The sequence below is a fragment of the Homalodisca vitripennis genome, chromosome 5 (genome assembly GCF_021130785.1).
Source record: "Homalodisca vitripennis isolate AUS2020 chromosome 5, UT_GWSS_2.1, whole genome shotgun sequence".
NCBI lineage: Eukaryota > Metazoa > Arthropoda > Insecta > Hemiptera > Cicadellidae > Homalodisca > Homalodisca vitripennis.
Genome location: NC_060211.1, coordinates 32,555,435 through 32,627,523, shown reverse-complemented (window position 1 = coordinate 32,627,523; position 72,089 = coordinate 32,555,435). Strand labels below are relative to the sequence as shown.

The window sequence follows — 72,089 nt, the reverse complement described above, 5'->3', positions numbered from 1 at the left end:
TTGTGTCAATGGGGTGATTATTATTGTTACCCCGGGCACCTTTGTAAGACACAAAAGGGTTGTTTCAGGGGCACCTGCAATATTACACACTTTGCTGCCTCCCTTTAACATTGTCAGAGATCATTACATTGTCTTGTTCTCAGTTAATTGTGTTTCTATGTATTTGTTTTCATAATAACAAGACAGTAACAAAAGACAGGTAACCTTTACATTCAAACAATATATATTACAAGATCAACAGTTTATTTGCGATATTAATGGTTTTGCTCATTTTTTACGAAACATATTGTAAATATAGCATTATAGAACAAAAGATCTCATCAATATTAAGAATTTTATTTACAATAAAATCCAAACGCCGGGTCAATTCACTCTGCTCCTTCTCCTCTACATGAGTTATTAACAGGAATACTGCATTGTAAATATCAATGCAGGATATGTGGCAATGCAACTTATGAAAACATTACACTAATATCGTACTGTATTTGTAAAACTTCATATCACCAAATAATTAATGTCGACAAATATGTCCCAGGTTGGGGCGTAGAAAGGTGTTTAAAGGAATTGTTTTATTGAAATCCATATTCTATCAACGTATACTACAATTATAAGAGTGTTGTATATGAAAAATTTATAATATACGTAGTAAGGTATTGTATTTTAGGTGCAAAACGATAAAAAATTTCATACAAATTTTGTGTTTCAAATTTAGATAATTTAAACTCAACAACAAATAAAATTGCATAAGTAACTGCGTAACTTTGATTGACTATGTAGCTTAAAAGAATTTACAGAATTAATCGATGGTACTATCAAAGTTGTAACTTCGCTTAATCATTTAACATTGGTAAAATCATTTTTTCCTGATATATTTATGTTTACAACATATTTCTTGCAGGTACCCCAAGGTATTAATTTATGAAAAGTGGATTCTAATTATTTACCTATTTTATGTTAGATAAAGAGTTTATTATTTTATCAAAGTGAGTCTTTTTAGTTCAATTTCTACTGTACTTATTGCGAGATATTGTTATTATTGTTCAAAATGGTTACCTTTACAATAAAATAGAATACAATTTGTTTACAGTTTTTCCCTAAGTTCTCATATATTCATTATCATTGAAAAATTCCACAGCTGGTCAAAGAGGTTTTTACACAAATACAAGCACTTTACTAAATATCAGCAACATACATATACACGGAGCACATTCAGGTATAAGTCCCGGTAGTTTCCCGAGTAAATAATGTTGACCTACATCTGTTACCATCTTGAGTCGCTCTGAAAATACATCATATACAACAGTATTTTTACTTAATTTGTGAAATTTATTGCGTTATTATTTATAACCTGCTATGAAAAACTAAAGTTACAATGTAGTAAGATATATCGTAAAATATCTAAAGTGTAGTCTTTAGGTTGAAAAGGCATTTTATTAAATAATCATCATATATAGATTAAATAATATTCCCTAGTTTTGTAAATTTACCTTTTTATTTTTTTGACATAATGCTTTAAGAAATATTCTTCTCTGCGGAAAAGTTTGAATACGCATATAACCTAAGCAGGCACTGACAAGATTACAATGAAGGAAGTTGACGCAATTGAAAGGAAGAAAGCTGTCAGCAAATTGATACTAAGAGGAAAGACGTTCTGCGGATTTGTTGTATCTTCCAGCAGCTCGTTACATGAGGAAGGAATAAATGTACAACGGAAAGTTGGCTCTCTTTGTAAGATGAATGACGTAGCATGCGGAGACGATCTGGATCCTTTTGTAAGAAATACCTACATTTTTTCAATTATCTTCCTGATATTATGTAATTATAGGTAACTGCATTGAGTTACTTGATAATAATTACAGCAATTTAATTTTAACTCATTTGTATTATTAGTAGATTATATTATTTCTAGTAAACAAAACAGTTACTTGTTAAAAATTAGTTTTTGGTGAAAATAAATTTGAAGGAATAAAATAATATCTGATATTTTTCATCGTTATAAAAATTTAGCAATGAGTTTCGAGAATCGGCATCTATACAGTATATATTATCTGCAAAAGATTAATCATAAAAACTTTAATCATTTTAAAAACAAATACCTGTGGTAATGGACGTGAGAGACTCTAACCTGAAAATCGAATAATTAGAATTTAAACCGAGCATATACCCGTATTTCCTGCCTACAACAAACATTAAACAGGTTAAATTGATGCCAAATACGTCAATGCACAGAACGAACACTACACAACGCCTGTCACATGCATAAGAGGCCGTGAGAGACTGGAGATAAAATTAATATCCTATTATTCTTTTAAACCACACAAATTACCGTAAATACTACCGAATTATCAACCAATTCTCTTCTGTTTTAAGTTAGTATCAGCCTTAAAGTACCAAGGTAAACTCAACTCAATAAAGAAATAACTTACATAGCTTTTTTTAATGTTAATCTGCAAATTTTAATAGTACTTAAATAAAAATTTTAAGCTAAATCAAAAACTAATTATTTCACTTTTCATTAAAGTCATAGAACATAAAATTGATAGAGACAGACAAGGTCTGCAGCATCTTTTTTGTTAGGATTAGGTTAAATTATTCTAAAAAAAGACATTTTAAAATTTTGAGTGATCCAAAATTTTATTTCAATTGACTTTAAGGACAATAGTTCTTTATTCTGTACCTCTTAATGTAAATAGATGTAACCCAATGGCCGTAAATCTATACAAACAAATTTCAAGTACGTCTGATATTATGTATGAGATTCGTCTAAAACTAGCATGCATGTCGTATGAAAAAGACTTCAAAGTTAGTTATAGAATGACTTCCACAGACGATAGGGTTCAGCTAGAGGGCCAAATCCACATTAAATAAAACTACTTAATCATCAAACATAATTCAGTTTTGCTTGTAAAATATATAGTTTTATTTACATATTGGAGTAGAGGAATTGAGCATTTTTTCTTTTGGTCAATAAAAATATTGAAAATATAAAAAGCACCGAGTCTTAACAGGGCTTTAGTTCATAATGACTAGTAATCAAGAATTTTATAGAGTATAATTTTGATGCAGACACCTTACACAGTCCAGCAGCTCACTTGAAACAGCCTGGATTCTTTAAAAATTTCGATGTAGGGGTCATGCAGTTTCCGGGTACTTACTGAACCCTTAGATGCTTTTGTTGTTCACAGAAATGTCAACCGACTAGGAACACTTGTACAAGTTTAAGAACACTTTAAAATTTTTTAAATGTAATATTAATGGTCTATATATATATATATATATATATATGAAATACTTCTGTGACTGCAGTATAAATTCCACCTACACTTCGTTAATGTGCACTCTTTCCATTTCCTTAACTTCAAATTACATGCGGTTACTGTTTTTACTCACAATATCGGCCACAGATATTTAAGACAAAACGTTTAAAAGGGGGTTCGGCTCAAATTTAGCAAAAAAATTAAACTTTTTTTTATTTGTGAATTGTTTTCTACAACTCTTTACTTTTAATTTAACACAAATTTCATTTAAATAGGATGAGTATTAGTGGTTTTATTGATATTTTAGTTTGTGGAAGCACATGCATTTTTTACTGGTACCGTTGGTTAGCAACCTTGATTGTGCTCTTGAACACACTTTATATAATACACACCTACTATTTTAGGTTATATTGTTTGTTGTTGCTGTTGGCAACACTGGTTACCTTCAGTACAGTTAGAAAAAGAATGGGCACTCGTCTTAGGTTAAAAGAAAAACAAGGAAACACCAAACTTTCAGACGGTAAAAAAATTGGCGGTCGTGGTCGTTTGACTAAAGTTATTATTGATGAGATTCAGACTTACTATGGTCTGGACATTCTAAGAAACACAGATAGTTTAATAAATATGAAAAGAGCTATTTGGGCTACCTATTTTCATCTTGCAAGCACTGACCAAGAACCAGCACATGGTTTGTGCCCAAAAGACACTAACACGTGATGTAAATTTAGAAAATATGAATCTTTGGGTACTGACTACAAACATAGTGACCACACTCACCTTCCTCCTACAGTTATGGCAGAGATAAAGCCCATTTTTAGAGATTTATCTCAAGATCATTTGTTGCGGAAGTGCCTCCATGGTGGAACACAAAATCCTTGTGAGAGCCTGAACAGCATAATTTGGAACCGGTTACCGAAATCGACCTTTGTGATGAAGAACACACTTGACTTGGGAATTTATGAAGCCATTGCTACCTTCAATGATGGCAATATCACAAAGTGTAAAATCCTGATTAAATTTGGTTTTTCCCCTGGCCCAATGTGCATAAACACAATGAAGAACTTTGACTTGACCCGGATTAAAAACGCTGAGAAAGATATGTTGGAAATCAAGAAAAAGTGCCGGAAACAGCGAGAGATTGCTAAGAAAAGACTAGAGGACATGTATGAAGAGCAGGAAGATCCAGACAACCCTTCATATGGACCAGGCATGCACTATGGTAGGATTACTTATGTCACTGTGGTTAAATGATGTGTACTAGCGATTTTCCAAACAAACAGATTTTTTACACTTAGGAACAATTTTTTTTCCTGAACTACTTGAGTTATTGCATTGATTTTGGTTTTGTTTTGTTATTTACACTACAATGAACAATATTAATGATGGGATATTCATTATTTATACTAGAATATATTTTTTTATTAAAAATAAATTTTAATTTTGAATGTTTTTTCAACATTTTTTTGTTTTAAATTAAAAAATGTGTTATTTTCATTTAATTCAAAAACCCATCACTTAAATGTTAAGTATAAGGATAAGGATCAAAATTTAAAAAAAATTAGCTTATTACCTCTAATGGTTTTGGAGTTGTGTGTTCCTAAGTTTGTGCTTTTTAACATGGAAAGGATAGGACGAGCCGAAGCCCCATTTTATATCATGATATTTTTTCAGAATAGTTTGTAACATCCTATTTTTTAGTTCACAGTTTACATTAAAAGATTACTGTATACAATTTTAATACTAACTTATCGCCACGTTCGTATAAATATTGTTAACATAGTTTTAGCCAATTCATATCGGTAAATACGGTATAAAATTTTAGTAAATTATTTAATGAATTCATATCAGCAAATTTTAGTACAAAAGCAAGCTATAATATAAAGGAGGAGGTGGATTTCAGACCTCATTTAGCATGAAAGAGCAATTATACGGGCTTGTCTTCCTGTAGCAAGCTCAGAATGCTAATTGAGTTAACGTATAACAACTCTGTTGTAACTATGTTTTTATCAAGAGATGTTTGTAAACTCAGCGGCTATTTTTGGAAAATACTTAGTAATCACTGTTCGAGAGCTTAAAATCAACCAACCAAATTTAGCACACGCTCGTGAGTTATTCAACAAAATTCAATGTAGTTGATTATTCAACAAAATTCAATGTAGTTGATTAGTCTAATGTAAGTTACATTTTTACATGTTTGTGATTTTAACCACATAAAAATTTTACTGATTATTAACTAGGTATATTTAACCAGAGTAAATTTATTTTCAGTAACGTTTAACTTCATAAAAAATTGTATCTATGTATTATTATACGTAAGTAATAGCTTTATGCAAAAAATAACGTATACACAACATTATAAAAAAGTTTTAATTCTATGTACAACTGTTATTCGAATTGAGATTTTAATGAAGAAACGAGATTCATCACTGTGTATATTTTCTATACCGTGAGATAGTTTTCTTTTATTTTTCCAATAAACAGTGAAGAAAATTTTCTTTGTGCAATAATGTGTTATGTTTAATTCACTTATTTACTGAAACAAATACAAGGAATACCAAACAATAAAAATAATTATGTAAAATATAGCATCGATTTAGTGTTCATCTCGCTTTACTTTCCTTAGAAACAATAACGGTTCTTTATCTGGAAGATACACGGAGTAAAATCTCAGATTAGTGTACTAAGCCTTATGGATAAAGTACCTTTTTAGTTTTTTGTGGGCTCTGAAAGCAAAACTGCAAAACAACAAGATGCTCAGAAGCTTCAGTTGTTTAAAGTGTTTTATCTATTTACATACTTTACATTATGAATTACATTCAGTTATAGGCACAAGAAATCACGCAATAACATTAAATTACACAAGATAAATATTTTATAATTTATTCCAAATGGTAAGACATAATTCAAAACATTGTTATAGAAACAAAACAGCATATTTTAAAACCTTGCACTAAATAAGCATGTGAACAATCAGTTTTCTAATCGAATGATCTGAAGCATTTCCAAGAAATATATACTTCCAAGGATTCCCAAGTTCGGAAGCACTCAGGAGTCTGCATGTTTTGCAACGTGTAACAGCTGTTTAGTTACTGGCGGAGTGTTATAAAAGCCTAACGCGTGAGGTGTTGATCAAAATTTATGTCTGTATGTCTGTCGACACATATGCTATCACGAAAAAGAAATTACCTACAGACTTGAAATTTGTATGAAGATTCATTCCTATATAGGCAACATAATGTTCGATGAAGATCCAAGTCACTTCATACAATTTGACTGAGCGTTTGTGAGTATTGTACATTGTTGTTTTGGGATATCATGATTGCAACGAGAAAATTTCTGGATAAATAAATTTGTAAACAAACTAAGTAAAATCATATACATTTTAAAATGTTACTTAGTAACACATACATATATAGACTTCAAATTTCCATGTAGGCTCAGCGAAGCTTCTTACGCGACACGTAATGTGTTTGTGTTCTACCTTGTGTTTTATAACTAGGGAAATATCGTAACCGAATAAGCGTTTATAAAAAAGTAAGTAACTTTGGGCCACATTATTAGAAACGGCCTGAGAGCAAGTAGTGATCAAAGTTGGATTGTGATTAGGTTCTATTTACAATTCAAGCCACCTCCCTCTAATTACATTATTGATTGTATGGCTCCTACTCCCGCTCTATACCAATAACTGCTTTCCACAGAACTTCTAACTTTAGACAATACAATATTTTTCACACATAGTAACGGCAATAATGTGAATAATATTGTGAAAACAAAATATTTTATCCATAAATTAATTGAAATACCGTTTATTGAATCTAATAAGAAAGACTACAACGGCCATTTAATTTGTTATTTTTCATGCCTGTACATTTCTTCTATAATAATGTTAATAGAAACAACGATTACAATACTAATAAATGGTAAAAGTATATAACATGTTTGTCTGATTGTTTTAAGGTTTTCTCCTTTATTAATTTTATCCTGGAAATAAAGCATAGAAAGATAACAACTTTGTGAACTGCATTAAAAAGGAATTTATAACGAAATAATTACTTTATTATCTAAAACAACCATCACTTATTTGTTACATTAATAAATAATAATAATAATAAATTAACTTTTACAATGGCGTTTTCTTTAATTACAAGATAGTATTACACTACAACACTACTAGTGGAGAAGGCTTTGCTAAGGTATACGTAAACATTAAAGTCTATTGCTCACTTGATTCTTCGGATATCTTGCGGGACAAGCTAACAATCATACAGAAAAGAAATATTTACACCCTCCCCCTCCTGCACCGACAGGCATAAAGAAAGTATTTAAGCAGACTTAGTGACTAGCTTTATTGACGCTCATTCAAATGATCTGGCTGGACATCCACTACCATAGAGCTCCATTATAAACTATGTAAAAAATAAGTGTCTTGCACTATTTCACGTCTGCAAGCCAGATGCTTTTCGAGGTATTGTGGGGACCGATAGACAGATGAAATCAAGTGTTCCAGCAGCTCGAGTGGAAGATTCGCTAACGATGAAGCTAATTATTGGTTAGATTTCATGACGTCAAACTCCTTCTCTCGAATTTCCTGATTTGTCTGTATTTATAATTAACTTAATTTTTTTTATATTACTATATAGATTTTATTTTCGACGTGACAGTGCAGCCAGGGTTATAGTGAAATTATTACATTTTTAGACTATTTTATACAAAGCCCTTTTTGTATAGCATTTTGGCAGAAAAAAAATTGTTTTATCAATTGTAGACACTTAAATAAGTAATTAGGTACAGTATATCATTGAAACAAACAAATTCTGAAATACTTGTGTTATTCCCTAAGCCACATGAAAAATACACACATAACTTTCCAAGTTTGGATAAGAAGTGAAGAAGGTTGAACTTTCACAAATACACATGCCTTTACATTACATGCCTTTGGTTTCCCGTTGCCTCGTACTAACAGATGTCATGTGATCTCAGACGCCACAAATGTTTGATTGTTACTCAGAAATAACGTTTATAATAATAAATAATAAACTTGTTAGATATGATCCTAAGAGGTCGCCATTTTATGGTGTTATTTTACGTTGGCCAAATTATAGATAAAATATCCAAACAATGTTTATCGCTATAACAACACAGCTCATTTGTTTTTTTTTTTTATTAAAAAAGCAGTATTTATAAAGATAACTTTTCAAAAAAAGTTTTAGAATATAATATACTCTTAGTTTGATAAAAGTGTGTCGAACTGAAACAATACAATATTAGTATTGTATATTTTTACAATCCATAGGTAGGACGTAAAATTGTACTCAGATACTATAAGATATTAAGTTTTATTAGCTTTATTAGGGTAACTCTCATGTTCAATAGGTCCTGATTTAAAGACCCAGACTTGTTTGTACCCTGTGATTCTAATTAGAGAAATTTTAAATTCGGCATGGTGACGAGATAAATCTGGGATTGTTTTCCATTTATTAATACAGCCCAAAGGGATGCGTTGATAAATTATTTAATTAATTAATGATAAAACACATATTTACACAAAGTCACATTAAACGAATGTTAATTCAAATTAGTTTATACATGGAGATTTCTCATGTATCACTTTAATATTTGTGAAAGTTAAAATGTTTTAATTTAAAATGGCAGCAATATTCCAAATGCAGTATGTGCAATAAATGCAGTACAACACAGTCCAGTAGCACTCGATTGCACTCGATTGTCAAAGAATAACTCGGTCAGGCATATCGTATTGTAGTGAACAAGATGACAACAATAGGATCTATCAGAACCCAATGCCTTTGAACTTTGACAGGCTTGGTAACTTATAACTCCAGGCTACACTAAGTTTCCACTGATGAATCCATAGTAATGGGACCCTCTGATACAATCAAAACATTCACCAAGGCAGGAATGTATTTTCAAATTATACTTGTTGCTAAGGACAGCTCCAGCGACTGTTATAAAAAATTTTAGATCATTCAGGCATATAAATAACCAAAAGCTTTATGTAGTTTTTCACATTCCAAAACCACAATTGGTCAAGCCACCAAGCAAGTATGATGACCATTTATTTATTTCATTTATTTATTTATTTAAAATAAATAAAAGGTTTTAATGTGTCTTAAATTTCATAATGGAGTGCAAGATTTTATTAATTCCATCATAGTTTAAACAATTTAATTTACATGGTGCACGACTCATTAATAAAGTAAGTATGCTGCACGATACGTAAGCAAAATGAAAACTATGATGAAAAAAAACAAAGCTGTTCTTTAAGCAATTACTTGCAGCTATAAACACAGCAACCCGCGTCAATAGGGTGATTATTATTGTTACCCCGGGCACCTTTAAAGTAAGGTACACAATAGGGTATCATTTCAGGGCCACCTGCAATATTTCACACGCGCTCTGCTTTCAAAGAGAATTCAGTTTACTCTAAGTTAGTAACTTAATATATAATTTTTGAGTTATAAATGGTATCGGTCTATAAGAACTTTCATTCTTACAAGAATATGGTAAAAATACTTTTGAAAGTTATCATTATGACGATAAACAAGATTCAGTAAAAACAAATTTGCAAAGGTATTCTTTAAGCAATTACTTGCAGCATAAATATTTTCAAGCCGGCATCAATGATTATTATTGTTACCTCGGGCACCTTTGTAAGACACAATAGGGTTGGTTCAGGGGCACCTGCAATATTTCACACGCGCTCTGCTTTCAACAATGTCTGAAGTCAATATTTTGACGTTTTTAGGTTATTATGTCTATAAAAACTTTTTCTAGTAATTGTAAAAATATTTTGAAAGTAACTTTGAAACAACCTGTATAAAATTTACAAGAATCTATGCTTGCAAACATAAACATTTTCAAGCAATTACTTGCACCTTTGTAAGACAATAGGGTTGTTTCAGGGGCACCTGCAATATTTCACACTTGCGGCCTGCTTGTTACATTGTCGGAGATCATTATATTGTCTTGTTCTCAATTATGTATGTCGGTATGTATATGTTTTAAGAATTATTTGTAATAAAAGTCAACGCCGCTACTTGTTTACTTATTTTAATTTTTAACAATGCCAGAGAAATATTACATTATAGCAAATTAATTATAGATTACACTCCACCGATGCCTTTGTGTTATAAAAGTGTATAGGGTACTTTAGGATCTACCCATTGAAATTAACAATCCTGTCACCAGCCCAAATAATACATACATACCATATTTATTACTTATTATATTCTGACGTAATTTACTGCAAATCCAGTATAAAGTAAGTACGAAACTTTTCGATCTTCCTCACCTTTCCCTACTCCTCAGAATGTTTAAAATTCCTTTAAAATGTTGTTGTGGAATTTATTAGTATTTAAAGCTCGAACTGAAGTTGTTTCTATGATTTACACCACTAAGAACTAAAATAACATAAGTTTTTAGTAAAAAAATTAAAAAAGCTTAATATAAACATTTAAATATATATGAGACAATGGGAAGAGTGTGAGATAAGTCGAAAGTAACAGAGTAAGAAAGCTGTCAAAAGATGGTAGTAACAATTGCAGAGTCAGTTCCATCAGCATTGTCTTTGGACAGCCTTGCTGAGCTCTAACCGAGGCTCAGTAACAAAGCAGTTGAATACTAAACCAGTTACTACCGTTGTCTGCTCCGTGTGCTGTTACTAATATTTTTATTCCAACCACTAAAAAAGGATGTCTAGGTATCTATTTTCATAAATTTTTCTTATAGTAATAACAAATATAGTAGGCTATAATATTATTAATGTTCATGAAAACATTATTGCTAAATAATATTATTTCAAGCACACTAATAATGAGAAATACTTAGAAAAGATTGGAATAAAATTATATGTTCGCATAAAAACGATTTATATGGAGTTCGATGCATTAAATTTCTATATAATTACACTAGTATTGATTTGGAAATGTATAATTTATACATATTAATATGGTAAAATATTACATACTTAAAACCTTAAATTTATTTTATAGTTTCTGAAACTATTTTCATGTATATATTTATATACTATATGCACAATATTTTAGCTAGACGCTGCATAAGTCTACCGTACAGAATGTAACGCATAATAAGTTTGAACAAAAACAGAGATGCTCATTGAACAGTCTTTTAATCTGAAAAATCACGTTTACACTGATATACTTTGAGTAGTATTATACATCTTATTAGTTTGGTAAAAGAAGTATATACGCGTTTTCACGGGAAATGTTTGTTTTTCTACTTAGTAGATGTTAGAAATTTGATTAAATAATGAAAGGAAACACTAATTTCTTAAGCATATGAAAATTTTATAGCTACACGAATTTCTGACTCTATTTTCAGTGTTGTAAAGCCAATTATCACCAGTAAAAATGATTTCCTCCTTGTAAAATTAATGAAATTATTACTCCAACAAGATTAGAGCAAGTTTTTTTTTAATAAACTTGTATACATAATATGGATCAGGTTATATAAATCAACAACAAAAAACACTATAAACATGGAGATTTAAAAGGCTTTCCTTAATTACGTGGGTTCGAATGCTGCTAATCTGGGATTTGCATGACCAAGTAACCACTGGGGGTTAAATGTTACTTCTCTACTGTTCATTTCGGTGATCTTCCAATGTATTATCAAATATGCTTCATGTTTTTCGACCTGAGGAAATCATAAAAATCGGCAATATTCATAACGGCTAGTAACATACCTGTGTTTAATGTGGGACTTGTGCGACAAAGTCACTCCCGCTTAGCATCCTGAGTCAATATAACAATATAATTTGTTCCCTTGCCCTATACACTCTATTTGTGAGCGGTACATTTTGACTATATCCACATTGTATCCTCAATATGGACCATTTAAGTAAAATATACGGTTTTGTGTTACACAGGTTTCATGCACTTCCGTAGGAACAATTCGTTTTTTTCTACTTCGGTTAGTTATCAAATTTTACTTTGTGAAGTGCCTTAAATATAGCATGTCATGACGGGTTTATCCAACACTGTGATATCTTCAGGCACTCATGTTTGGCATTTTGTTTTAGTTTAAAATGAAACACACAAAGTGAATGACACCAAGCACACAAATAAAGGAAAATATTTAAAATTCGAAACATAAATGATCGTTATGACATAGTGGCCACACGTTCGCACGTGCTCTGAGACGGTTTGAAACTACTGGAGGAAGGAGCTTGCCCTAAATGAAATTTTTCAGCAAACATTCATTTCCAGGTGAATCGTCGCGTAAAAAGTTAATTAGCCTTATTGTGTACTTTTTCATTCTGTACTTTGTCGGGGATCGTTTTACCGCTTCTGATCTCGTACTTTTCTTGTATTTGTAAATTTATTTATATTGAAGTAGTTATCTCAATATTGTACAAGACATTTTTATAGAAAAGGCATCAGAATGAACATTTATAATTTATTAAAATTAATGACGGTCCATCATTAGAAATTAACTGCAACTTCATCTATTGTCATTCTTAAACGTGTTTTGTTATTCTTATCTGGCGTATAAATATCTCAGCTGTGAACGCTCACTCACCAAGCAATTAATGAAGGTTTCAGCTACTCGGTTTCAAACACATCTTCATTTCCTTCTCTTCTTACAGTGAAGGAGGGGATTTTGACTTATCTTATAAGAACTACTGCCCTTTTCATGAATGGTGATAACAGCAATAAAGAATTTGTCATATACTCAAGCCAGCAAAGCATATATTGCATGTTTCGTCTCTAGAGAGTTGAAATTCGTTTTCAATGCATTTTATTTAGAAAACTTTATTTTTTCATGTTACATAATAATGAGCACACGTAGCTTTTTAGTATAGGTATTTAATATTCTATATAAAAGCTTTATTGTAGTAAATATATTATAAAACTGTAACATAATTGAAGAGGTGTTGTATTTAAATACACGTAACAACATATACGTATATTTGTAATGTAGATTAAGCTAAAAAAAAAAAAAAACAGTAATAAAATTCAATAAATAAGTTTTACATGTTTTGAATTTATACAAGCTAAACACGACGAAGAATTAAATTATTTCCACAAATTAAAAGCATAACTTAGATTGATTTAGTAGCAAAAGAAAACTATACAAAATCAGAAAATGTGTATTATGAAAGTTGTAATGTTTCTTAAAGTACTTGTAGTACCAGTACATTCCCAACTTATTTTCAAGTTGTCCAGGATAATGATATAATAAAAGTTGAAAAATTAATGTTCTTTTTTTAAATGAAGTCCTATTCTATTTGATCAAGTATGTCTTTTAGTTCAATTTATAGTGTAATTTTGGAATATTGCAAGGTATTGTTTTATATATGGTTCAAAATTGTTATTTTGAAAACATTTTATATTATAAGGTTTTGTAAAATTTATATTAGTTAGTTTTAGATTGTTAAACTTACGTTCAAAAATTGAGAAATATAATTAACTGTGTTCATGGTCACACAAATATAGTTTGTCATAATGCAATACTTCATGACAGTCACATTCGAAAGTAGTATGTATTTCTTTTAATAGTAGTAAGTTTTAATCTTAAGATCTGAAACGTTTATTAGAACTTTTGAAGAACCACCAACATTAGCAACAGAGGACACAGCACACACTGAGGTACGCGTCGCAGTAGCTTGCCGAGTAAATAATACTGACCCACATCGGTTGCCATCCTGACTACCGCTCAGAAACTACGACTACATCACACACCACAATATGTTTTCAAACAGTTAAATTTATAAGTTATTAAAATAAAACAAGTAATATTGTCTTAAAGGAGGTCAGAGCTTCGTTTATACTAGTAAGGACTGCAATTATCCGGTAGGATCTACAAACATCCTGATAATCCACCGACATGTCTACGCAGGATATGCAGTACCTTCCGGCCTGGGCAGTCTAAATTAAGCGCTCAACAGCAGACCCTAAAGTTGAATTTACCCAAATCATTTATTGGTTAATCATTCCAGTTATAAACAAGGTTTTATGGGATCCTGATTAATTTTCTTCAATAATTTCCCTTAGTGCAAATACACACCACCAACAAGACGGGATCAGAATATTTTTTACCATGGGAGTTCAATTATGTGCTTTTAAGCTCCCAATTACGTGTTTTACCCCCTTCTCACGACACCTAGGTTTTTTAATTTAAATTATATATTTTTATAGTTGACACGTCGCGTTGCACTAGTTCGGTTTTAAGGACCAAAATATTACTTATTCTAAAGGTTTCAGTAATTGCTTAGGATTTCAAGATTTACTTTGCAAAATTAATTCCCTGAAGTTATACATTTTAGTCTTGGCCAGTTCATATGCCAATTTTGGAAAACGATTAGTACCAGATTTAACAAATTTTTCTTCATTTGTCCATTTATGACAATTTTCAGCTTAAATTTACTACCCTAAATAACTTATTTAATACTACAAATCTATTTGCTACAAGAATTACGTGTAAAGTACGTTTGAATGTTTTTGGAGATAGTATCATACTTTTTCTACATACATTTTTATTACACTTTTTAAAGTACACTGTAATAAACTAACTACTAAATACTAAATAAAATAAATGAACATTCATACGAGTATTATGGTAAGTGTATTTTATTTCCACTAATTTTACTTACAGCTAGAGTAAAAATCTTGTAGTAGTGCTTGGTGTAGAAACTTTAATAAAATATCGTCATTTTATAACATTACATGGCTAACTCACTGCTTGACTGGCACCAAAGTGACACTTTGACACTTCTCCACTTCTCAATCTTGTGACTGACAAGATGTGTGAGTGTTTGGTAGCATAAACAGTACATACTAAAACATTAGGACTACACTAGTTAGTTTCTATAGAAAGGATTCCATTTAATAATTTATGTCACGATGTCGTCAATCATCACCATAGTTCAATCATGTTTATTATAATTATGACTTGTTAGTGACAGTAATAAGTAATTTCCACACATATTTATTTTATATAAAAGTTGTGAAAAAGTCTCTCTGCAGAAGGATTGTAATGTACATAAAGCACTTTAAGGATGCATTCACAAGAACACAATAAGGAAGTTGACGCAATTGAAGGTAAGAAAGCTGTCAGCAAATTGAGACTGAGAGGAAAGACGTTCTGCGGATTTGTTGTGGCTTCCAGCAGCTCGTTACATGAGGAAGGAATAAGTGCGCAACTGCAAGTTGTATCTCTTTGTATAAAGAATGGCGAAGCAAACCGAGACAAACTCTATCCTTTTGTAAGAAATGCCCACATTTTGCCAATTATCTTCCGGTTGTTACGTACCTGTTGGTTACTGCATTGAAAATATATAGATTATACTTGTTAAAAATAATTACTGCAATTTAATTTAGTTTAGTATATAACGTTAGTAGAAGATATAATGTGTTATAAGCTACACAGTTTCTTGAATATTGTAAATTTGTTATTGGTGACAAGCGTTTCCAATGAATAATATTTGTTTTATTTGCAATCGTTACAGGAAGCTTAACAATACTCTTCGAGGATTTGAATCTTTATACATCCTTTATAGCAAAATGGTTGTGCATAAATCATTAAGACATTTTAAAACTAAATAAATGTAATAAACTTCTGAGAGTTGTATGTCAACCAAGCATATAACCGTAAGTTATGAAAATGACATACTCTAGACCGGTGAATTTTAACCAAACGCACTACACAACACATGTCATACGCATCAGAGACCGTAATACTGAGGAGAAAATCAATATTCCACCTGAAAACGATGATAGATTTTAATCCTTGAAACGTAGTATTATATTTTGTATAAGATATAAGGATCAAAATTTAATGAAATCCTATTATCCTTTCAAACCAAACTAATTACGCTAGGCACTACCAAATTAAGACCGGATTTATTTCATTTTTCATTTCATACCAGCGCTTAAAAAGATAAACTCAATACAAGAAAGAAATCAAGAAAAGGATGAAGGTAATTACTTTTAATGTTAACATATAAGTGAATTCACAACTGAATCAACAAAAACCTTAATTTTAAACAGCAAAATTAACTCAAAAATGGAGTGGTTATATGTATTTAATAGATCAAGGACCATAAAATATTGTTTAACAAAACATTCTATAATATATTAAAAATTAGTATTAAGTTTTAAATTAATCTAGGATAAACGTTTCTGATGTTTAACTTTACTTACATTCAGTTTAAAAAAAGTAATTTTTCATTCAATGCTCCTTGATACAAAAGCCTACTACTTACATGTCACATCTTATATAGGGACAACCTCCCATGCGTTACTTATGGGTGCCACCCTAACTAAGTAATACATTTTGTTTCTCAATTCCTCTAATGTGACCTCACAAAATCTAATAAATTATTTTAAGCCTTGCAAAACACCCCAAACGAGCCCTTTTAGGAGGATAGGCCTCAAACGTGTCCTTTTTGGAGGATAGGCCCCAAATGGGCCATATTTAGAGGGTAGGAGTGCTTTTGGAGTAATTTTAAAATGCCAATATGGATTTCCCCATAGATCAGTTTAAAGGTCTATTTACACTGAAAATTTTGGCGAAACAAAAGTTATGTTTAACTATATTTAGAGGTTGTACCAAAGTGTTTTAAAATATGCCTTTGAGATTAAAACAAAAAATGGAAAATCACCAAATTTTATTGAAAACTTATACCTTAATACGCTATTCATTGAGGAAAAGCGTATTAGATAAAATAATAAAAATTTTTAAATAGTTAAACTTTAAGAGGAAAAGCCCAAAAATAAATAGTAAAAGAAATAGTACATAAAAATAAAAGCCTTTTAAAAAGAAACCTAGTTGTTTTTGTATTTAAGCGTTTGGTCTACATATCACTGTTTAAATATCCCTTCCAGTTCATTTGGATGAAAAGTACAATTCATAGGAAGCCGTTATTTCTAAATGTAAAACTGAAGTTTCATTATTAGTTAAGACGCCCATGAATTACTTTTATTTATAGACTGGAAATTACATGATAAATTTAAATTACTCAATAGTACTATTCAACGTGATATTCCAAACGGTAAAACACAATATTGTAGAAATTCAAAGGATAGTATAAAAATTTTATGCTATCTAAGCATTTATGAATGGATTCATTCAGGTATTTCAGTTAAACACTTGTGTATAAGTGCAAGGCGAATCTAAAGTCTGAATACACCTCTGTAAACAAAAATGTCTTCTTGTAATAAAACATCAACTAAAGATTCTTTACAAAATATTTCTCCATCTTCTTTACAAATCTTTATCAAAGACAATAATTAATATTTTACTATACTTTACAAAGATTAAATATTTAAATTGATATTGCTTGAGAACTAAATACTTGTGACACCTGCAACGAACATTAAAACATATCAAAACTCTATAATTTACTCAAAAGGTCAACATTCTCATAGGTTACAAATCAAAAAGTTAAATCCAAAACTTTTTAAAATCCAAAGTACAAAATTACTACGAAAGTTTCCGGAAACTAAACGGTTAAGTTACAAATTGACCAACATCGAACAGGAAACTTCATTAATTAATGTCGAAAAATTTCCACACTTTAAAATTACCAGGAAACAATTTTTGTATTAAAATTCAAATATTTAGTAAAATTATGTAATGGAATCACACGATAACGATTTATGATGGAGACTCTGCAGTCTCTCAGGAGCACTTACGTATTACTTGTATCCGGAAGCTTTAGATATATCCATCGTAAACTAAGCCAGTTTATCAACTTGGGCCGGGAGCAAATAGAAGGGGACGTAGGGAGGGGTAGGTGATATGGTCAGGCCTCTCTGATAAAAATAAAAAAAATAATCGTCCCTGTCCGCAAACGCCGTGATTTCGATCCACTCTGCTGAAAAATACAAGACACAATTCCTTCCCTGATTCCAACAAAGGGATCTAGTCATGGACCAATATTGTCACTTAAATAATTTACTCTACAGTATAGCATTGTGTGGCTAAAAGTCAGTTAGTTGTAGAGTTTCAGGACTGAAACAATAAAGGTGTAGTTTAGATAAGGTACATGCCGTGACCTGGTACTGAATTACTCCTTTTTGTTGGTGTTACCTGCACACTGACTGTAACATTATTGTAAACAGCACACAGAATATCTCCCTCGATTGTAGTGACACAGTTGTAAGCGGTTTAAGATGCATATAATGTAAGTGTGAGAATCTCCCTCAACAAAAATATATAATATTATCAATATTTGTAGGATCATGCTAGGAAAATCAGTGTATTATAATTTCAAACGCAAGTAAACAGGTATATATGTGGTAGGTATTTTACGTATATGATATTCTTATGTCTTTTTTGGAGGGGTTTTCCCTACAAAATCTATTACTAAACTAACCAGAGCACCTAAAACATGTTTAATAATAATATGCCTATTAATCCTCTATGTATTAAATAGTGTCTTCCTATTATAAGGTTTAAATTACCAAAAATTTAATCTTTTTAATTTTGGAAGCTTTTACCAAGGAAGTCATTAGATTTTCAAATCACCTAAATTATTCTAAAACAAACTCAGTTTAAAACACATTTATCTGGGTCAGAATTAAAGTAGTAAGACTGGCCAAGAAGTTATACGTGTGACATCGAACTAATTTATTTGCACGATGATAAAAAAAAGATACACCATGTTTTAGAAAAAAATACAATGGAAGACAAATAACCTTTTCAATGTATCATCGATTCCACTACAAATGAACACAATCTACTAAAGAAAACCTGATGTTGTAAATCAAAGGACTTTATTGGCAAAACAATGTATCCTTTGAATAATAATGACTACTTATTGGTTTATCGTTATCCATAAAACAACTAAAAGACTATCTTCACGTGAAATTCTAACATATTTGAAATAAATCTAAGGATTCCATCATATTGTAGTAGTGTATAATTTAAGAGTTGAATCCCCAACAAAACATGTCTTCTTGATTTAAAAAATGTTGTTTACGTATTTTACTCGTTATGTATTTTACGCATTATAATCGTGTACCTTTAGAATAACTGTAAAACATTTTCAAAGAATAAAATAAGTGTGAATAACATTGAAAGTACAATGATAACCTGTAAAATATATTTAAAATCTTTTTCATCGATTTTATTAGATTTTTTTGGGTTTTCTGGATTTTCCGTGATTCAAAGTTGCAGACAAAAATGACTCTGGGTGACGGAGCGGCCGCCTCTGATTTTCAAAATTCAAATCACTCCTTTCTTTCACTTTTACTTTGCCAAAGTTAAAAATATGTTTCATGTCAGTTGGTACCAAATTTGTCATTAATGGTATTCATTTCTTCAATTTTCATTGTGGGTATTATTGTTTGAGTATTTTGATTTCGTTATATACGCCTTAGCCTGAGGAGGTAAAATGTGTTAGCAATTTTATTTTTGGACTGTCTGAAAATAAATTTTCTAGCTGTTTTTATTTGCGCTCTGGAAATGATTTTTGTAAAGAATATGCAGATTTCTGAATAAATATAAGATCTCTATATTCATTAGTTAGACAACAATTTTCTGTAAGTCTTAGTGCTTATAATTGAATATGTGACCTTTCGTTCTTGTCCTCAAGGTATTTGTAGTTGAGTTAATATAATCTGCGGCTCATTTTGAACATGTAGATAATAATCGAATTTGCCTTGGTTGTTTTGCTACTAGTGCATTTTAATGAATTTGGTAACCCTTTATAAACCAAAACATCTGGGTTCGTTTCATAGATGTGGCCGTTTTTGTTTTTTATTGGTTAATCATTAGTGTTTATCAATGGTAATTTAGGTTTGAGCAATAAGTTTTGAGAATTGGAGAGTTGGAAGTCAAATATTACTCTAGGAGTTGTTTTAAAAATATCATTGGATAAACTAGAATTTTGTTTGGTATTAAATGCTATTCGAAGGATAGTATTAATGCTGCGAAGGCCTGAATGGCATTAAACTATCAATTTTTGATCACTGTTTTCAAATTTTGAATTTACTATTTTTTCTTTATGTTAAGTTTGTCTATCACTTATTTCCTTAAATCTAAGTTTTTGGATTACGGTAGTTATGTATTCGGGGGTCATCATAGGGGAAAATGAAAAAGAAAACTCGGAAATGACGTTAATACATTACGATTACGACGGGCGGATTTATAATATATCCACCTAAAATGGTATCGTTTCCTATAAAGGTAAAGTATTTTCGATGAAATCTTGTTTCATTGTTTTGGAAAGGGAATGTAATCTATTTACATTAGCATTGCTTTGGTGATTACTGTCATGAAAAGGTCGTGTTATCAGCTTGAAAGGATGAAATTAGTCACGCATTTGATTTTGTATGACTTTATTTGATAAGACCAAGTATGTTATCACACATAAAAATATGCAACACTAAGTTAAGCTCAATTTAACTGTACACACTTGTTTCCCTTATAATATAATATCACATTAAGAAAATACTCATACATTTTACTTTCCTTTCTTGACAACACAGACAAGTTAGAAATGGTGACACTAACGAATAATGTATTCAACACAATTTTGGTATCAGGAGATTTTAAATAAGATAATTAAAGATTGCGTATTTACATAGTAAAACACAAAAACTTAAAAATATTATAAAAATTGTTGTGTAAGAATATTAAATTTAATATACCTCAATCATAAATAACATACATAATTCTTTCCAAACAATAAAAATGTAGGTTATCATCTTTCAATCATCTTGAATAATGAACATATTACTAAATTACATTGTAATTTTAATGTTATAAGTAATTACCTAAATATTAATTAAAGATAAAAGTACCTATAGTAGTTTAAATGGTAAATATATTGAGAAGAAAAATTACAATGAATACACGTCTTAGTTAAGAAAACAATTATAATTAAAAATTAATTATAATAACATGGAAGTTAATAAAACCTTAAGAAATAAAGACCATATTTACACCCACAATACAATAATACATTTAAAATTAGTCGAACACACACCACATTGTAACACCATAAATATAATTACAGCAATAAACCGCTTCGTAACATAACGTTGTATTACGTTGATAGCGTAATTTTATGAGATTTAGTGTACTTCCTACAGAGTGCTCTTTAGTTCTTACTACAAAGTTGTAAATATCAGAATACAAAACTACTCACGAAGTCTCTGGTGATTGTTGATATGTTTTGTTTACTGTTGAGCAACCGATTGTGATATGTAACGTTACCCTTAGACCTAAAATGCGCAGGAACAAAACGAGTCGGAACCGCTGCTACTCATAAGACAATGCGATATTAGGAACATGACAATAAAATACAAGAACCATGTTTGCATACTTGGGCCTTTCAGACTTCATTATTACTAATCATAATTGTATTAGTTACACGATAGATAACTCATCCACTACTATAAAATGTGGCACGGAACTAAGCGCTCGGAGTGCCATCTGTGGAGTGACAGGCCAGGTAGCAAATATCAAAAGTAGCCCAGCCTAGCGTTGGATATCAGAACTATCTGAAGCAATCCCCAACACCTCAGCACATCACGTCCGTTAAAATGATTTATCTTCTGTGTAACTTACACAATCAAGGTACTACGTTACCCATGCAGTTTTATGCTTCTAGCTGCAAATTAAATATATGTATAAGAGTTAAATATTATTGGGATAATTGTTTTTTGGTAATATCAACAAGGAGTGATGGAATTAAATGATACATTATTTCAGCAACATGTGTAACCTTCAGATCGCGTACTTTTACACAGTAAGGTTAACCTTAACATATGGTTTATATTACTATAAACAAGATTAAAATAAGATCGTGAACCTTGTAAGATCTTTTAAACCGTGTTACGAGTAGTTAATGATTTACTACTTAATATAAATAGTTATTAGATAAAATGAGACAACATTACCATTATATTTTTGATCTTTTCTCTACGACCATTAAAATTTTCTGTTACTATTGCAATTTATATTAAACTTTTTTATAGCGCGAATATTCGATCCTACTACTACCAATAAACATTATACTTGCAGTATGCTGCTTCAAAAAATGCCACTTAGAGGGGTTTTCTTAATAATTCCGGTCATAACCATCTATGAAAATATGTATGAAACTGATATATTATGTTTTTGTACAATCATTATTCAGATATTTTTCTATGTTAACTTGTAAATCTGGCAGTTCAGTTAAAACAACATTAGTTTTTTTATTTACATGACATTAGATTAGGATGCTGATCTTAGAAATGACCGAGAGAAAGAATCAACGTCAAACTATTATACATGATCCACTAAAAACATTGTTATTATTAAGATTGATATTGAATGTCCAAATTTCTCTAAAAAAGTAATGTTTTCTTTGCAAAATCCCATTAAATTATAAAATTTCATTATTTAATTGATACTAAGTTCATATTAATTTTATTCTAACATGATATATAATTCTTTTTACTCACCATATATGGCATGGTTTTTTATATATATATATGAAGGAAATGCATTTATTCTCTATATGTATGTACGATATCATAAATTGAATGGTTTATTTTAGTTCGTATATACAGTTATTTACTTCAATGTTTAAACTTTTTTCTTTCAACAGTCTGAAACCCATCCCATAGTTTTTAATAAAAGTTCCTTGAAGAAATAAAATAAAATTTGTTAAATAACATTACATCATTAGTAATTGGAATGATCATGTAACAGTACAGCATTCCTTATCCTCAAAACCTTTAAACCATGAGTATCTATTCAAAAACTAAACCCTAAAACAAAGTTCCATAGCCGTAGTAACAATAGCCGGCATTTAGTATATCTCATGATGTTCTATATACATACATAGTCAGGCAAATGTTTAGGCCTATATAATAGAGTAATATGTACAGAAAAATATAAAACACTATAATTACAGTAAGTAGCAATTGACAGAGAGGAAAGTCCTGTGATATGTTTTGTTTAGTTCTGGAGCTTTCAGATTTCAACCATTTCTACGAACTTACACTTAAACTTTAGAGACATTCCAACAGGATGCTTATCTTCTACTCTTTATAGTTCATTAGGAAGACTAACTATGTTTAGAAAATATAAATTAGTTACCGGCAAGAAAGGTAACTTTTAAAATCAAACCAATAGGTATTTTTTTCGTAAATTGACCGAAAGGAGGATTTCCCGTGTTTACCTGTTTTAATGAAGAATGTAATCCTTTTTTTAAATGAAACACTGTGGTAAATAACTTTTAATAATCAAAAAATTATTACCGGTTTCCTTTTCTAGTATTTTCTCCTAAACCTATTATAAAATGTGTTCAATTAAAATCGTTGTTGGAGTTTTTCATTACGACGCGTTAACGTTTAATCTTTTCTATTACAATATCTAAACCTTCAAAATCTGAAAGCACCACCGATGATATATATACAAAAGTAAAAGCTATTCCGACTCTCAATGGTTCGCCCAGAAGACAGGTATCAGCAAGCACGTCCACAGCGCTGAGGGGGTTGTGCTGTCAGCATCGCTCATGTTCTGGGCACTCGTCGACGCTTTTTGCTGTATCAGCACCACGTCCACTGGAACATGAAAGAGATACGTCAATTTGGAATATCCATCGTGTGTTTTAGATATGCTTAAACATTCATTACTACGACATTTTATCCAGTTATAGATACAAAACTAATCCACTTGAATCACGAAATTTAACATTAATACAAGTGTACCGTTAGGCCAACGTGATTTTTTGAGATTAATAGCATAATTTCAGTGTTCTCTCATAACTTTTGGATACCATAGACAAATATACTTAATATTAATACGAGGTCTCACTAACATTTTGTGCTACGCAAAGGTTCGTAGTTTTATTCATCTTCGTTTTATAAGTTTCGTATGATTAATATTTTTTAATTATATAATTTAAAAACCATTTAGTGGATTACAGGAAATTCAAATTATATTAAAAAAAGCTGGAATTGGTGCATCTATTATCATTCAAATCAATAATTAACTTTATCTAACATGTTTTCTTCTGCCAAAATCCTGATAGTCATTATTAAAATGTATAAATATAAATATTTATCCCACAAAAATATACCCCCAAATAACAATTAAATAATGAAAGAATGGTTACACAGAAGCTTTTTTCTAAATTTATGAATGTTTAATAAAAATAATTACTAAAAAAATACAGGTAACATTTCCCTCTTTAACTGCGAATCTCTTAAAGGGTCTCCAAATCTTTGCTCTTTTATCGTCATTTTCACCGCTTTTCCAGCGTGCAATTGCCTTTTAAACAAGAATTCGAGTGCAGCCTGCTTTCTAACACAATATCCCATGCTGTAGTAACAATAATACATTTGTGAGCTTTACAATATGTGGAACAATTCCAAAACATTAAAAAGACCAACCAGTCACGGACTCAGACTTGTGGTCAGCGTACTCTGAGGGGTGGATACTGTTGCCCAGGAACTTGGGGATGGTCGCGAGACAGGTTAGCTCTAGAGAATCCACGTGCTCCTCTGTCAGTTGGAGGGTCAGTTGGGCAGTCACAGAAGACGGCTGCTGTTCAGTAAACGACCGTATCAAACTCTCGTCCACCTGTCCGCCCAGAAATAGAGTTAAATATAAAACCAATAGGACCACAAAATAAATTAATCTATTTCTATTGCAGTAGAACTAGTCGAGTCTCTAATTATGTCAGGAACAAAAGACGGTTTCATTATAAATCAAAATATTTTGTTCCTGCCATTCTTGAAGATATTGAATTTGATTCACAAATTCAAATGTTAGTTATTGTATTTCCTTGGTTTGACAAGTAAAAAATTTAAGAAGGTGATCAATAAAAGAATAACTATTAGGCGACCTTTGTAAAGTTTTTTTATGACTTTTACTATTATAGCTATTAAAAGAAACAAATAGGAACCCCCTGAAAAGATGTATACGGAATTTATTTGACATATTTTCAACAAATTTAAAAAGGTGTGCCAAAACTTAATTAGGGTAAGTTCCTGGAGAACTACATGAATATAATTTTGCGACTTTTTAAACTTAGTTGTTATACTGCTAAAATATACTTGGTGATTTCAAATATTTTCCATGTGCGCTAGGAAAAACTTGACCTGCCTTTTTCCCATTAAGGAGCCATGTAACATAAGGAGTCGGTCTTGCGGAAGCGGAAGTACAATTGACCTGCAGCCAATCTCCCACTGTGTACTCTGGCTTCCGGAAAGTTATTCTTGGATTTTCCAATTGATTTCCTGTAACAATGACCAGGTCAGCGGAATCTATGTCAGTTCCTATACGGTAACATTCATTCACTTTGTGTCAAAAACATGATTGAAATACTTATCTAAACTTTACCTCTATATGTTATTCAGTGTATATCAACAAAGTCAAATGTCTATCTTTAACTGTAAATACAAAATTAAATTTATAATTTTAAATATTATCCAATCATGTATTTATAACCAATTCATATCATAAAATTAAACGGAGCACAATTAAAACCATATGTAATTGAATATGTAAAAATAAAACGATGAAAGGTATCCTAATCAAAGGGGCTGTTCAAAATGTATCTAATTTTAATGCAGTTTATTATATTACGTTTGGTACGTTTAAAATGGTTTAAGAAGTATCAATCATTATATAATTGGTATCTACAGATACATTAAACTAGACTGAATCTTAGTGAAGGTATTAGGTGTGCTTGAGTAGTTTTATGTGTCACTGCTTTGGTATGGATTAATTCGTTTCAGAAATAACATAATTATCTTTCATTTAATAACGAATAATTCAAAATAATTTACCATCGCTTAACATCTGATGGGCACATATACCTATAAATGTAATTTGAGAGACGTAATAATCACGCTTATATGACGTTATGAAAGATTTTGTTTGACGTTACGTAATCCTTAATACCAAAATTACTTGTGAAAGGTATATATTTTTGTTTAGCTTCAAAGAAGTTTTTCTTTAAGTATATAAACAGATGAAATAATATTTAAAAAGTGTTTGAAATGATAAGGTATCTAAAATTGCAACCGTGGGATTTAACAGCTGTTTGTTTAACGTTCATAACTCCGAAATCAATTTTATTTAATAAGTTTAACAGAACAACAAAGGCAATTAAACAACACGGGGTGGTGATGTATGTCTTGATTGTAAAAACATAAAATATCCACCACTAGTTTATTAAAAAAGGTTATTGGTAATAGATGTATGTAATTATAACCACATTAAGGCTTGTGCTTTAAGTTCTAGATTGCTGTGTATAGTTACTTGTACAGAATATATTTCTATTCTTCACTTGTTACAATTGATATTTCAAACATACGTCTAAAGTTTAAAGATAAAATTCAAAGTAATTAAAACTGGACAGATTATACAAAAATAAAAATAAGATTCTAAAGAAAGCTCCAAGAAACCAAAACCAAACAATACTTACAATCGATGAATGCGTGAATAAAGTATAATCAAACTTAATTGTTCATTTTTCAATACGATATGTATGAATAGTATATGCTATTAGTAGGGTTGTATAATTAGTTTATTTTTTTCATATACAACATATGCTATTATTGCAATAGTGCTAGATAAATATATATATAAGCATTCAATTATATATAACTTAGATAAAGGCTTAGTAACGGAGTAAAACCATTATAGTATTTTAAAATTCACTAAATTACAAATATTTACTTGTTTCATTAGCGACTGACCATGTTGTTACAGAAACAGGAATACATTTTTTTTCCTTTTTGATAAAACCTTTCCAAATAATTAATAACAGTTAGTACTTACTAATAACAGTTATTTCTAGCTCCTCGGATGGTTTGGTATATATAATAGGCTTTTCTGTTGACACTTCACAAGTGTAGATTCCTGACGCATCGAAGTGAAGATTGGTCAGCAGTACTTGATGCCTGTCACTTAGCGACAACTGTAACATAATGAATAAGTGATAAATAGCAGTTACATGGTTTTAGTGATAATGATAGCATTGAATATAAGGTCACACAATCATACAGCAAGCCGCACGTTATAGTAAATTAATTCTTTGTTTAAAGTTTGTTATTGGCGATGGAATGTTTGAAAAAATAATAGTATTTAGGACATTTGCCATTGTTAACCTGTTACAAAACACACACAGCACACAGACACACACATTATTTTAAGGTGTTTTTATATATATATATATATATATATATATATATATATATATATATATAAGTAATAAAAATATATATTTGTCCCGGCGGAGCAAGTACTTTTTGTGGTTCAATGGTTATTGAAATTATATATACCACAACATTTTGAAATTAAATCCATCCCTTTCTTCAGGTTAGAAAAAATTGACATTTTCTGCTGTGTGGACTCCCTGCACATTTTTGGGTATTTTAATTTCTGTAATATAATAATTTCCCTAGGTTAAATATTATTTTTTTAATTCTAGTCTATTGCTACTGGTTGTAATATTTATGTACTACCTTGTCACACCAGACCAAGGAGGATAAATTTCAATCGTCGAAATGATGTGTTATTCATTTTTTGTAACACATACAGTATGGCAGATTATTTAAAGGAAACGTATGTACTGGGGTGTCTTAAAACCTTTTCACCCCATGAACTTTCTTATGGATAAAGATGAAAGTGATTTACTTTAGGCATGTTTATCCAACTGTTTAGTTTCTTGTGTATGGAAACTTTTTACACCCATGAGGGTAATTTGGGGGTTAAGTAACATTTTAAAATAGGAATACCTAGCAAGTGACACATCATTTTAAAGGTATTATAAAAAAAAAGAATAATGGCACAACTAAAGGTTCCTAATGTTACTCTTTTAAATTTGGTGACTAATTAAGGTTCGAACTGTTTTATAAAACCACATTACTTTTGGATTCCGACATACCAGTCACCATCGGACTATTTTCTACTCGGCTCCTCTAAAGAGTAACAGCTTATAATTATCATCAAAATGCAAGTAATATTTATAATAAATTAGTAAACAGAAACAAATAAGGCTCTACTGTTTAATAAATTAACTTATAATACATATACATATATATATATATATATATATATATATATATATATATTGGTTAACTTTTCTATAGTTGCTTCTAAATATAAAAAAATGTTAATGTTAAAAGGCAAACTTTACATATAATCTAATAATTATTTATCAAAAACAAGTTTAAAGCTTAGTGACATTCACCGTACGTGTTTGTTGAACCATGAAATAATTATTTGAAGGGTACCTAAGGGATTTAAACAGTTTTGACACTCAGTCGACACCTCATTTAATTAAATCGGAAATGATTCCCACTACTGTGTAGCGGCTCTATTGACAAATCCTGTTAAAGGTATTGAGAGGTGTTGAATATTACACGACCTTTGTCCATTGTTAATGACAGCCAGATATCACCACCATGTAATTATCCCTCTACGTAATACCCATCCCATACTACAATGTCATACGAGAAGATGCTACGCAGGATCTAAGAGCCATGGGTGTCCCGGGGTGAAACACTGGCAAGAATCTCCCATATATTTTAATTTTTTTTACCTTCCAACTCATCATGCTTTACTAACATTTACTAGTATTTACTAAATAGGTACCAAACTTGTTATACCATAATTTTCTCTGTGCGTTTTGATCTTGATTAATTATTGTTGTGACACCTGATGAAAATATATCATTCCTTATACGACTGCGTTCTTAATACGGCTTCTTCTTGCAGTCCAGGGCGCTAGCGGACCGCTCACGATCGTGGCAACACCGCTTTCGGCAGTCCGGCATATGTGCGCGTTCCAACGTGACGTCACTGGCAGCGGGAAATTTAAAAGATCTGTTCAATTAAACCGGTGTTAAAAATTAAAGTTATAGTATTTTTGGTTTTTAAAATTACACGCTCATGATAATAAATTACTTTAGGAGCTCCATAACATTACAAATTCCGAATTTTTTAAACCACACAGTCAAGAATAAAACTAAAATGCTAATTTTATAGAACTATAGTTCTTACATTTCATACACGAAAGCAGTGCACTTTTGTCATGTCTTGTATATTGTAAATTTGGTGGTAATAGGATAACAAGTATCCGAGTTATGGATTTTCAAAGTTCCAGTTTAGGTAAAAAGCGTCAAAAATCCACACCTTATTTCGTTCTTGCCAGCATACAAGGTTATTGTTTGTAACACGTTGCTTTACAAGTCTGAACACAAAATCCTAAATTTTATTTCGCAATTCTCGTAGTTTTATTCCCACTAGTTATCCACAAACTAACTATATTGTTCGAACTAGGGTATCTATAATTTTGATTCGAGAGTACAACACGCTTTTAAATATAAAACCTTAATGTCGTATTAAGGCTTTTAAAAGTGTAAAACACAAAAAAAATTCATTACAAGACTATGATAAAAGTAATGTATAAATAACCTGCAATGTATGGATGTATCTTCTCAGTTTCCGCTGGACATGGCCGAGGTCTTTTGTCACGTTGTGGGCTAAAGAAGGATCTGAAAGCCCACCCTCCTCCTACTCTTAACCGCCCACATAAAGAATATTCCGACTTTCACTGTGTTCCTTCAAATCTGAGATTGCCATTGCTACAAAATTGTATTCTTGAATGTACCATTCTTTACTTTATTATCTGTAATTATCGCTTTTATTCTTCACCATGTAATAACCTTAAAATTGATTGAATATGAATACAATCCAATTATAGCTAAGATTTTGAATTATAAATTCACCATATGAATATAACCTTGGTATTTCTAATATTTTAATTTTTTTTTTAAGTTTAATCCTAGATTGCAGTGGTTTTAGGTTTTAGAGACCATAATAGAGAAAATTTAAAAAAATATCTCGGAAATTCCTTTCTCAACATGAATACAATAGGCAAATTCTATGAAATTTACCTAAAAGAATACAAATTTAAACAATTCTTATGCCTAAACTATACTTTATCTATATTATATTTTAGGGTAAAACGACATAATTTCGGTCTATTGTCTCTTTCTTTTTTCTCCTTTATTTTCATTTATGTTATTTTGTAACCTTTTTTCCATAAAAACTAATAAAATTTTCTCTTAAAGTAGGTTTGTTAATAATATTCTAGCCTATCCAATAAAATAGTAAAAAAGTGAGACTTTACATTTAGTAGTATGTAGTAAAATTTATACGAAGTACCACATTTGTTTAAAAAACTAAATTTATATAAATACCTCTATATATAAATATTTAGGCAATAAAAGATTTTAGATGTCGAAAGTTTTTATTTTTGAAAATAACATACTCAAAAATAAACTGAAGTGTTTTCATACAAAAATCGTGGTAAACTTCTATAAATTCCCTAAACTATTAATGCATGTTTAATGCGACATTTCCAGATGAAAGATACACAAGATACCTGCATTTCTACCACTGTGCTAGTTGGGATATATTTTATGGAAAAAGAAACATAAATAAAAATGTGTTCTAGAGTTAAAATAAGTTGTTGCGTAATGTTTACTTTAAATCTAAATATATTTTATTAATTCAATGACATTCTGACACAGTATATATTATTTTTCTTACACACACTAGTACAAGGATTTTAATATATTTCTTAGTTCATGCCACCGACAAGTTAATAGCAACCAAAATTCTGCATCACAATACTTTATGACGTTAGTAATTCGAGGGGATGAAGAGGTTATGACGTCTATGTTAGAATCAAATTATCCCTGATACAAAAGCTGCACTGCTTTATGACATTTATTACATGTAAATCGTTCAGAGGATATGTCAATGGAACCACTGCAATGTGAAGCAAATACGATCAAATGAAATGACGTGTGGACTGATTTTCCAATTGCATACGATCCTTTGGGCCTCTTTGTGATGATGGCTTTAAACATGTATGCAAATAATTAACAAAGTGTTTTAAAAGCTTGTTTATTTATTTCAGTTCAATGTTTTAGTGCGTAGGAATTAAGTTACAGCTAAAATGAAAAATAATGTTTAGGTCATAACAAAGAGTAATCAGAATTACTTCTATTACTACGCAATTATTCTTTGCGCATATTCTACGTTATTACTACATAGATAAAAATATTTATTTATAAAGACAAAAGTCTTTGGTGTATTAACTTCATATTTACTAATTAGTAGAGATGAATCAATTTCCCACTTTACAAGACATTTTTAATTGTTTTACGCATAGTAGTCCAACAAATATGTTAAAACAAGTACTTTTGAATAAGAAGCACATACTTTACAAATGCTATTTGAACTAATAAAACTAAATTAAAGTTATTATATATATATATATATATATATATATATATATATATATATATATATATATAATAACTTAATTTAGGGGGTTATTAATATATATATAAACACACGTTAACCCTTTTCAAAGTCTATATTAAAATATTACAATAATATACTATTACTAAACTCAGGAAATTATTTGAAATTTCCGAGGTTTTAGTTATTTTCTTTTATGAAGTGGTTTGGATTTGTTTCAGATACTTATATTTATAGTGTATTCAAAGCTATAAACTATCAAAAAATATTAAGGTAAATATTATATAGTTTATGAGAGTGTTCACGATGGGAACGTTTTCAAAAACGGACTGCCCATTTAGTTTTTTATTTGTTTTCAAGGTTATTCAATTTATAGTTTATATTTAAAGTAAGATTAATGGTTGTGTAATTTCTTTTGTAAGAATGCTTTGGAATCCCGAGAATTACGTAATAAATTTGCAACTTTCTAAGAAATCCTTAATTTATTGGTTCCATTGTTAATTCCATTTACACAATTAATACAGTTTTTATTGATATTTTTGTATAAGGTAAATTATGAAATACTAAGTTTAGATGTATGCAGTATCATGATTATGGTGATGTATCTGTATATGATATTAGTGTCAGGTGGTCACTAATAAGCATTGAGGCTTTTGCAATATTCACCATTTTACTACTGTATTTCGTCAAATTGGAATTTTTAAAAGAGGTACTTAAAGTTTATAGACTTTTTTATTGGATTAAAGCCTTTATCTGTTACAATGTTTCAATCTTCTTTCCAGACCTCTTCGATAATAACACTGCATTTGATAACCAATATTTCCAAGCCATTGGGTTTCGTTGTATTCCTGCAGGCTTAATAAAAGTCAGATGAGATGAACGTTTATTTTTATAATATTTAAAAATGTAGAAAACGCAATTTACTTAAAAGTTATAATTCTTTTAGTTTTTAATTGATCTGCAAAAATCTTTAAAAATTATTTTTTTATTTATTAAGATCTTGTTTATTACAAGGTAGAAGTACGCTGTATAAAGTGTCGATGAGGTTGCATGAAAAATTCCGAAATATCATGGGGACAGATAGACAAACTATCGTACAAAAAAGAAATGTTTGAATCTCCCTGGCGGAAAAAAGATAATTTTTGTGTCAGACTAAGCTTTAATGACGCTCAGCTAAATTTCATGGTTGGACTTGTACCATCATACAACTTATTTTTGGTCTATATAGAAATTAATTCTCATTAAAAATTAAATTTAAATATGATTGTTCTCGCGACATGCTGCAACATCATGTATTCCCGCTTTTTTTTACTGAATTAGGTTTCATAGCAGTTTGAACAATAAACGTTCCAGTGAGATAAGTAGGGTAGCACAACGTGTACATAAGCTACATGTATGTCGCATATTAAAAACTCATACGTTTTTACTCAGCTTCTTTACACATTTACTTATTCTGGTAGTTTCTCGTTGACAGCAAGGTTACCTGTAAGAACAGTGTGAACATATTTTCTAACAACTCAGACAAACCTTATACAGCGTCTTGCTCTATTATTGAGCTCAGAGTTTCTTTTAATAAGTTAAGCTCCATGCAAAACTTAATTTTTAGGCCAGTTTATTTTCGAGATATAGTGCAGACAGTTAGGCATGTAGAAAGAAATTACATTGCTTCCAATCCCATGAGTAGTAGAGTTTGCTAACGCCCAGCCAATACAAAATTTCTTTCAGAAAAAAATCGTTTGAAGCTGTGATTTTGAGATACTACATCGGTGGTGTATTAACTCTAGAAACAAAAAAATATAACTAAAATTAACACAACCAATATTACCATTCTTCGCTTGGTAAGAACCAAACATCCTCTGTTGATTTAGAGTTAAGTTCACTCATTATTCATTCATTAGTCGAATATAACGAGCATAAAAAAACATATCAGGGGGAAAGCATATGTCAAACAAACCTTAGAGGGGTTGGCACATTCCCTAACATATTATTCAAAGATTACTCATCGATATCGTATAACCAAACTCTATTAAATATAATTCACTCCTAGATAGTTTATAACTCCATCTGAGCTTACACTAGTAACAGAAACAAAATACGGATCACTTATATATGGATATTTCTATATACATTTCTATATATTTCCAGGAGCGACACGTCCCTAAACATAAATGTCGAGGTTTTAGGTTAGAAGGGTAGATTAGACCTAGGGATGGATAGGTCTGATGCAGGTCGAAGATGCCTGTTAAATTAGGCAGAGCTCTCTTAGTGTTAAATGCTGTTGCTATCCTGGACATAATTAAGTGATGTCCCATGCTCAGTTTTTGCTGGAAAGATTAGAACCCACCTCGCCTTTCATTCTTCCAGCGTGATATGACTGAGTGAGATAGTCCCTTCTCAAGGGATCTCCACGGGAGGTGGTCCCTCTCGCAATCTTACTCATCCTGAATATCCTGTCCCTCCGGAACCAAACACAAAGGTCCTTTTAGGACTAAAAGCAATGACAGATTTATCAACTTTTTATCCTAAGTGAATCAAACATTCTCAGGGAACCTTATGTCTTTTGGTGGACTAAAATTCTATTACAGTTAACGTTTTCAAGTTCAAAACTAATAGTAACTAATAACCGGCTATATACAATCACCGAATTTCATGTATCATATTTGAGAAAAAATAAGAAACAATAGTGATCACAATGATGAGCATCAAAGCACACGGTTGTTATTAATACCTGTTAAAGAAAACGCCACACAAAGCATATTGATTGACTGTAAGGAATATAATTACTAACGAAATCGATAACTCTGACGACTCTCTTGAGATTGAACAACGATACAAAGAACCACAACCGCCAACTGAAACGAAGTCGGGGAACACTTGCTGAATAATGAAAGGGTTGACGTCAAAGCACAGTTTTACCGGTCCTGTCACACATGTCTGCCTGCATATGACATATTGGTATATGTACCTGTCATATATCGATACATAAAATACGTTAGAGCTTTTGAGGGGAAAATTACTATCGGCTTTTAAGTATAGGTATAATTTTTTGTAATTAGGAATTATTTCAAAGCTTATTTCATTATTACACTTACACTTACAGATTACTGGAAACTATGCAAACTAACTTAAAAACTTATTTAATTATAAATATCCCTTCTGGTTTAGTCGTTAGATATCACATCATCTCGAAATTTCAAATTGAAAATTAATTACTTTTTTAAATGTTTGATTCGCACAACACAGATGGGACAACAAACCCTTAATGTTGCCATGTTATTATAATCTTAATATATATAATCTGTCGATCTGCCTGGGTCTGTTTTACTAGATATCACAAGTACTAAATGAAATATAAACCAAATTAAACGAAATAAAACACACACCAAGGGCTAAAAGATATAATTTCTGTCTATCTCTCTATCTACAAGATATCGAGATCAAACTGACCTAAAAGCTTGATTGTTGCATGAAACTTGATTTCCACGTAGGTATGTGATGTTTGATAATGGCTATTTTTCTTTACGGGATTTTCCTGAGGACTTATGTAACAAAATTATATCTCGAGAATCATTAAATATTAGTAAAAGACCTATTTAACTCATTCTCAGGCGCAGGTGCTTTGCACCTATGTGAAATAGTATTTCATAATATTTTAGACCAATATTATACGCAGCCAATTGTAAATTATGTTAAAAATATTTAAACTGCTTCATTATAAAACATTTATGTATATTTATCTATGAAAATAAAGGTGTTTATTATTATGCTGTAAATTTAATTTAAATTTTGCATGAACCTTCATTTCTACATACACAGCAATTAGTTAGATGATTGTGCATGTCTATCTATCAGGTTGTATATCACTCAGTAGGCTGGTAAAATTTATTTTCTATCTGATTGTCTGTCTGTATGCAAGATATTTCGATACAAAATGGAGCATAGACTTATATATTGAACGAAGCTTGTTACGTGGCATCTGGTCCAACCTTTTATTATGTATGCATAAAAATTGCAATTTCCTATCGTAAGGTTTTTAAAAAAAGGTTTTTTCTGCAAAGAAAAACCACGTTATTTCTGCTGTTTTACTCGCTGCGTCGCACACTTTCAAAACGTCTGAATAATTCAAAGAGCCACAAAACTCGAGTTGGGTGCAATACAAATTTTGAAATTTAACATAAAGCTAATAAATGCTTTATATAACCTGAAATAAAGACAAGAATCACGTAACAGGTTTCACTGAGGTTGCATGCACAATTTAAAGTCTATAGGCCTTTCCTTTCTTGAGACGTATCTGTTCAAATCAAAATCTTGTCACCAAGTTTTAAACATTACGCTATGAATAAAGTTTCACAACCAAATCACCAAAAGATGATGCAGTATGTGAGGAGTAGTAGGGTTCAACATAAATCAGGTACATGTTACGGTATATTACATGTTAAGATCTTATATTATTCTGCTGTGTTTGTGTTCAAATTTATTTATTTTGTTATTTTCTCGTTGGTATCATGGTTCCATTAGAACAATGCAAAGATATTAGCTAACGCTCAGCCAAATCCCATGGAGTGACACGCAACATCATCATCAGTATACAGAAATAATGCTTCACGCAAAATGTATAGTATATATACATTTATATATATATATATATATTGAAGTTCGTCTTCAACATATCGTGCAGACAGACATAAAGCTAATTTTACCACCGTCGCGTGATATTCTTCATTATAGCTCAGGTTTAAAAACTATATTATACAACCAATAATCCCATTTCTGTTATCCTCAATCATAGTACTGTTACTAATAACTCAAAGTACTGAGTAAAATGTATTGATTCACATCTTACAATGGCTTATTTGATGTCGAGAGGCCTCGTGTATTAAATTTAAAAATTATTGAACATGCGTGTTCTTCAATTCGTGGAAAATTCTTGTGAGTTAGTATTGTAAGGAATTGTTGTGTACTTCGTCGTAAGGAACGCACAACGAACATTTAATTTGTTAAGATAATCATTGTAAATAATATTTCTTATATTTGCATTGGCAATTAGAATTAAATAATATTGCACCATACAGGAATGAATTTAATGCTTCAGATAGTTTGAAGTGTTACATATTTAATACATATATACACTTTGTATCTGTAGCTGAGGAATATCTATGGTAGTCCTCAATATCAGGTGCATTGGATAACGGAACAATAGTTGGCAACACTGTGCATTATAAATGGAGCGTATTGTGTCTGTCATGTTGGACACACTGAGACCGAGATTACAAAGATTACGGTTTCATGGGACATCGACTGAGCAGTGCAGCGCTGCCAACATGATGGAGCTGGATAACATTGAAAAGTAAAAAATCAAAATGTTGTGAAACATAGAGTAATATTATCAAATACTGTTTTGACCACAGCTTTTGATACAGTACCATTGTTTGTGAAAACTATTAGTATAATCGTTGGCTACAAAAAAATACAAATATATTGTATAGTTATTTATCATTGACGTATAAAAATAACACCAACAAAATTGAAAAATGTACATTAATATTCATGCCTTTGCCAACGATAAAAGTAAAAACCGGAGAATTTCTATTATTATCACCACTAAAGTAAAACGGAAAGTATGCACGGAAGACCAATATTAGGGAAAACTACTACGCCACATTGGAAAACAAAGGCAAAACAAAAAGTCCCCCTCAATTCGGTTTCACTCAATTCGATCTCGCTCATTCGGTCTCACTCAATTTGGTCTCACTCAATTCGAGTATGATTTAGATGACAGTGTTGACGGAATCACGGTTATTCAATTTATTGATAGTAATTTCGTTCTAAAATGTTTAAAAATAAGTATAATTTTCATTATTTTACTCTCAACAACATTTCTTAAGAGAATTACCCTAAAAGTTAAGTTAACCTACATAGATATAGGACTTCACGTAAACCATTATGGGTTGATTCGTTTCCAATACACCTCTACTCAGCGATAGACTGATAATAGACTCACCAAAATTCTAAGAAGAGAAATGCACCATCATGAGTGATAGCCTTGAATAATGTTCTTCCAAAATTTTCCATATAGATATATACATTAAAAATGAACACAATCTTGCCTATATAGAAATTAATGTAGACGAATTTTGAATCTATATTTTAATTAGTTCTTGAGAAATTCTAAAAAAATATCAATCTCTCAACTTTTCTGTAACATTGCACCATAAATTGAACGTTACCCGTGCAAACAAGAGAATTTAAAGAGCACATTTTGCTGTTGAGATATCGTGCGGGAACAAATAGCCAAATAAATATGAATTTCTCCATCCTAATGATTGGTAGCAAAACTTACACAATTTCAAGCCTTCGGCTCAATCCGTTCTGGTTACGTTGTGGAAAGTTAGCCTTCCTTAATTATCAGCTGAATTCCATGGGAGGACATCACAAAACTGGATGTTGGCTTTTTGGAAATGAAATATCATGCAGCATTTCAGGACAATAGCTTTGTTATTTTTTGACATATCCTGGATTTACTGACAGGCAAAAAAAGACTATTTCTAGTTAAATCACGTGATCGGCTTTGCTAACGCTCAGCCAATAGCTACCACTATAACTCTGAGTTTACTATGCTGGTAGATACCAATATATTCACATATGTTTGTATTTATAAAAAGAATTTTAGCTGATTAAAGTGGTAACGTATTCTTAAATCGTACTTATCTGTAAGGCAGTATACATTGTGTATTATGATTGCAATGTGGCACAATCCCATATAACACAGAAATATTACTTTTACTCTAAATTACGTTCTGTGTTCGATGCATAATCCTGATATCTTAGAAAACCACAGGAAAAACGTACATATCCTGGTCGATCTATTCAAAAAGACATGCAAGCAAAAACTCTGTACGGTAATGAAAATCCACTGTTGTTAACGTGGAGTATACATACATATATACAATAAAAAAAACACGCAGCCAGACCGTATGGTAGCAAGATAAAACACGGGTGACCTATACACAAGGAATTTACATATCAATAACAATCGCAATAGGTTATACATTTGGAGTTACATACAGGCACAGGAATGGACTGTCAAACTACATAATTGTAAACAAGGATCAATCTCTTGTTATGGCACAAGTTTAAATACAGAAAAAGTTGGTCCATACAATTTGATTAAGTCTAGAACACCATACTGATCATGCAAGATAAATATGTTAGCTTACTTAAAAAAATCATGAAACGCCAAGAATGAGGGAAAAACGATTCACGCTATATAAATCGTTAGTTTTACTTCACCTGTAATTGTGTTGTCAAACGGACGGACAGACAGACAGACACAATGAAATTATGCATTGATCAGTTTACTCGTATAGGACACTCGTGGCAAACATTGGAAAATCAATGTAATGAGGGTGCAGAGACATACGAAATGGGCAATAAGTACGGACCAATCTTACTTCACTTGGTCGATGATTAATTTTTATTGCTTGCGGCGTTCTGAAGTAGACTAGTTATTATTTTTATTTAAAATATACTCCTAATAATCGGATATCTGGTGTTTCAAGGAAGTTCTATAGAGGTTCAATTTAGTGTTTTATAATGTTAAATGAGATCTTGCTGTTGTGAATTAGAAACATTTTCAAATAATCGTAAATTCTTATTCCAACATATTTTACTGTATTTTTCACCGAAGACCGTAATTGTACTCAAGCGAAAGATTATATTGAGCATAAAGAATAAATATTTACAGACATTTCAGAGAGATATTTTTCACTTAAAAATCTGCATATCCTAAGATCCGATAGCCAGTTTGGACTTTATTTTTATCAAGAAAAAAAGGCTGTCAACCGTGCTAATTTTTGTGAGACACCGATAAAGGAAAGGTTTTAAAAGAGTTAAAAATTTTTACCGATAGTTTTTTCCTCAGATAATCTCTTTTCATAACTTTACACTTAAAACCTACTGTAAGATATACAGGTTGTTAAAAAAGTCCCGTCCGGGCTTGATAGTTCCTGACCGATTACGGATGAAGCAATAAAACTTGGGACATCATTACTGCTCCTATATATCTTCTATTATAAGTAACTACCATTTTGTCATGTCAGGAGGATTGCCCGCAAGGAGTCAGCAGGAAATCTTGAACGAGAGCATAGGTCAAGTAGTGCATCAAACTAATGGTCTTTGTTAGTAGAGTAAATTTCCGCAAATCCGACCTTAAAAGGCCCACTCTTTACAAAATTACGCTGGTTTAAAGTTTGAAACATTTGCAATGTAGGTCCTCCTCTAGATGGTTTAATATTCCTGTCTTGGCTCAACTTGTAAAAGTTAAATTTAGTAAATGAGTACTGGATTTAAGAAATAGTTTTAAAGTAGTAAGTGACTTTTCATATGCAATGAAGGATGGTCTACAAGGATTTCGGCGGAAAAACTTAACGTAAGCATAGATCAAGACATCATTATAAAGGGGTTGTTTGGCAGAGATGAATGAAACAGGGGAAAACTCGTTTCAGTCATTATAATAGAAAGTTCGTATTTTTTGGTTGGGCTTTGGACTTTACCTGGTGTACATCTTACATCACACTAAAAAAAGGTAGGGTTATAGGTACAGTAATTGTGTTACAATTTTATTGCTTTACTTGTAATCGTTCGGGAGTTATCAATCCCGTGCGAGAATTTTTTTTAACACCCTGTATAAAAAGTTCAGAAAACTAGATAAAAAGACTGACAGCGTAGAAAGAATCTTTATATACAAATAGTTAGGTAACTGATTTCAGTTGTACGTTTCAAGTAGGTTGGTTTTAAGTGTGTTAAGCCAAGAAATATACTATGAGAGTAAACTATTGTTTAATATTTTTAAATTGTTTCGAAATCCAGCAAAAATAGCGTGCCCGATAATCGATTTCTTTCTTACGGGAAGTTTCTCTCTATTTAAGCAAAAATCAAGTTGTCTACTTCAAAAGTGTGACTTTGCTTCTGGACTGTTGTGTTCACGAAAGTTACGAATAAACAGCTGAACCTGTATTGCATCGATCACGCTGCTGGGTAACAAAAGTTTGAGCAAACAGAAATGAAGTAGGTTAGCAGAACAGTACTTGGTGTTCCAACTTCGTCAACAACGGAAAACTCCAACAGGCCATTGTTAGTTTCTGCAGAACTAGCTGACCTCTCTCTCTCGCTGTACATTGTAAGGTTTAAGAACCGGTTGTACATGGCGGCCATCTTGATTTAATTTACATACGTAGAACACTTTTATAACCTTATTTGATCGTAAAATTATATGAGATTGGGTAATCGTGTATCGAGGGGTTGGAAAATTTCATTTCTATCTGTGTGACCACAGACAGACAATCTTTTTGCACAATAGCTCGAGAACGAACTAACTAGATTTTAATCCTATGTAAGGAGCATCGAGTTCGATGATGGTACATTTCACTCCGTTGAATTTGGCTGAGCGTTAGCAAACATGTTTTACATTTATCTTTAGGGAAACAATGATGGCAACGAGAAAATTGCAGATAGCTGAATTTTTAAACAAACTTAATAGCATGATTTGACTTTTCAACGTGCGACATGGTAACACAAGTGGCCTATTAAAATTACCTGAAGAAATTCAGACTGCAACCTCAGCGAAGCCTATATTACACAACACGTGGTCTAGCGTGTTTAATATTTGCCTAGTTTTTAAGATGCAATCATACACTTTTTAGTTTTTTCAACATTAACACTAGTTATACAGAAAAATATCATGCTGTTTATGTTGAATCTTTAAATTATTGAAAGTAGCAAAAAGTATTAAAAAAACTTGGCTGCATATGTATCTTATCATTTAAATCAGACACCTTCGATAATATTACAACAGAGATAAGGGTATTAAAGTATTGATGTTTATGGTTGTTACTATAGGGTAAATCTCAAATTCTTTTCTCTGCAGAAATACGATTTATGACTAGAAAGATGTATTTCTCAAGACTACAAAGAAAATGTCATAAGTTGAATTTACTCATGTTTGGTTGATAAAGCTTCGTGATTATTAAAGTATGACGGTAAGGTATTATGTGCACACTTAGTTAATCCATATCTTGTTAAATATTTGATTTTTAAGTCTTGTAATGATACTCTATCTTGATAAGAGGTGATAACCAAAATAATGCAATTATAATAATATAGAAACATTAATTCTATCAATAAAAATAAAGAATTGGGAAAAAAATTGTAATAGAACTGTGCAATTTTTCTAAATTTATCGTATTCTACTGAATTACTCTTGATACCTGTTAAACTTGTGGAATATGGCAGTCCGGTTATATTACGCATTCGATGGTTTAAAATAACCAAAAATATTCTAGGTAGTGTTTTTTTATAGGTAGGAATTATGTTATCCCATTATTCATTAACTCATGAAAAATATATAATTAGGTGGCACTATTATAAAATAATAATATTACTGACTTAATGTTGTAATATATATGAAATACCACAAACATTTTATAAACTTTCTTTAAGATTAAGAGACTAAACCTCCTATGAAAATAATTGACCTTTCTGGTACACAGTTTTAAATATACACAAACTATTTTTTATACTTTAAACATAAACTCGTATTAGCCGATAGAGTTATCACACCACAATAACTTTGGATAAATTCAGTCATTACTGATACAAATGATATGTGCATCTGGCACTCAATCAATAAATAAATCACTGCTGAATTACATCTTTATTAAATAGCTCAGTAAAGACGTTGTCTTTGATCTGGCTTAGTTATTCATTAGGTTGAAATTAGAGGTTGTCTTAGCTTCAGGTCTGATGCAAATTCATAGTATGCTTTATGTTTTTTTAGAACGCAACAAATTACTTGAATTTTTAGGTAGAGGTCGAAAACATAACTGTTTAAATCTTTGGAGACGTAACTCGCAACATTGCATGATTTTAAGATTGATATTCATCGCTTACGAGCATCGAATCACCCATTTAAATCGAACCATACACTAAAAAATGAAATCTTAGAGTAAACGCTAAATGATGAAGGGCTTATGACTCACATCGATGACCGATCCTGTAGTGGAGTAGTTGCGGAAAGGAGGGTTGCGCCCTTTGACATACTGCCAGATCTTCCGGTTTTGGTGCAGCCATTCTACTTTGTGCAGCTCATCCTCCGGGACAGAGTAGTCGCACTTGAGTAGGGCTGAGTTGCCGAAGGACACATATCTTGGCGCCCGCAGCTCCACATGGAATCCTCTACATCGACATCCTGTGAACAGGATAGATCTAAGAGTACACTTTCGTTACATTTATACAGAAAATACTATAGTTTGAACAGTTTCATTGCCATTAATTATAGTACCACATTATTACTTTATAGTAGAATAATCTTGATATAAAATAGCAAATCGAGCTTCTATCTGTAGTATTATTCTCATTAATAGACAGTTCTCGTGCTATGGGCTAATAAGTTATAAATAAATCATCAGAGCATATTTGTTTGATGAATAAGTAAATAGGTACTATAAGTTACACAGTTGCCACCACATCGATAGTTGTCGATGTTGGGATGAAGGATTAACGGAAAGGATTCACCAAAGGCCAAACCCACACATCTTGGCCCGAACGAGCCCCGAGAGCCTCAGTCAGACCCATCCAATCAGTTGCCAAGCGTACCACCAACACGTCCGCCCTCACCACTTATCCCGGTGTGTGTAAAATCTATCTGTATAAATCTACCACTTGTGTAAATTGATGGTAACAAATTCAAAATGTATCCAGTTAGATTAATAGCGGTATACAACTTCTGTGCAGGATAATTGAAGCGTTGTTTCCTATATATTTATGAACCTGAGTGAATTAAAATAATCAAATGTATAAGCCGCCAGCGTGAACTTTTTGGTTGGCAGTTGGAGTGTAATAAATGACATAAATTTTTTGAATAATGAAATAGTTACGCAGTGTGGCATATGATAGCCAGTGGTCCTTATTACGAAACTTGTAAATCTCTCTCTCTCTCTCTCCCTCCCTCCCTCCCTCCCTCTCTCTCCCACTCTCATTTTTTGTTACAGATGATTCAGACAAATATCCAAAATCGTATTGGGTGACTAATATATCAAAGCAACCCTCAGGAATTTTTAGGCTTTAATAAGAAATTCTCGCCCTAGCACCCACCCCCTTTCTTTCAGCATCATAAACATCGAAAATCTGTGCCCATTAAATGATAAAATTATACAAACATGGGTTAAAACATAGCATCTAACACGTAGCGTCTAATGAGTTACAACCAGTGTCTCAATATCAACAGCACTGATTGAGCTCATCAGCATTATACATTGCTCAGTGCTCAGATATTTACATAACCTGATGTGCAAACATGTGAATCGAGTATTCTAAAAACATGATAACAAAATAAAGCGTTGTATGTATTTTTATATCTCCCTTGATGTACCTACTGTTTATAATTTATTTTAACTTAAGGGTTTGCTATCAGCGTTTTGATATCACCTTTTAAACAGGCCATAATTTCAAGACCTACGCCTGTGATTTACTTAGTAAATTTTAAATAAATAGTGAGGTTAAACCTTATAAGCATTGGACTTGAACGCATTGATATATTTAATAATTTTTATTTTAAAATTCTAAAAGTAGAGCTTATTGAATATAGTTGCACACTTATTACGAGATATACAGATACTTCACTGGTCTATTATAAACTTTGTCAGTTCATCAGTTTGGGCAAGGAGCGATGAATGGGCGGTGGTAGAGAGGGTGGGTGAGGTGGTTTCAGGAGATGTTTCAGGCCCCACTGGGAATATGAAACAAAGAAACGAGCAGGTCCGTCCGCTAGGATAGGCAGTGGTTCCGACACAGCCAACGGCACAAAAGAAAACCATAAAACCGAAAAACATAAGACACATAGGCAAATTTTCAGTAAAACTCTAAGGTACAAGAGTTTTGCTATATGGCCAGAAAAGAAAAGAAATGTAATATTGAAATTTATTATCTTATTTGTTTAAGCTCAATTACACTTGATTATTGATTGATAAGATGGTAAGTTTTAAGCAAATAGTAGTAGTTTAGAAAGTCTTTAACACTGTTTTACACCATTCATTTATGTTTGAATTCAATCTGCAGAATCAAAACTATTATGCAATCAGATTATACTGATGTTTTATTTTCAGTAGGTGAATATTTGTGAAACATATTTATAAACTCTAATAAGTTTTGTAACTAATGGACGATAACTTTGCATGCAACAATGTGCTTTAAAAATTAAATACCTAACTTGTTCTAAAATTTGTTGAATCAGTTCCATAAAACTGTTAGGTTAAAAAAATTGTAGAAGCACATACTGATGTAGACTCATCAAATTTAAATACACATACATTTTATTTTTTTAAAGTTAACTCTAAAAACAATTACAATTTCTTACGTTGGTTGAATATACATTTTATATAATCTAAACATAATCTGTTCACAACATCAACATCATCAACATTTATTTTAATTCTGTGTTACGTAGATATAGTTCATAATATCAAAAGATAATAGATTATTCTAAACCAATGGTTTAATAAATAATATATAAAACAGTTCTTAAAACAAATCATAAATATGGAAACAGTGTTGTATAAAGAATAATCCAATTTTGTTTCTGTCGTTAATTCATTAAATTAGGTAGTTTAACTAATTATAATATTATAGGAAAAAATAGCTCTTATTGATCTTTAATTAAAATTTATTTTGATATTCTAATGTAACGTATAGAGTACCGTATTGGAACAATGTACAGAAGGATGATTCTTTTTACGGGCGACTGGAGTTTCTACAATACTTAATAAAATGCTCTGTTATTAATACAGTGTTAAGTTTTAAAATATTATTAGTAACCGTTTCTTTCTTTTTGACAAACTACCATTTTCACTGCCTCTTTCAGAGCATAAATTTAAAAAACGCACACCATTAAAAAAACAATATAAAAATTTTAAAAAATAATCAAACAAAAAACCAGTAAGGCAGTCGCGGTCTGACCAACAACAATGACTGGTTAAAACGGGTTGTGAATATATACCTTCAAAAAGTACGTTTGCTAATTATTAAATGGTTCTTTATATATTTTAAAATAATATGGGACACTAAACACATTTAACATAAAATCTTTTTATATTTTCTATTAATTATATACAGTTTTACATTAGATATATTACAAGGATCATTGAATTTTTGTATAACTAATAAATATGTTTACATTTTCATTGCCATTATATTATAAAAATTAAATTATGGGTTTATGATCACTGAAATTAAAATAAATATTCTTGAATAAAATCTTGTTAAATATAAAAATCTTGTTAAAATATTTTCTGTCCTAACTTGAAAAATTCCATAACCGAGGAAAGTTCTCAGAAGTAGAGATATATCCAGACGATGCGATATTTCCGACAATTTACATCAATATTAATATAAGTAAACTGGTAGAACAGTTGCAAAACAAAACATTGTAAAACACTTATTTTCTTTGTCGTATATAATGTTGTATGTTATTGTTGTTTATAATTCCCTTTTACTATCTTCTAACAGATTTTCCATTAACTTTTGTTAGTTTGGATATTTATATAACGGTTTGCTTACGTTTCAGTAAAGCTGTTATTGTACTTTGAAAGTATGTGGTGAACGTAAACATGCACAGATTGACAGCTCTTTGACAGTGCAAAACATATACATCCATAACCCGCCAAAAGAAGTAGTCACAAACTAGTATGCAAATATTTGAAATAATCATTCTCAGGCCACTGATTATAATACATATCTTTTCTATACCTTAAAAACTAATTAAAATTAAAAATAAAAATGATCCCGCCATGAAAATTATCTTTTATGTGTGTTACGATACTCTATGAAGTAGCTAAGTAAGAAAAATTGAATTTATATTGGATTTATATTAGACCCTACTACATCAGGGTTAGTGCAAGGTTATTTATTTGCAATATTTTGTGCAAACAGTTCAGGTAATACTGTTTTATGTAAAGATTATTCTCGCTAAAATATACCTAATTTGATACTGCAGTTGTCTTCTTAAATGAGTGGTTAAAGATACACTGATATTTGTTAATCTTACCCTAATTAGACAAGTACCTATTTTAAACATATTTTTATCGTAACTTCCACTGAATGTATACATTTATATTCATAAATTGTATGTATAATTTAATATATCAATCTTTGTGTTTTAAAACAGAGCAAACCAATTCATAATATCCTATTTTAATCGGATAATTTCAGGAAACAAAATATTCTGTAGTTTAGGTTAAATGGTACGACATTCAATACAGATGCCTCACAACGTCTCTTTTGTTTCCCTGTGGATGTATTTTTTTTTCGTATGACTGTCTGTCGTTCTGTCTGTCTGTAATGAAATTATCTTTAGACATTGAATATTGCATTGAACCTAAGCGAAGCCTGTTACACGAAACGTGGTATGGCGTACTCCTACCATATATTTACGTAGAATAAGTACAGATTATATTATATTATATAGGGGTACAGTTGATTATACTATGTTAAAATAATTAATTAACCATATGTTAACAGTTTGCTAAGGGTTTTTTTAAAAAGGTCAGAAAATATAATGTAAATAATTAATAATGACGAAAGTGATGCTGACGGACTTTAATATACCACTACTTAAAAATATGATGCTGATTTCACATGTTTATACGTTTTTACCTGTATTAGGTTAAAACCCAAAGATAAAAAGACATGAATTTTATATGTTATTTTATTTTAAGATAATAAAATTATCTTACGACAGTAACACTTGGAAATATAAACAAAATACATAATACTTGGTTTATACGTATTATAAATGAAATTGTCTTCTTCTTGAAATATTCACACTGTAGAGAAATTACAAAAATGATCATGGAACGGTATCAGACGGTGGATTGTACGTCAGACAGAACAGAGTACCAAGCGCCTGAGAGAATATTCAAGTGCGTGTACGCTGAGTTTTCCATAATGAATGACGACCTTTCCGCGGAGGAAAGGACTATCTACTGTACAGTTGTGTTTTTACTAATTTTAACGAAGAATGTATAACGTTTCAAATTTTATTTTCGTCTATTATGAAATGAATTTGTGTATTTTCTCATTATTATTGTTTACTAACAATTAACCCACCATTATCTTGGCGGGTAACGCTTATTTTTAAATTATCAAGGTATAAAAATACGTTTTTAATTTTGTACAAACATTTTATTACTATCAACCATTTACTATAGATTAATTTACATTCATACCTAAAGAATTGTGTCTGGCAATCCATATTTTGTGCAGAATGAGTTATTTAGTTCCACAATGGAACACGTTATACACCATGAACTTATAATTTATTCCAGAATATCGAAGGACCGTACAGGAAGTAATATATCTTGTTAATCAATTCAACAGAATAATTTCATCAAAGGTGTTACTATATCCAAATCTAAAATAGGTGTATGATAATAAGGTATACGATTTAAGTATTTACAAACTTGTATATTTATATGACTCTTTCAGCCAATATAAACCAATTTTACCTTTACGTTAATTTTAACCTTTTAATCCCAAAAAAGTACAATTCTTTCTTAAACAAGATGGATCTATATACTAAGATTCCAGTCTTTAGGACTTTTCTATCAAGAGTTATCTAACAGACGATGGTGCGAAAAAAGCGCACAAGAGCCAATTTGAGTTTACGGTAGGGGTTACGTTACTAATAAATGAAGACATGGAGCTGCTTAGATGTGAGTTTAAATACAACTGCTCGGTTACATCCCTCCTGACCATCCCATATAATTCATCTCACCCTTCAGGTGTGTCATAGCAATGGACAGAGGCATTTACGATCGTCAGTTCCGGCCTGAGATCATGACCCAGATCATCCTTTTTTTCGGTCGCCAATTTACATTTAAGAAAGGGGGGAAGTACCGATTTGAAATGCCCCTGGCCACCAGTGCAGGCTTCGGTGGTGCCTTTAGCGCTACCCCGCACTTCTAGAAAAGAAGGAAAACATCCCTTGTGATAGTTCCCAAATTCAAGCTCAGATGACTTGAGCACTGTGTGTGTGTAACATTCCTCATTTCCAACAACACAGGGGCTGGATTCCTTTTGTTCAAAAGGGTTTAACTGTGCGCTTTCTGCACATTGCGCTTTTTCGCGACACCGCACAGACGATCATAAAAAGAGAGTAGACAGACTTAATTTCACGATGTAAAGAAGGTCATGTCCTTTATAGTTATAATGAAAAGGCACTGCGATTTAAAACCATAATGATAGTTGTCCTATGTTCTCCTAACATGCAGGTTTTAATTATCAGGTTGTAACAGTAAAATGTATAATATTATCTGATATAATAGTAATGAAATTATTTATGCCATTGAATAATCAAGAATGTTATTGTTTCAAGTTATTAGCATTTGTTGAAACACGAGCTGTGTGAGCACAAAGAGATTACATGAATATACATAGTAAACACATTCGATTGAGTATAGCAAAGACTGTAATCTAACCATAACTTGTGCTACAATCGTCACGCTCTGGGTTTGTATTAATGGTTCGTGATTATTGAGATAACACTAACACGCAATATACCTTATTCACGTCATACTGTTGTTTCCCGGAACTGTACAATCGAATAGTCTTAATACCATGTATCTGTATCCTATATTGTGGTGAAACAGAATTTGCAACTAACATATTTTTCCCAGTGATTAAATATTATATTCTCTGGCCGTAGCTATACTTTGAGTTCTCTGACATCGGGGAAGGAATCAACGTCCATTTTATTGTTACATGTGCTCTCAAAAGGCTATGCCTTTATTTGCTTCTCCTTCCTGAATCTTAACCTTCTAAAAACCTAGTGCTGCATTAGACTTTTCACGTTCCACTAGAGTTGATTTCTAAAGTGCTATAATAAAATTGGTAATTATAGAACGTTTACAAAGTGATGAAATTTAAAGAACTGTATACACTGTTTACTTTGATTTTTATTATGCAAAAGATGAAAAGTAAATTAATTTACATATCCCTAAGAGCCTACTGATCACCTGTCTATAAATTAATTTAAACTAATATACAACATAGGTATTAAGACAAAAAATACGTCTTAGGCTTATTAGCCAGATGACTATTTGTGTATTAAATATTCGATGCTACTACAAAGTTTACACGTTTTGATGGTAATATTACTGATTCATAGCTAAATTTTGTATAGTAAAATTCTAAAATATTGTTATATTGCCAACCATTCTAGTACATAACAAGAATCATTGATATTAGCTAGTTGTGAATTATATTTATTTTATATATTACTGAACTAACCAAGAAAAAGTAATTATATTATATTAAATACATTATTATCCTTTTATATCGTCTTTGTTCAAAGCAAAGAAAACGTAGAAACAGTTTATAATATTCTGCATGATAGTTTGATTTTCTTTAAAATTCTTGAATAATTTAGGAGTTTCACGACGGGCTGTATACATATAAATATATTGAAATTGTATTTTTATGTAAATAGGAGTGTTGGTACACTTTGTTAGTCGACAAAAACGGTTTTAGGTAATAATTGATCAATAAATTCTTCTACTAGAGTTCATATATATATATATATATATATATATATATATATATATATATATATATATATATATATATATAAGAAGACTTCAGCTTCATGTGTAAATGGATATATGAGGTGTCTAGGTTAATTGTCCTGATCATGTCGAGATTTTAAGTCACATGCTTGTCCAGGAGCGGCACATCACTAACCGTAAATTTCAAGGTATTGCTGCAAAAGTGTGATCGATAGAACTTGTCTTCACTTTATTCTTATTAACAAACAATATGCTTTTAATATTTGTTTTCGTGCGCTACTTTATTGGCAGTGTTCCCGGAAAAAAGCGTAAAGTTCTTACTTCTCTTCACTCAATTCCTATAACAAACAATATGGTTTTAATATTTCTTTCCATACACTACTTTCTTGGCAGTCTTCCTAGAATTAATTTAAAGTTCGTACTTGTCTTCCCTTTATTCTTATTAACAAAAAAATAAGGTTTTAATATGGATTTTCGTACGCTACCTTATTGCTATAGTTTCTAGAAAAAACGTAAAGTTCTTACTTTTCTTCACTCAATTCTTATAACAAACAATATGTTTTTAACATTTTGTTTTCGTACGCTACTTTATTGGCAGTCTTCCTAGAATGAGTGTAAAGTTCGTATTTCTCTTTCGTTTATTCTTATTAACAAACAATAAGGTTTTAATATTTGTTTTCGTACGCTACTTATTTAGCAGGGTTCCTAGAAAGAATGTATAGTTCGTACTTATCTCTTTTTAATTCTCATTAACATATATATATATATATATATATATATATATATATATATATATATAAAACTGATTGTATTAAAATATAACTTTAACACGTAGTAACAATGCCTTGTCATAATAAGTGGACATATTTTATTGAAGAAGGACAATTTTGTTTCAAGCTTTTTTAAAGAATATTAATACTGAAGCAAACTATTACAAATGTAATAAAAATTAAAAATTGTTTTTATATATTATGTGTGCTTATTACATTGAAGATAGTAACTCATGTATAAGTGTATGGTGTAAGATGTAAAAAGACATATAAAAACATGGAAAACACAATATTAACTACCACTACGGTAGATATCAGTTGACTTTCTCTAAATTAAGATTTTCTGTTCATAAAATGACAAGAAACAATCTAACTGTATAAAGAAATGGGGTAGTTTTTAAATGGTATAGAATTATATGGAACGCGGTGAACTTACACATATTACAATTATGAATTAACGTTTGTTCTTGCCTTGTATTGGATGTTATGGTAAATTTACCATTTCACAATATTTACAGCACGTGTTCGTAATTAACAACACCCTCCAATTACCACGAGCAGTGTTAAAGAGCTGTAACAATATCTTCATTGTTAGCAAATGACGAAACACGACGTCATTAACTGGGCAGGTTTCAGTAATGGCAGCATTGTAATGAGCAACGACGCGATGTGGGAGACAAGAACGAGCGGTCAATAGTGTGACGTCAGAGTACCTGTTGCCGAGGTAGACTTTATACTGTCCGTTCTGTTTCAATAGGTCAATGTGTTGAGATATTTTGTGATGTTTATCATAATATAAGTAAAATAGTTTGACGTTTAGTTGTGTTAATCGGAAAGAAAAAAATTGATATAGAATATTATTTTCTGTCTCTCGATATATGTCCATATGAGAACCCTGCAGTTGACAAATTATGATCTAAACAGTATTGTATAATGGTTAAAATAAAAGCTATTTACGGTATGTAATCAAAAGCCGCTCCTTGTACAAGTAGATTTCAGTAGTAGAATAAGGAATTAAAGTTTACTTTGTCAAAAAGACCAATTTTTCTTGTCCAGATCAAAGCGACAAGTAGATAAAATTAATTTGTGTCCTACCATAAAAATAAATTAGTTTTTTTTAAAATTTTTTTGTTATGTTTCGAGTGTTCCAAATTTTATGCACACTGAAGGGACCTTGTAAACTATAAGAGATGAAGTAAAGATGAAACGAAACAATTTGTGAGTAATAACAAGACCAACAAATTAACGTGGTCAAGTCGATTATTGGTTGCGTCGTGTTCACTCGCTGCGCTCAAAAACTGTTTTTGGTCAAAATTTTCTTTCACAGAACTTTTACAGCTCTCTTATGGCTATATTGAAACGTTTTTTTGCATAAAAGCTCTTTTACTTTTCAAATACTGTAATGAAAAGAAAAGTAAGCAGCTAATTTTTTTAAATGCAACGACCTATTTTGTTTACCTAATGAAAAGAAAGTTTATTTTTTTACTCATTTCAAAAATACGTATATTTTATACTTTATGTGTTTTACCGTAGTTTATCGTAGTTTTCATCAAAGAATTCATGACCTCATTTTAGTACGGTTGTGTGAAGGGAGTTTTTGTTCTACTACTCAGATAGTTGGTAAACCTGACTGATATTTCACTGCACACATTGTTGGAATACAGCTGTTTAGTAAAAGATAGAAATTTTCAGATAAGGTCAGTCTAAAATTGACTATTACTGTCGGTGACAGAAATAAAGTTGATAACATGATATTTAGACTAAATATAGTTTCCTTTCAAAATAAATAAAAAACATATTAGTGGCAGAGGACGAGGTATGATATCTTTTCCATACCTAAAATCACTTAGTTTAGTATCTATATAGTTTAGGTCTTCATCAACGAATTGCAATATTAAGGTCTTGATGACGCGGTTAGAGCGTTTTACTGAATTTCTGTGCTGACGATAAGGGGCATCAGTTGAAAACCGAATTCCCAGTCCCAACAAAGATACATAAATATTTATAAAATGAATTAGGACCAATTTTTGTTCCCAAATAAATAAAAGCCATATCCTTTTTAAACCCCTTTAAAAATAACATGTTACATCCTTAAGGTTTTTTTGACACCTGATGAAAAGGGTACATTCCAATCCTTGAAATATTGTGTTCTAATTTTGTTTCATATAACGATGCCAATTGTCGAAAATCCTTCAAGCCTTTCAAAAATAATGTGTTAACAGTAACATACTTTAAACAAAGAAGTGTTATGTGCTCTGTAGCTATTTGGGTTTCTAAGGATATCTTTCCCTGTAATAAAATATTTATTCATAATAAATTCAACTATTATCGTTCAGATAACATATAATTTACATATCAAGTATTGCATTAGATGACAAATAATCAATCATCCAGGTCTAATAGTTGAACCTTGTTGGTGTAGCCCCTAAGCTGTACATTGCCTAGATTTTAGCACTCCACGCGATATGCATATCAATTGTTCTATCATGTTCTAGTAGAAAGGTTTACTAGATGTGGAATATTTACGATAGTAGATATGTTTCAATATTTAATATCACTAACTCGTATTATATGGTCATGTGATGTCAAAGTTTGTTTGCGTGTACTGAAGTAGAGAAAGCATTAGTGAGCGCGATATCATGAAAAGTTTGAAAACCGTCTTATTGGATATCAAAAGTACACTTGTGGAGGGTTCACCGGTCGAGTAGACAACGTGACTATCTACACTTGCGCTTGGAGATTTGGAGCTGCGCCGGTCCACATGTGTGCGTTTAGGTTATGGCAGTTTGCAATTTTGGAGTTGTGACTCGTTTGGTCTGGTATTTATTCTGCTCAGGCTTCTTCCCATACTGCTTTTATTTATTTTGTGAGTGTGTGGCAAGTACTCTGAAGGTTTGTTTTTAAGAATCGTATCTGTTTTTTGGAAGCCCAAAAACACTCCGCTTATCAATTTTTAGTGTTAACTCTTTCGTTGGGATGTGAAAAATCCATTATTATCCAATATGTTAGACGGACAACTTTTCTTTATTTACGAACTTTTAAGCTGTGTCCAATGCATACATTTTACGCTATTACCAACAAACTATTTTGTATTTAGTCTTATTTTATAGCACTTAAGCCAGAACATTTTGGAGTATAGTTCGTCAGTCAATCATATCTATATGATACTGGTTTTATGGTCGAATGACCTTCACCGTCCACTAGAACTCTGTTTTGATCTTGTTCCTTGGATCCCAACTTCAAGAAATTTATGATTGTAGCTATCATTTTAATTAACCTTCATTTTGTTAGGTATCAAGCATTGTTGTGCATTATCTGTAACAGATTTTAATTCCTATTTTTCGTATCAGCTTGGTTTAACCATTCGATACCGAATCTACAGTTTTGGGCGTCCAATTTGAATCCAAATATTAAAAAAATTAAACACCCAAATTCAATTATTCTCAGGAGGAAAGCTAAAATTATTTCATTTCCGATTATCCAATCCTTTAAGTGTCATATATGAGTATTACAGTAATCTTGAAGAACATGATATAACAATTTATTCTTGCATTCAAATTCAATACAATTTGTTGTTTGTTTTCGTTTTCATGATTTTGAAACGTTGGATTTTGATTTTAAGGAGAAAAAATCCACTTTTATACTCTTTCCTCTATAGGGGTTCATATGTTCGACCAGCTCACGTACGCCTTGGCATCATCAGTATCGACAACCAAAGTTTAAGGGCATATAAAATACCAAATGGTATAGTTACAAAATACTCAGAAACCTGCGGAACCAGCTTTGTAATACCAAATGCAAAATTATGTTAATAAGGATCGTGGTAAAATAAAAACCTCCACGAGTTCAGGAACAGACACAATTAGTGTAGGGCGAGATAGCTTTGAGCCGCGTCTAAGGAACGATTCAGCGGGGATCTCTAATTATACCCTTATTGTTACTTTGCCTACCCTACAGTATCCTCCCTTTTAATTACGGAACCGCTCTTCTTAATGTTTGTAATATAGAGCACAGCTAAATATTATTCGCAATAACAATACGCACTGACAATCTGTTATAAGGTACAAGGCAAGTACAAATACAAAGTACGCCACACCACGTGTCGCGTAACAGGCTTCGTAAGGTAACATGCAAATTTTAAATCTAAATAGCTCATTCCATTCTTTAGATTTTCTATGGACATATAGACAGACATGCAATTTTACGGAAAAGAAATTTTTACACCTCCCGACAGATGAAAGAAAAATTGTGTTTGGCTACTTAGGGATAAGCTTCAATGACGCTCAGCCATATTCCATGGTTGGACATGCACCATCGTAGAACTCATTCTTGACGATGTAGAAATAAAGTTCCATGCAAATTTCAAAGTGCACAGATGAAATTTGTCTCGAGATATCCTGCTACATGATACATTCACATTTTTATCACTAAGTTAGGTTATAAAGCAATGTTCAAGTAAAAGTTCCGATAAGTTAGCGAGAGTACTGCAATGTAAGAGTCCTCTAAAGTCAAATATTGTCAATGAATTAAAATTGCCTCCAGCATATTATATTTTCTTTGTAATCCATGAACAATTATCACTTCTTAAAATATCATATGATTTGCACATTTTATTTACAAAATTTATTCAGCGTTTTCTCGTTTCCATTATGGTTAATGCCAATGTAAAAATATTGTATTGCTAAATACCATGCAGTGACGTTCACCATCATCGATCTCATTGTTCCTCGTTTATAAATAAATCTTCATGCAAAATTTCATGCGTATCGCTATGTTCGTTTTCGACGTATCGTGCGGCAAGACAGAGAGAAGTGAAAGTTTTCAGGTCCACGAGTAATAGGCTTCGCTACAGCTCAGCAAAAAGTACAAAACAGATATTTCCGTATTTGTATTTTACAACTTCATTGAGTTCGGTTGCTAAGTGTACTATGAGAAGCTGAGTTTTAAAACTATATGAATTCGTTAATTTAGTCAGGGAATGTTCTTTAGCGGACGTTGCCTCTTACTAAATTTTGAATGAAATTAATGCTATCTTTCGTAATAGACTAAATATTTTCGATTTAAAATTTATTAGAAATACAGGAAGATCAGTAGTTCCAAAAACGTACTTCAAATCAAAGCAAAATAGGCCCTGTAGGAAAGTAAAATAAAACAATATTTTTGTCTTTCTTTAACTTCAACCAGTGAAATAAAAAACGTTTGCCATCATCCTAAGTGATTCAGGAAATCTGATAACGAGATGAATTGCCAGACGGAGCTGAATTATTGGACTTTCTGTTGTATAACTGTGATATTGTGTCTGCTGGCTCCTTATCCAGTTCGTTCGCTTACCCTGACTTGCTGACTACAACAGTATAAAACTAAACTATAAAAGGTTTGCCTTTTTTGTATTTTAATGTTTTATTGCAGCCAAAATAGCTCAGTATTATGATAACTTCTGTTTTATCTACAGTATCTGATAAGTAGAATAGAGATTAAATAGAGTTAATTTTTCTAACAAGAACCTCTATAGGGCCTCTATTTTAAAAATATCCTTTACAAAATATTCTTAGTTTGTAGGTATTTATTGATTATTGTACCTAATTTGTAAAATTCCTTAGTTTTTGTATACGAAAACTTTATTTATGACATGAGAAAACTTATTATCGTGATAAATGTATAATAAAAAATCCCTTATTATCATGTGATCTTACCTGTTAGCAAGAAGACCATGATTCCTAGATTAAGGAGACTCAGGACAGGATGGACCATGGTGGTCGAGCCTGAAACAAAACAATAAATTACTTACAATACATCTTAAGAAACGATTATTGTTGAAACCTACATACATCATTGAGTTGGTCAAACTAAAAAAATACTATTAATGAAAAAATTCAATGTTGCAAATAATCTACTGGAATGCATGAAAAAATAAAACCTCATATGCAACGTCGTTAAAGATAATAACACTCCGTTTATCTTAAATATATAAAAGACAAACCTCCGTGTAAGGTATCTCGTCAAAACCTCATATAAACCGTGCTATAGATATATCACCGTGTAGAGAACAGAGACTAAAGAATAATAAGTACAAGACCTTTTTAGACGATTTTAGCCTTGATTGGGGATAATTTTCTATAGCAACTTGAGTACAAGTGGCAACACTGAGTAAACGTTAAGTGGGTTATTATGGAGCTTGTACTTTGTGTTACTTTTAAAGCACTGAAATGTGTATTGATGTGCCACCAATAAGTTTAAATACACACGAAAGTTTAGTCATAAGAATCGGATAACGGAGGAACTGATATAGTACGTTAGGCAACTCTATAGCGATATTCATATGCTATGTGTATTCTTCCGTACCAGGTGAGCGAACTCGCGCACAAGAATGTTCGAAAGTGCTTCAAGAATCAAAGAATGGTTGTTGCATCAACGAAAAAGGTAAAGTAACATTAATATTCAGACAGTAACACATACTGTGAATTATCCAGTTGTCATTTGGCCGATATATCGACAATATACTGTCTAAAAGTCTTGTAAAATTTCCGATACAATAATAACTTTATGTTGATGAATTCAAATTTTCAGAGTTCAATTGTTCGGGAAAAAATTTTTTTATTACCCAATTACGTCTTACAACAGGTTACATTTTGTAACATTTCTATTGTAATAATGTTTAAGTGTACAATAAACGCGTCAGTTAAAATATCATAAAGTATATCTTATTTTACAAGTAAAAGTTAGTGCTAAGCAGCCCTCTCTAAAACTTAACCTGGGGATCAACGGCTTAGAGGTGGCTCCGAACCATTTACTAATGGCCGGGCAGGCGGATCGCTTGCAAGGACAGGATTGCTCAGCGGCCACCCATCCAAGCAGCAGCCACGCTCGACTTTGCATAATCTGGTTATCTTGCTATATCCGTTGTACCCGCTACACTGTGCCATTGGCAAAATGTCACTATCATCATTACACTGGTGGTTACTAAACATAACGATTGCAGTTATAAAATGGTGATACAAGTTTGAAGAAAAATATCTATGTTTTGTGTCATTACTGTTTATCCCAGAATGTACTAAAAGAATCTTTAAATTGTTATTTTTAACATTCGGAGAAAATTAGTCTATTGCATTTACTAATAGCCCACATCATGATAGTAAACCATGGAAAGATGAATAAATATAATTGTTTTACTCGACGATAATAATTTATATGATGGAGATTTATTCTTTAATATTATTTATTGCATTGAGAATATCATAAAGATCATAAAACAGGCGTAATTTTGTTAGAAGTAAGATTTAATCAGATATTAGGTACCGCATCAGTGGAAATACTCATCAAACTGGGCTTCTGATTAGACCGCATTTACAATTCAAGCCTACTCCACCCAATTGCATTATCGATTGAATGCTGCCTACTCTACACGCATTATCTATTTATGTATACTTTCTTCTGAGCTTACATGTTAGAATATTCCACGTAGCCAAATTTAAAAAAGGATTAAATCCAGGATTCCTTAAAAAAACAGCTTTGGATGTAATTAAAAATCAATGGAAAATTTAAAAACTGTTGATGAACAAAAATTATTTAAAAAATTAAGTAATACAAATTTAGAATACCTCTAGTAAGTTTTTCTCTCTTCTTTTTTAGTATATCCTTTAATTTGACCTCAATGAATTCAATCATATTGTTTTAAACTTTTAAAAAGCCCCAAAATGTCATAATTTTAGGGGTAGGCGAGATTTTTTTAAGGAAGTTTTAATGTAAGCATAGGATATGTGATAGTAATAAAATTATTAAAGTCTCATATTAAAGACAAATATGAAATGCAAACATTTTAAGCCTTATTTACAGCGTGTGCCAGAATTTTTTAATAAAGAAATTTTAAATTAAGTATTGTGTTATTTTTCCTATAATATTATAGAGTACCAAAATAATTTCCCAATCTTATTAATGACGTAAGATTTCAGAAAATATGTATTAGGTATATTAAATTAGATTAAGAAATTGGAAAAAAATGCTCAGACTTTAAAAATACCAGCCTCAAAGTAAAGATTTTAAACTCTACATATCATGAAACACATCCTTATAAATATTCTTTGTGCTTAAATAATGTTGTCTCTAATTATTCAAAAATAGCAGTGTAAAACACAGTTAAAATTAGTAAAATTATATAAAAATATTCAATATTGAATTATATAAATTAGCTTTGTAAGAAAACAAATATGAACATAATGTTAACTGCACTATGTGCATTTAATTACATATACAACTTAAAGCATTAAAGCAAAAATACTTGCTAGGCCTTTAAGAATTGTGATTTACATTCACCATACAGATATCATCTGAGAAAATTTAAACCAGTCGTGATCAAGGATATGACGGGTAGAATGAGAATTAAAATAGCTATTTGTAAAGATAACAACGAAGCTACATGATTAAATTCATACTGAAGTTTTCCTTGCAAAATATATTCATATCAGTTTACTTCATGGTCTCAAACCTTATTTGACACTATTATTTACTAAACAAGTACTAATTCTTTAATTAAACTAAATGTTAAAACAAGAAGAAAAACAAATTGGACTGAAAATGTTCGTAAGGGATTTGAAATGAAAACTTCTCAAATAAAAGTGTTAATCCGTAAGGCACATAGACAAAACACACAGAACTGTCCAAGTGAAAGGGCCTGGATAAGAAAGTCAATAGGACTGAATTCTCTCAGACACAGACTTTACTTGCCTTTACTTTCCAGTTGTCTCTGTACATACAGCCAGACGTCTTGATCTCGGTCTTATTCATTTTATTATTGTTTATTCAAAAATAACAAAGAATGAAGCATGATATTCTATCCTGCGGGATCTTCCATTTCGTTTTTAAAAATATTTCGGCTAAAACAATTAATGTGTGAGAAATATATCACTATTAAATATAATTACAATTAATTATGTCTTTATTTTATAAATATGTATTGAGCACATAAATTATCAGCTTATTTGAAATAGCTATCTTAGCTTATCAATAAAGTGGAATATAACTTAATTCTCCAAAATGAAATTTATTTACATATTAAATAATATACAATGTAGATGTTAGAGTTTTCAGCCTTAATACCTGCTTGCCATTATAGCTACTTGTAATTATCTTTCTACATTGGGAATTTCCTTGTTGTGTAGGGTAGAGCCGCATTAAAAATGGTTGACAAGCTATCGTATAGTGGAATGAAGAATCTAATGAGATGTAATGTATTTTTATAAAAATAAAACATTATTATTCCACGTTTAACGTTCGAAACTAATGATGGATTGTTTGAAAGAATAATAGAATTTAGTAAATTTATCAACGTTAAATAATAAAAAATGTAAAACACGTTCTCCTAACGTTTCGAGAACTTAAATCTACCCTCTTCCGCAGGTGTAAAATTTAACATATCAAAATGCACGTAACACTTAAAAAGGGGGAGATGAAACATGTGTGGGGATGAGTCATAATAAATAAGTAATCCTTCTGATTTAAAAGAATGCCAGAAACTGTCACAAAACATATAAATTTGCATCTTCGAAGTGTACGTCAAAATACCCATAAGTATACATTTTGGTTAATGGTTAGTCTCTATATAGGAGTTCATAAATTACTTTACAAAACTTCACCATATTAAAATATACAAGAAATGTAACATAAAATACAGTCCTTCGCGCTTATCATCACGTTTATCATCTGGCTGTCAGTTTATGGACTGTATGGAAAATCTCTTTCAATTAATGTACACAACGTACTCATAATTATTTTAAAGTTTCGCTGCGTTTATAATTAAGGAACAAAATTAATTGATTTGGGTACAGAAGTACTCAGCTGCCCAGTAATAATTCGGTCAAGTACATTGTATTATTGGCGATAGACAAGCACAGAGAATCCCATCAGAACCTATTCCCTTTGAACTGTGACAAGCTTGGTAACTTATAATTGTATTCTACACTACGTTGCCACAGATGAATCCATACTAATGGGACTATCTGTTACTTAACCCAAGTAACCTAAGCTTAGATTATAAACATTTATACTAGCCAATTTATATTTATATATTTACCAAGTTCTTATAATATACATACTCTGGTTACTGTGCATAGTATTGATTCACATTAGTATAGATTCATCTACAGTAACTGTGTGTAGAATACAATTATGAGTTACGCAGCTTGTCACAGTTCAAAGGGAATGGATGTAGATGGGATTCTACTCTTATTGTGTACCATCAATTATACAATATAAGTTATTTCAAACTGAATTCGCAATGAAGGATGGATTTTAATCGCCGAACCGTCGCGTCGGGCGTACAGTCTATAAAAATAAGTATTTATATTAGTTTTAATCCAGAATGTTACACTGTTAGTTTTATCACCTTTGGCATCAGGAATCGAGTCAAATATAGCAATTTGACTTAAGGTTTTGTTACCAATTTTGGGACAAATGTATATTATGACGGCTTGTGATTCCAAGATAATAGTAAAAAAATATTACAAGATAAATTTAACTCGTTGGCGATTTTTAAAATGATTTGTGTAAATATACCAAGTACAGTTGTGAAGGAAGCAGTTTTGCCTGGTATTTGAATAGGCTAGTTTTACAAGAAATCGGTAACACAACGTTTCGAGATCTGCAATCTGATATCATCCTCGTGTGGATTACTTATCATAACATATGACAACAATCTTGGTAAAATAAAGAAATTATAACAGAGCGAATTCATACGCATAAGTCAGGAATCACAACAATAAAGTTTGGTGTCAATCATGTTTTCCGTACAGTCCGTCCATAGTTTAAAAAAACTTGAAACAAATAACTAAAGTTTGTTTGAACAGTATTATTGTCCTTCACAGTGCACTCACAAAAGATCATTCGAGTATACTCGTACTATAGCTTTATTTAGTAAATATGATTAATTTTGTAATGTCTTTATAGTGTTTGAATACAATTTGCATTAAGGTATCAATAGTAAACACATAGACATATCAAAATTTCCGTACACCATACTGCATGGTTGTAAATCTTACAGTGAGCAACTTTGGAACACAACCGGTTCTTCTTACAATCAGTCTGTCTGACCGTCCGTAAGTCTGTCCATCTGAGTAATAAGTCTTCAAGAGCTTCATGAGACTTAGTACATACGAGTCGTATGTTCTTCATGGCTTCAAGGAAGAACTACATTGATTTAGAAGCTAAAATATCAGAGAGCGACAAAGTTATGATAAGTTTCGTCAGAAGGTAGATTATACACTATAATATGCATCCTCCACTACCAGTCGTCCAATCGACTTTCTGTGTTCCTATCATAGACAGAGCCTCAAACTTTCCACAGCTAACCATGACAAAAGCATCATGTTGAGGCATCAATCCCCAATTTTTAATGATGCTAGAAAAGTTAAATTCACTTCTGTAAGGAATTTGTTACGGTATGTTTGTTACTTATATAAGTTATATTATCAGTAATGTTTCAGCTCCTGCAAGTGAAATGTTTTATCAGTCATTTGCTTATCACGATAGTATGTTATTAAGCATTTTCTCATCATGATTAATTAAGAACTGATAATGGAATACAAATCTGTATCAAATTTTAAAGCTAAATATAAAAATAGGCATTATAAAATGGCATGTCTACAAATGTTTATATGTTTCAGTCCAATAATAGAGAGGTTGAAATGGAAATATCAAATACTGACACATTTGATTTGGCTTGACGAAATTACATTTATGGAAATGTTCGTTTACATTGGAAAGTCCATAGGACTTTTTCCAATGTATCTGGTAGGTAGCCCATTTACTGAATTTTTTTATGCTTATGAGGTTGTTGTTATTGCCACTAAACAAATATTATCAACGATCTATACTATTAACCTAATTTTTAATATCATGCTAACCTACTTTGAGGAAAATCACTTTATGGGGATCATAATACATATTTTATTACATCCAGTCATCGTTACAGAGTTCATTTATCCTGGCATGTTGAATAAACCTATACAATGGATTATCAAAGGATCGGAGACAACGTAACGAAGCGTAAAAACGGCATTTCTTTACAGAGTTACTTGCAACTAAGCTGTCTTTGACCCCATAACAATAGAGTTCTGCTTTAGGCCAAGAGGAACCAATATACTAAGTTTCAAGTCTCTGGGATCTTCCTGTCATGAGTTATCACACACGTAAAGAGACAGGGTACGACACGATGATAAGAAGAGCCTTCCCGGTCCTTAATAAATGGTTCCGCATCCGTTGTTCTAAGCTTGTTCGTGGATAAATTTAACCTTCATTTGTTTGCTGAGTTAAACTGGAAATACAAGTTGAGTCAGTTCAAAGGTTTCCAGTTTTCCACAGTAGTGCTCTATTTATTGTCTCGGATGGAAAGTAACACTAACCTAGTCACATTATCTCCCCTCAACTTTGCACACTAAGAGAAGCTAGTTCAATCTCCATAGATTTGCTTTTAGAGATAACTGGAGATTATAAATCATAATCTTAAATTTGATATACTTATTATAAATGTTAGCTACTTCCACTGTTTGAACAATATTCGAAAAATCTTTTTTTTTTTTAATTCTAACATAATAAAGATACTCTTAGCGAGGTCATTGTCCATTTATCTGCTAACAAGCAAAGTTTGTAGCAGCGGTTGGTACATAGTAAATCATTTTATTACAAGTATCCAAATTCCATATCAAGAAGTCTAAGCTTTTATTTATGCAAATTTATCAACTGAAAGAGAAACGCCCTTAACAGTATACGAACAACCACTAAAATATATGATTTTACTGGTGAATATATTAATAAATATATTATCTGTAGTGGTTTTCGGATGAGAAAACACATAAAAACACATAATTTTGTAATGTGTCTAAAATAACTCACATGAAGGTATTTTGATTTAAACCAGGAATATTGCCTGTCTTAAGTTTAAGATAAATGTTAGCCAACTATGACACAAAGCTAGTAGAATATATATGCTTAAAAATTCATGTCGGTATTTTAATCTCCATATTAAAAACACTTGTTTTGATTGTGGAAACATAGGCTTGGCCATGATATATAAATGCAATAAGCTACAAATTTCTGTAAATAATGTTGAAAGACGATTTAACATTAATTAGCTTAAATACGTAATAAATAATTAAATTTCAAACTAAAAATATGATTCAATTCCAGTAATCCTTCACCTAAAACTACACCTATAATTATTATTAACCTCATAGTCTAATTCCACCACAACAAGAGGTTTAGGATTCACCGTAGTAAATGTTAACCACTATTCTTATAACAGCAATCTGGTTCTTAGAACTGACTAAAATACTTCCTTCATTAATAATTCCCGCGCCATAAAAATATAACTTCCTTCTTTAAAAGTAAAGTTAGAACATGTTAGTTCTATCTCATCCCGTTGTATATAGAGCTTTGTGGTGTGTGGTTTCATGCATTTTAAGGCCTTGCGGTTCTTTCAATATGCAGGGTCATGTGACCGCTTTAATTCTAAAACAACACTAATTTTTTGCCTCTTTTACTATCAGCAACTACAAACTACTTCTAAGAATAAAAAATAGGTATTATTAAATTAAATCCATCACATTGACATATATTAATTTTCAAAATATTACATTACTTAATTTAGAATCTTTTCCTGAGACATTATCATTATATAATTTACTAAATGGAACAAAATATAATACAAAATAATCATATAATGAATAGCATGGTAATATTAAAATATAGTTTACATTGATATTATCGTCTGCTTTAAACTAAGTCTTATTTTGTACCTGAAATATATCGATTATTGACACTGATATAATAGCTATTTATACTTCAGCAGATCCCGTACTGTTGTCCTGGAGAAATCGTTACATATTATTATAGTTTTCAATACAATTATGATGGGTTATATTCATAACAAAATACTCCAAGCCAATTCAACCATAGCCTCAACTTTAGAAAAAATTCTGTGATAGCGAAATCAACGAGCTTCCTAATTGAAAATTACCTTATACTTTGAGAGAAATTTTTGAGAATTCTCTAGACGTATATAGAGTTACAGTATTATTAAATACAGTAAATTAACATAGAACTTTGATGATTATTTTTATAAAAGTTTAATAGGTACCGCTGGTATTTTCAGAAGTAAGTTTGAATCCGAATTATTTTCTTTATAAGTAAACCTCCCACTCACTGCTATGCCTCATCAGTTGTCTCATTTTTCCGACATGGATATAAAAAAATTTGAAGCCATACTTATAAATTGGAGATTGTGAGAATATAATGAACACAACATGCCATTTTATGAAACGTAAAAATTTACAAAAATGTTCATTAAATCTTTATAATAAATGGTGTATATGACACCCTCACCTCTAAACGGGAATAGAGATTAGTTAATGGACCTATAATGCAAAATGTAAACCTCGGATCTTTAAGATGCCGATTTTTCTGGTGGATATCAAGCGTGCAGAACTATATAATAAACTATTGGATATACAAGTCTGCTACAGAACGATGAGTTGAAAGAAGAGCAATTCAAAGCCCCTTCCTTACATCTATCAAACCACTTCCAAAGTAAAGTTCCAAACCATTCACGAAAGAAATTTACTTTGCATATCTTCGATTCCTATATTACCGTAGGTTCCATTTCTTTTTCATACAACACTGGTAAATTAAAGATGGCTTTGTGGTAGAAAGGGATCTATAAAACACTCAAAAAAGAATCTCTGTAGCCGTCACGTCTCCTTACAAAATGCGTATAAGTCTCTCCAAAAATGTGCTTTCAACCCATTAGATAAATAATTTGAAGTAATGTATTATTTAAGAATCAATTTATTACCATACTGTAAGTAATTAAAAACGAGGGGCAATATATAGATCTAATATTGTTTCTTTTAAGTATGATTTAATTGTATTAATCAATGTTTGGTGGCCAAATGTTACAATCAAATCAAGTGTTATTTATAACATTATTAATCTTAAAAAAAGAAGAGACCAAAGCACTGATACAATTGTTTCCAAAAATTAGATTCCTACCAAGATCTTTAGTTCCGTCTTACACAGTCCACAAATAATTAGCAATTCGAGAAAGAAACAAGATTTTCCGGACATTTTTCATCGTTGAGTAATACAAAAAATCAGTAAAACTATGTTTCAAGATATGCGATCTGATCTCTTCTTCAGGTAAATAACTAACCTAACACATAATTACAAACTAGGTTAAAATAAACAAATCATGCCAGAGCGTTGTGACACGCGTAAGTCAAGAATTACAACCACCATGTTGTGTATCAACGTCACTAACTCTAAAACATGCACTTAATAAAACACTAAACACAGCACTAATTACTTAAACTGAACTACATAATACAGATCACAATAGGTCTGCATTCGCCGACCAACCACCTACGACTATCCGAGAGAACTTAAACTACCTGATACATTTCTCATCGAAAGAAATATAAAGAACAAAAAACGTGTTTGTCTATACATGTGCAGAATTGTCTATTAGGCGTAATGAAATAATCAATGAGAACATCTCATGGTCAATTTTTTTCTACTCATGCATTATTTATTCACTACTGAGTAAACATGATAAAGACTATAAAATTTGTTTGGTTGCCCAAATTTCTATCTTCATTGGGTTTGCAACATTTTGACTGTGATGAATTTGGCTAACGACTCACATCAAATATTGTAAAATTATTATTGCATTATATAATATTATAATTTTATGAATTTATGCTATATTAATATTAATTTAATTATTAATTAAAATTACTTAATAATTTATAGTCTTTTATACGACTTGCGACAATAATGTATAGTAAAAAGAAATAATTTAGACGAAGGGGTAAAAGGGACAGAATTTCCATTGTGAGTATCAAGGACGTTATTGATAATTTTTTTTGTATTTTAAATAATGCTTAGAACATTTTCTATATGTTGATTTGGAAATATGAACGAAGAAAATCACAAATAATTATAAAAATTAACAACGGAATCAATAAATATTTTAAATGTAAACATAATTAATTGAAACCTTCTTTAAACAGAAACTAGTTGCGGTAAACAAAGCAATCTTGTGTCAATGGGGTGATTATTATTGTTACCCCGGGCACCTTTGTAAGACACAATAGGGTTGTTTCAGGGGCACCTGCAATATTACACACTTGCTACCTGCTTTCAACAATGTCTGAAGTCGTTATATATTATGACTACATAAGAATGTTACTTACTATTAAAAATTTCAACAAATTGCCCATAAATTGATGCTAATTTATTATTGAGACTGTTAACTAGTTGTCCTTGATCATTGTACTATAAAGACCGTTTTAAGGACCAGTCGACTTTAGATTTTAGATATTAACAATACTACCCAGATAAACTACATTGATTATATACATTAAATATTACTCAGAGTATGTTTACAGTTTCCATTACTACTTTGTAAATAATTCCGTTTAAGGCAATACAATAACAAGGAATAACTACTTTGGGATAAAATACAAAATATTATCCAGGTCAACTTGATTTAACACATCTTCCTTCCTCTACATGCGGTGATAAACACGCAAACTTCCTGGAAGTAATGATTACCTACCTTATAAAGCAACTCATAAAAGTCTTACATTTAATATCATAATAATGTTCACACGTTACTATACTTTGTTTTAGAACTTATTATTAAACTAAGAAAGATAGTAGAACTGTTATTCTATCGATAAGTCAGTGATAGTTCAACGTCTATAACGATAGACGTCTATGATAGTCTATAACGTCTAAATTGGGACGTTATAAAAAATAAAGTTATATATATAGTTTCTATCACAGCTATATTAGCATATACAATGATAAAACTTGATTACCGAGCGGCAAAGTGTCTATGTTGGCAAGCACCACAGAATGCTGCTGCGACTATGGTTAGCTAACATTTTATATGTAACTACTTTTGTAACTATAGTATACAAGGTTCACTTTTACTACCAAGCGCGTACTGTTAGCATGTGGTGGCACACATACCACAGAATGCACCTGCGACTATTGGTAGCTAAGGTGTTATGTGAACACTACTACAGCATATTTTAATGTTCTCTAACCTCAAAAATAAATTCGAACAAATCTACTTGGTGACTGATTTCAAACTACTAAGAGAACAGATTTTCACTAAGAGTTACAACTAAGTAATTGCCTTTGATAGCAATAAAAAATCATTCAAAGTCTCTCAAGCTTTTCAGAAGCAAATGGCTTAAATTAAAATACCTCGCTTTGTGTAGATGATCCGATTTACCCTGGAACCAAATCACTTCCAGCTAAGATCATATAACTGATAATCTGTTAGGCCAGCAAAAATGTTACGATCAACCACGGCGTCACTCCTGCGTCCTTGAGTTGATAAGCAAAGATTCATCTAATGGATAAAGCTACCTCTTTGGTTATCCAAACATACCTCAGAGAATTTACCCAAGGTGTTTATACGAACTAAAAATAAATCCTTCAGCTCAAAAGCAATACAAAATCAAATTTTATTTCATTAACAATAATCTAATCACTTTCCGATGGTAGTATTATTACGTTAAACAATGTATTGAAGTACATATTTAGCTAATTATGACATTATAGACATTTTCTTTTGATTTTGATAGATAGTTTGTTGTTCCGATTGTTTTTTTAGTAATTAAAAAATCAGATGGTATCTTGCTTATATTTATGGAATGAGGAAACTTAGTAGGTTGTTTGTAGCTTCTAATTTAATGTTTAAAGTTTTCAAAATATGAAAAGTAGACAAATACAGATATTTCTCAAAATTGTAAGGTTTTTCCAAATTCGTTATCAAATAATGGAGATTGAAATTATCACCATCATAAGGCTTCTGCCAAATTCGTCGTGTAAATTAGTTAATACTTGCTTTAATACGTGTAGTAAAACTAACTATGTATTAGTACCTTAGTAACTAACTAACTAAGTAACCAACACATTGATAAAAATAAATATGAGGTCACATGCAAAGTTTTTACCTATAAAAAATACTCTTTTATCTTAAATATATCGCCCGTAATTTACTTATTACTTTGCTATTTACGTAATAAAATACATTTACGTAGACATGTCTATTTTTATTAACTAAACTGATTCCACTATACTAAGGTATTACACATTTATGTTTGTAGAAGCATGAAAGTAATTCATGTATTCATTTCAATTTTATTAGGGGAGAGGGGTATGTTGAGACAAATTTCAGATTTCCATTTTTATATATTAGTTTGGATTGTTTCTATCGGATGCTCTATGGAGTTTACTTACATTAGTTACCTATTCCTCTAATCAATTAAAAATTAACATTTTAAACTTTTCTCAAATTTAAATTTTTTATTTGGTATTGCAAAGTGTATCAATATTTCTCACGTGGAGCCTGTTTATTTTTATGTTTCTCGTTGCCGTCATGGTTATCCAGAAGAGCAATTAAAAATTCGCTAATGCTCAGCCAAATTCCATTGAGTGTCATATACCGTCATCGAGCCGGTGTTTTTTAATATAAAAATGATTTTATGCAAAATTTCCATAATTTGATTCGCATTCGAGATATCGTGCGGACAGACGATAAACATAAATACATAACGAAATTAAACTTACCCAGCTCCTTACGTGATAAACTAAGGTATCGCTCGGAGATACAGTATCACATGTACAGATCTCCTGTAGTACGTTTATCAGAATTTACTGAAAACCACGACCGTGCCTCTATCGATCCCTGTGGACCTAATCTACAAGCACCTTATATACATTGTCAACACTGCGGTGATTGAACATTCAAACAAGGTCATCATCATTCCATGATAACCTTCACTTCATCCATGTCATCATTGCAAACTGTATTACCTTACCTAAACTTATTATTGCTAATTTATGTCTAACTAATTTTTGCATTTTTAACGAATACAATACTTAAAATAACTTGCGTACCTATAGGCCTTTTACAAATAAATGTAACTATAACAAAGTTCAGCACTTATTACTTAAAAGACTATTAAGGTGAGTAGATATTTGTTTATTACAATATATGTACAATTTTTTACTACTTTAGTTTAGGGATGGATTTTGGAAAATGTAAATGCCAAAGTGCAATAACAATAATAAAGATGTGTGACAAAGAAGCTGAAAGTAATTCAGGAAGCGCCGGGAAAAGATGGAATCAGCAGTTGCAGAGTCAGCTCCATCAGCATTGTCTTTGGACTGCCCTGCTGAGCTCTACCCGGGAATGCAGTTGTATTTTACACTTCTGTGATACGCCAGTTACTAATTTTGACTGCTTTTAGCGCTGTTACTCTGTTTTACTGTCTGTGGTCAGCTCAGATAAGCTTTACCCAGGACTGAATAATACTGCAGTTGTATCTTACACTTCTGTGATACGCCAGTTACTACTGTTGTCAACTTTTTAGCGCTGTTTGATAAGGTCCTTGCACATGCCAGTGGCCCATGAGGACGGGCAGAATAAGGCATAAAAGGAGATCGGCTTCTCCTTTAAAAAAAAAATAAATTAAATTAAAAAAAACTGAAGTTTCTACTTATTACACTATTTGAAATAAGTATTAGGTAATTTTCTTGAGTAAAGTTTATGTTATTTCGGATTATTGGTTTGCATAACAATTAAGACCATTTTTAAAGTAATTAATATTGTAAGTTATTAAAAATTGAGAGTAGTTAATTTAAATTTAAACCCGAATTTTAGCTGTAGTAAATACAATTATTATGTTTGCGCTCGCTTTCGAGCACATCGCGTTAAAAATGCTTATAATACAATACAATACGCATTTTTTTGGGAAATGTTTCATTTAAATTTTAAAGTTAGTTTAAAAACGTACAAAAAAAAAGTGGAAAACATTCTAGCCAGGGCGCGCTCGGACAACTACAATAGCTGGCTATACTAAATAATGTCGACCCACATCGGCTGTCCAACTGGTTTCGGACCAACAACTAAGACAAAAAAAGTCAGGAGCTGGTGAGCAACATAACAGCAAGTGTAACTACATTGTACTATTGACCACTCCAGACAAGTATATTGACCACTCACATAACTACATTGTATATTGACCACTACAACAGTAACACATTTTTATTGACCACTCACATAACTACAGGAATAAACTGACCACTCACATAACTATAACAATATGATAATACTACATTGTATATTGACCACTCACATAACTACATTGTATATTCCTAAAGAAATAACAAATTGATAAACCTAGAACAAAACTTCAACAACCAAGACATATAACAAACACTACAATGATATATTGACCACTACATAACTAACAAATATTGACCACTCACATAACTTTGTATTGACCACTAAACAGAAAAAAAACACATAAATGCATTTAATGCATGTTTTATATTAATGCCATTTCCCATACCTACATTGTATATTGACCACTCATTTATAACTACAGTTATATATTGACCACGTACATAACAAATTGTATATTGGAAACAGATCTAGAGGGCGCGCTCGGACGGACCCGTTACCACACTGCCTATTATATATCGACTCACATCGGTTTTCCAACATTGTATATTGACCACTCACATAACTACAGTATATATTGACCACTCTTGTAACTACATTATATATTGAATGTTTAAAAAAAAATCATGCGTTTTTAAGTTACTGAAGTAATTCATATATTACAATATGTTCTAATTGGACCAAGCTACACTCGACGGACGGGTTTTACCTGGAACAGTCTAAAATTACACCTTTATAGTCAAATTACTAAAGGTAAACTTCTCAGACCTACGTATGTATTTCTTATTTTCTTGATATGTGAATCAACGATAAATAAACCTAGCCACGATAGTGAGCTAGCCACAGCGCACACTGAGGTACGCGTCGCAGTATATTGCCGAGTAAATAATGCTGACCCACATCGGTTGCCATCCTGACTACCGCTCAGAAACTACGTCTACATCACACACGACAAAATGTTTTTAAATCTTTTAATTATATCAAGTTATTAATATAAAACGAGCAATATTGACTTGAAGAAAGTCAGAGCTTCGTGTATGATAGGAAGGAATGTATTTATCTAGTAGAACCTGAAAACACCCAAATAATCCACCGACATGTCTACGCAGGATGTACCTTGAGGGGCAGTCTAAATTAGGCGCTCA

At 31.2% G+C, this 72,089-nt stretch overlaps 1 protein-coding gene across 1 annotated transcript; it reads right to left on the bottom strand.

Moving 5' to 3' along the window:
- Positions 1-22,771: 22,771 nt before the first annotated feature.
- On the bottom strand, positions 22,772-56,674 carry LOC124363813. The gene is made up of 6 exons (XM_046819077.1): positions 56,606-56,674; positions 42,565-42,773; positions 27,030-27,168; positions 25,347-25,480; positions 24,632-24,821; positions 22,772-23,800 (listed from the first exon to the last, which is right to left on the bottom strand). The coding sequence occupies exons 1-6, from the start codon at positions 56,661-56,663 to the stop codon at positions 23,676-23,678; spliced, it is 855 nt and encodes a 284-aa protein (XP_046675033.1). The 5' UTR covers positions 56,664-56,674; the 3' UTR covers positions 22,772-23,675.
- Between the last annotated feature and the right edge of the window lie 15,415 nt (positions 56,675-72,089).

Excerpts from the sequence above, each read along its gene's own strand:
- LOC124363813 (XM_046819077.1), bottom strand. The coding sequence starts at position 56,663 with ATGGTCCATCCTGTCCTGAGTCTCCTTAATCTAGGAATCATGGTCTTC. Across the intron at positions 42,774-56,605 it reads CATGGTCTTCTTGCTAACAG|GATGTCGATGTAGAGGATTC; the intron begins GTAAGATCACAT and ends TCCTGTTCACAG. Across the intron at positions 25,481-27,029 it reads GCTAGAAATAACTGTTATTA|GAAATCAATTGGAAAATCCA; the intron begins GTAAGTACTAAC and ends TCATTGTTACAG.